The 72089-nt window shown below is 39.3% G+C and overlaps 1 protein-coding gene across 1 annotated transcript; it reads right to left on the bottom strand.

The window, feature by feature from the left end:
* Positions 1–13563: 13563 nt before the first annotated feature.
* On the bottom strand, positions 13564–70088 carry LOC143034553 (uncharacterized). Its single transcript, XM_076200765.1, has 8 exons — positions 69956–70088; positions 69226–69420; positions 60563–60701; positions 58740–58873; positions 49065–49242; positions 48166–48316; positions 28325–28488; positions 13564–16069 (listed from the first exon to the last, which is right to left on the bottom strand). The coding sequence occupies exons 2-8, from the start codon at positions 69417–69419 to the stop codon at positions 15623–15625; spliced, it is 1407 nt and encodes a 468-aa protein (XP_076056880.1). The 5' UTR covers position 69420; positions 69956–70088; the 3' UTR covers positions 13564–15622.
* Between the last annotated feature and the right edge of the window lie 2001 nt (positions 70089–72089).

Genomic DNA, 72089 nt, shown 5'->3' with positions numbered 1-72089 from the left:
CACAAATATAGATGGATTAATAACAGGATTGAATGAACTGAATGATTATTTGAAAGAAAAAGAACAAGACATAATGGGAATTGTAGAAACAAAATTAAAAGGTCCACTACCACCCAACAGTGTAGGACATGATGCATATAATTATTGGATTAGAAACAGAGTGAAAAAGGAAGGGGGTGGAGTTATGTTCCTGACTAAGAAGGATATAAACGTGAAAGGTGTCACATATGGAAAGAATACAGTAGAGATGATAATGATGGAAGTAGAAGACAGAGATAAGAAGAACAGAAAGTTTGTGATAAATTATGTGCCCCCAAAAACAGCCTCATGGGAAGAGAGTGAACATAAAAGTATGTTAGAGGACACAAAGATAACATTAAACAAGATAATGGAAGAGGGAGGAAAAATAGTTATGATGGGCGACTTTAATTGCAAAGAAATCTGCTGGGAAGAAATGACAGTAAAGGGTGGAGACGGCTCATGGGGAAACGCTCTACTCGAGATGGTTACTGACCATACAATGACACAATGGATACAGGAGAACACTAGGTATAGAAATGAAGAGCCATCGAAACTAGACCTAGTAATTACATCCGAACCTAGAATAGTGGACAAAATTGAATATAAAACACCAATAAGTAAAAGTGACCACATATTGATTGAACTGGAACTTAATGAAGAAAAATATATGAAAAGAAATGAACAATACAGAAAAGGAAGAATGATGTATGAAAAAACAAACTTTGATAAAATAAGAGAATTCTTTCAACAAGAAAACTGGGAAGAAATATACAAAGAAGAAACAACAGTAGAAGAGAAATGGAATATTTTGACAAAAATTTACAAAAAAGGAGTGGAAAAGTATGTCCCAAGACAAAAACAAGAAAAAGAATATGTAAAATGCTGGTACAACAAAAGCTGTAGGGAGTTAAAAGACAAAAGAGACAAAGCCTGGACCAGATGGAAAAAAGACAGACCTGAAAAATGGAAAATATATACCTGTTATAGAAATGAATATGTACAAATGTGCAGAGAGGAAAAGAGAAAATATGAAAAAGATATCAAAGAAAAGTGTAAAGATCAACCGAAACTATTCTACAGATTTGTAAACAATAAACTGAAAAACAAACAAGACTTGGAGAAATTAAGACAGGAGGGAGTTGAAATCATTGAGGAAATGGAAATGGCGGAAATTACGAACAAACATTTTAAATCAGTGTTAACAAGGGAGATCATACAACCTGAAGAGAACGAATGGAAAGAGAAAGTTCCCCCTATGGAAGAAATAGAACAAAGAATGAAATATTAACACACTTGAGTAATCTTGATGTCAGAAAATTGCATGGACCAGATGATATAGCAAGCTGGATACTGAAAGAATGCAGGAATGAACTGGCAGACAAAATACATAGCATACTAAATAGTTCTTTGTAAGAAGGAAAAGTTCCAGAAGATTGGAAAAAAGCAAATATAGTACCTATATACAAAGGAGGAAATAAAGAACCTACCAACTATAGACCAGTCTCTCTAACAAGTACAATAGCAAAAATTTGTGAAAGAATTATCAAAAGTAGATGGGTAAAATATTTAGAAAAAAAACAAAGTGTTAAATCCAAGGCAATTTGGATTCAGACAAGGACGATCATGCGTCACCAATTTAATATGTTTCTATTCAAGGCTAATAGATATAATACAAGAAAGAGATGGATGGGCGGACTGTGCATTTTTAGATCTAAAGAAAGCTTTTGACAAAGTACCACATAAGAAGTTGCTTAAGAAATTAGAAACTGAAGGAGGAATATAGGGCAAACTACTAAATTGGATGGAGGACTTTTTGCAAGAAAGAAAAATGAGAGTAGTGATAAGAAACCAGCACTCAAAATGGGATGAAGTAATAAGCGGTGTTCCGCAGGGAACAGTTCTGGCCCCAATAATGTTTGCTATATATATTAATGATATGGATGAAGGAATAGAAAGCTATATGAGCTTCTTTGCAGATGATGCAAAACTACTGAAAAGAGTGAAAACTGAAGAAGATTGTGAATCACTACAGAGAGATCTAAATAAGGTACAAGAATGGAGTAGGAAGTGGGAGATGGAGTTCAATACAAAAAAGTGTAGTATAATGGAATTTGGAAAAAGCAAAAACAGAACAACAGGAGCATATAAATTGGGAGAAGAAGGAATAAAAAAAGTAGAAAATGAGAAGGACCTGGGAGTCATTGTTATGAATAATATGTCACCTGAGAAGCATATAAATAAGATTTTTGGAGAAACTTATAATCTAATAAGAACAATCAAAGTTGCATTTACATACCTGGATGAAGAAATGGTGAAGAAAATCCTAATCACCCTGATAAGACCAAGATTGGAATATGCAGCAACGATATGGTCACCAAGTACAAAAAAATGTATAAAAAAACTTGAAAGAATACAAAGAGCAATTACAAAATTGGCACCAACACTCTCAAAACTATCATATGAAGAGAGACTAGAAAAACTTGAACTACAGACACTAGAGCAAAGAAGAGAGAGAGGAGATTTGATAGCTATTTACAGAATCATGAAAGGCATAGAAATTACTGACAGAGAGAATCTGATAAAATGGGATGACAGAAATACTAGAGGACACGGAAAGAAAATAAAAAAAAAAGACAGCTATAGAAGAGATTTGAAAAAGAACAGCTTTCCTCACAGAGTAATAGACAGTTGGAACAAGTTAGATGAGAAAGTGGTGTGTGCAAAAACAATACATGAATTTAAAAATAGTTTAGATAAAATGAGATATGAAGACGGGACCCCACGAGCATAGCTCCCCTTCCCATAAAATACAACTAGGTAAATACAACTAGGTAAATACACACAAAGAAGGAACAGTTCCAGAAGATTGGAAAAGAGCAAACATTGTACCAATATACAAAGGGGAAACAAGGAAGACCCTACTAACTATAGACCAGGAGAAAATGAGAAGGACATGGGAGTCATTATTATGAATATGTTCCCTGAGAGACATAAAAACAATATTTTTGGAGAAAATCATAATTTACTAAGAACAATCAAAGTGGCATTTACATACCTGGACGAAAAACTGGTGAAGAAAATACTAGACCAAGATTGGAATATGCAACGACGACGTGGTCACCAAGTACAAACAAATGTATAACAAAACTTGAAAGAATACAAAGAGCAATAACGAAATTGGCACCAACACTCTCACAACTATCATATGAAGAGAGACTAGCAAAACTAGAGCTACAGACATTAGAGCAAAAAGAGAGAGGAGACTTGATAAGTATTTATACAATCATGAAAGACATAGAAACTATTGATTGAGAGGATCTAATAAAATGGGATATTAGAAATACAAGAGAACACGGAAAGAAAATCAAGAAAGACAGTTATAGAAGAGAACTGAAAAAGAACACCTTTCCCCACAAAGTAATAGACATTTGGAACAAGTTAGATGAGAAAGTGGTGTGAGCAAAAACAATACATGAATTTAAAAACAGTCTAAATAAAACGAGATATGAAGACGGGACACCACGAGCATAGCTCCCCTTCCCGTAAAATACTAGGTAAATACACACACACACACACACACGACTCGGTGACGCGGTTGGTAGAGTCTCCGACTGTCACTATGGCGACCCGGGTTCGAATCCTGCCCAGGGCTGAAATCACTTCAGTATCGCTGCGCTTCGAGTCGTTACTCCAACTCTCGTGGGCGGGGAGTTGGGTATGTGTGTGCGTGTAAAGTCACAGCATTACACATAGATCGGTCATACGAGCTCTGGTCTCTCTTCCGGGAGGGAAATAGCTGTGCATCACGAGTCCAGCACGTGGTCCAAAGACCAAGGTGAACACACACACACACACACACACTCGACTCGGTGACGCGGTTGGTAAAGTCCCCAACTGTCACTACGGCGGTCCGGGTTCGAATATAGCCCAACGCTGAAATAATTTCAGTATCGCTGATCATGGGAGATTTTAATTATAGAAACATTGACTGGGAAACTTTAATAGATCAGGAAACAAAGAAATTCCTAGACGTGGTGCAGGATAATTTCCTAAAACAAGTGATTACCGATCCTACTCTGGACTTAAGTTTTAACTAATAATGAGCACCTAATGAGTAACGTAAAATTGGGATATAGTCTAGGCTCTAGTGATCATAAAAAAGAAGATTATTTGGGAAGAATGAAAAAAGTATGAATAACGTCCAAGTACCAGACTTCAGGAGAGCAAAATTTGACAATATAAAAACCTATTTGAAATTGAATATGAAATACCATGCGGACGTTTCGGACATATTCGAGTCTCGGTGCGTGACTGGGGTCAGGTCATGATCAGGGGTTGGGTCACGGAGGGTAATATGCATACCTTGGGTCAGGTCATTTGGGGGCGAGGGCTCAACAGATAAGCGATTTGGATGAAATGTATAGCAATCTAACTTATTTAATTATTAATGCACAAAATACATTTATCCCCCTGAAGTCAAAACGGAAAAATAGTAATACTCCCAAATGGATGACGGACAGGTTGAAACATGAGATCAGAATGAAAAGAGGACTTTACGTAAAAATAAAAAACGGGGAATCACACCTTAGATCAATATATAACGAAATGGCAAATCTGGTTAAAACAATACACGTACAGCGAAACGTAATTATGAAATTAAGGTGGCTAATCAAGCAAGATCCAACCCAAAGGGTTTCTTTCATCTCTATAGAACAGAAAATAAACAAAGAATAGGACCAATTAAAAATGATGAAAATGTCATGATAGAATCGGAGGAAAAATGAGTGAGGAGTTTAACAATTATTTTCTATCGGTGTTTACTAATGAGAGGTTAGATAAAGTACCTGGCTGCGATCCGATTTTCAGAGGGGATGAAGAAAGCAGTCTATCTAATATCAGCATTAGTAAAGTAGAAGTAGTCAAGCAGATTGAAAGACTTAAAGATACAAAATCCCCGGGTCCAGACGAAAATTTTCCGAGAATGCTAAAGGAGTGTAAATTTGAAATCTGCGACCAGTTAACTGAAATATTTAATGAATCAGTAGACACTGGTTTTGTGCCTATTGCCTGAAGGCAAGCAAACGTTGTTCCTGTTTTTAAGAAGGGAGATAGATCGTCTATATGCAACTACAGGCCAATCAGTTTGACATCGGTTATATGAAAAATGCTTGAATCAGTAATAGTAAATAGACTCAGAGAACACATCGAAAGACACAATTTAATTCGTGATTCACAGTATTGTTTCTCCAAGGGTAAGGCATGTGTAACTAATCTTCTATCCTTTCACACTAAAGTATATAAGGCGTCAGATAACAATGATAATTACGATATTATTTACCTTGACTTTAGCAAAGCGTTCGATAAGGTGCCACACCAGAGACTACTAAATAAAATCAAAGCCCATGGCATAGGAGGAAAAGTGTTAGAATGGATTAGAGCTTGGATTAGTAACAGAAAACAGCGGGTCACCATAAATGGAGTAAAATCTAGGTGGGGCAATATTACTAGTGGGGTCCCCCAGGGCTCGGTTTTGGGTCCCTTGTTGTTCATTATGTACATAAACGACTTAGACGACGGGATAAATAGTGATGTTAGTAAGTTTGCGGACGACACTAAAATAGGACGCCTAATTAGGTCAGGAGACGACGCAGAGATTCTGCAGGATGATCTTAACAAATTGTTCACATGGTCGGTGAAATGGCAAATGAACTTCAATATCTCTAAGTGTAGCGTGTTAAACGTAGGGCTACACAACCCCGAAAATAGATACAGCTTAGATAACACGCTTTTAGAGAAAACTGAGTGCGAGAGAGACTTGGGAGTTCTAGTGAGTCCGGACCTTAAAACCAGGAAACAGTGCATTAGCGCCAGGAATAAAGCTAACAGAGCATTAGGTTTCATTGCTAGGACGGTGATGAATAGAAGTGCAGAGGTAATTATTAAACTCTAACCTAGCGATAGTTAGACCCATCCTTGACTATGCGGTACAGTTTTGGTATCCGTCCTACAGAATGGACATCAGTTCACTAGAATCAGTACAGAGAAGAATGGCCAAAATGATACATGGACTCAGAAATTTGCCTTACGAAGAGAGGCTTAGGCACCTTAACTTACTCTCTGGAAAGACGTAGAGTGCGGGGTGATCTAATAGAGGTGTTCAAGTGGATCAAAGGCTTTAACAAGGGTGATGCAAACAAGGTCATCATATTAAAACAACAGGGCAGGACTCGCAGTAATGGTTATAAACTGGACAAAGTTAGATTTCAAAAGGAAATAGGAAAAAAAAATGGTTTACTAATAGGGTGGTCGACGAATGGAATAAACTTAGTAACCATGTAGTAAGCGCTGAAACTATCAGTGTTAAGAAACGATTAGACAACTTTATGGATGGGGATGACAGGTGGTAATGGATACGGAGCTGCCTAGTGTAGGCCTTATGTTCTCTTGCAGTCTCCTTCATTCTTATGTTCTTATGTTACTCCAACTTCAAGTTTCATAGATCTCAACAAGGGAGTACATTTGTTGTATTAATAGGGAAGGGGAAAGCTCGTGGTGTAGTGGGAAGGTGAAAAAAAGAAGGGGAGGGATTACCGGTACTGAGGAAAATGGAAAGAAATGAGGAAGGGGACGAAGGGGCTCAGGAAGTCAGACGGCATGTCAACAAGAGAGGGGCAGATGACAGTGGTGATCTCGAAGAGATTAGCAAAAATCTAAAAATGAGAAATATAGATAAGATCAGCGCAATCGAAGGATAAGATTATTATTTCCATGGATTTAATGAGGGAGGAAATGACCTCACCCAACTAGTAAATCTAGAGTAAAGACTAAAACAAATGAACGAAACATGGGAGGTTAGGTTTAACCAATTAACTCTAGTTACCCAAAGAGTTGATAAACTGGAAGAACTAAAGAAGGAGAACCAAGACCTAACTAAAGAAATAGAAGAATTAAAAAGACAGTTAAGAGAAGTAAAGGATGAGAATGAGGAATTGAACAGGAATAATAAAGAGAATATAGAGTCCATAGGAAGAGAGGTAAGTGGAGGAAAAAAGTACAAGAGAACAATAAAATTGAATTTAGAGGTATAATAGAACAGCAGATGAAAGAACAAACTAAGGACACAGCTATTAAAGTGACGAGGGAGAAGGAGAATATAGTAAAAGACTTAGCGGATAAAAAGAAATGTATAATTATATTAGGGATGGAAGAGAAGTATAATCCAAATAGGACTACAAGAATAAAGTAGGAAAAGGAAAAAGTAAATAAGATATTAGAAATAGTTCAAGAAAATGAACCAGAAACAGGGAACAAATAGAATATATAGACTAGAGAAATACAATACAGGTACGAACAGACCAATTAAGATAAATTCAGGTCACAAACAATAGCAGAGAATATCTTAGCAAAAACAGGGAAACTAGCAGACAGGGATCAATATAAATAGGTATGGATAAAAAGAGAAATGAATAAAGAGGAAAGAGAGGATGAGAAAACAAAAAGACTAGAAGCTAAGGAAAACAGAAAACACAATGGAAGTAGCAGGAAATTAAAAGTGTCTTACACAAATATAGATGGCTTAATAACAGGCTTGAACGATTACCTGAAGGAAAAAGAACCGGGCATAATGGGAATTGTAGAGACAAAATTGAAAGGTCCACTACTACCCAACAGTGTAGAACCTGGTGCACATTATTATTGGGTTAGAAACAGAAAGGTAAAACAAGAGGGTGGAGTTATGTTCCTGACTAAGAAGGATATAAATGTGAAGAATGTCACATATGGAAAGAATAGAGATGATTATGATGGAAGTGGAGGACAAGGATGGGAGGAGCAGGAAGATTGTAGTAAATTATGTGCCTCCTAAAACGGCTTCATGGGAAAAAGAACACAAAAATATGTTAGAGGACGCCAAGTCTCTTACTGTATTCTACTTTTCTCTCATCACTTTAATAACTGCGTCCTTTGTTCTTTCATCTGTTGTGTCACTACATCTTTAAATACAATTTTGTTGTTCTCTTGGACTTTTTTCATACCCTGTACTTCTTTTGCTATGGACTCTTTATTCTCTTTATTATCATTTAATCCCTCATTCACTTTTTTCACTTCTTTTAACTTTCTTTTTAATTCTTCTATTTCTTTAGTTAGGTTTTGGTTCTCCTTCTTTAGTTCTTCCAATTTATCAACTCTTTCCGTAATATGTGTAAGTTGGCTGAACCTAACCTTCCAATGTCTTCTCATTTTCTCTAGTTTTTCTTCTAGAGTTGCTAATTGGGGGAGGTTGGCATGTATTGGGTGGCTAAATGAGTACAAAGTTCACAAGAGTAAGAGTTAATATATTTGGTTATACACTGACAACAAAATGCGTGCACGCGCCAACAAGGCTGCTCAATACTAGTCACAATCACCACTTTGCGCAGAAAAAAAAAAAATTGTCCTTTTCAGTCTCCATTCTTTTTTATTTATTTTTTTCTATTTGCTTCATTTCTAGGTTCCTTTTCTCTCTTTTTCTTCATCGCTCATTTTTTTTATCTAAACATTTTTTGTAATGTTCACTATTTGCTAGTTGTGTTCTAGATAGTACTTCTGCTATCATTTGGGACCTAAGTTTTATTTTCAATAGCCTGCATTGTTTAACTTTTAAGTATTTTCCCATTCTATGCAATTCCTCAATTTCTTTGCCCATATCCTGTCCTTCTTGTATCTCTTTCAGAATTGCTTTAACAATCTCTTTCTCCTCTTTTTCTCTCTGATATTTAGGTACATCATGTTTCTCTTTAATACCATAAACTACAGTGCACTTTTTTATCCACTGTGTCTCTGACCAAATTTCCTTTTTCCTTAATTACTTTAATTACTGTTTCTTTGGAATTTTCCTTCACTATTACTTTGAAAGATGATTTTTTTATTTTCTTGTTCCACTTTCCGTTGTTTCTTTATCTCTTGGAGATCAGTTTCTTTGACCGTCTCCCCAATTTTCTTGGTCACTGCCTGTGTTTACTCGTTCTTTTATTTTTTTAAGGCCTCCTTTTTGTTTATATCCTCATTTTTCATTCTTTCATTCTCTCCCTTGATCATATTCAGTTCGTCAAGCTCCCAGTTGGTCTCCTCATTTGCTTTTTTAGTTGAGCTATTTCACTATACATCGCCCTGTGCTTGCTTTTCAGTTCAATCATTTCATCTAACAAATTATTTATCTCCCTGTTTTTCACAATATTTTTATACTTAGGTTCTCTATCCATTTCTATCCCTCTACCCATAAGTCCACCTTCTCTTGGATCACATGTTGGACTAGTGACTGACAGCTATTTCCCTTCCAGAAGAGAGCTCAGAGCTCATGTACAACTGTTCTATGGGTAATGCTGTGACCTTACATGCACACACACCCCCAACTCCCTGCCCATGAAAGTTGGAGTAACAACTTGCAGCACAGTGATACTGAAATTGTTTCAGCCCTGGATGGGATTCAAACCTGGACCACTGTAGTGATGGTCGGGAACTCTACCATTGTGCCATGAGTGTGTGCATTTTACCTAGTGGTACCTAGTTGTATTATACGGGAGGGGAGCTATGCTCAAAGTGACCCGTCTTTATATCTTTCAGCATCAAGTTTGTTCTTAAATTCTTGAATATTATTTGCACACACTGTTGCCTTATCTAATTTATTCCAGATATCCACCACTGTGTGTGCATGCTTAATGACATGCTGGCAAGTTACAGAACCACGAACTAGAGGCAAATGGACAGTTTGATGAGAAGAACTAGAAGCCTCCCTGTTTGCAAAGGCATCAACCAAACCCCACCTCTGCAAGGGGGGTCCAGAAACTCACTGTCTACTATTACTTCCTACCAACCTACCTCCCCACCTTTTTTTATTATTATCATTATTATTATTATTTATTTTATTATTATTTTTTTCACAAGAAATCAGCACATCAGCATCTACCCTTCCATACCATTACCTTTTAGCTGGAGATAGAAACCAGCCCAGGCTCATATACATCCCACATGTGCAAAAACCTGTTAATCACTCACATATCCATCAAGTGCAACACATGCTTTACTGGGTCCATCTCACATACACCACACTTGCCAACACAAACTAGTACACAAAGAAATAGAGCTGCAGCCATCACACATGAATACAGACAGCAAAAACTATTCACGCACAAAAACACACTTTTAAACTTACTACAAGTAAACATTAATGGTATAAAAAACATGCAGAGATGTTTCAGTTCCTACATAAATGCAACATACACATAGCACTTATACAGAAAAGTATACTAATACCACAATCCACGATACACAATAGTGGAAGACAACATCCAACACAAAGGTGGACTTAACATTAATAAAGAACAACATACCTTTTTCCAACAAAACAAAACAAACTAAACAAACACTAACAGAAAATACAGCAGAAACAATCACAGTCTGAACAAGGATAAAGAAAATTCATATGACATATAAAAGATATAATTGAGATAGACATATAAAATAACAAGACATGGCTAACAAGCTACTTAGCTGGCAGACAAAACAACCAAATTTCTAGGACTAAAAGACTGTACAATAGTCTCTCCAAAGGAGCAATATTTTCAACTGGGTTGTTCAAGCTCCATAAGTGATATCCCAATACTAGATCCAGAACACAACACCAAAGTACTCAGCTACACAGGTGACCTGGTGATATTGTCATCAGTATAACATTTACAAAATAGCTGCTAAGAATACCCAAGCTAACTTAAGAGCTAGTACAATGGCTTACAAAAACAGAAGGGAGGCCCCTCTTCAAAAAATCATCAGTAGTATTGTACACTCCAGATAACCATGAATTAAAGAAACATCCAATATTGAAACTGAATGGCTAAACCCTTCTACCGGAGAAGAGCCCAAAATCCTGGGTCTCTCTTTTGATACCTACATGACCTGCCAACACATCAAAGATCTGGCAGTGAAAATAAAAAAAAATTACATACATACATACATGATATACATATACCAAGGGCATTTTTTCCCTTGCAAGGGAGGTAGCCAAAGTCAAAAGGCATAAATCCACTCCCACCTATTTCATCCCTCACACACTCCACTCCCATTCATCACCCCTGCCTCCCTCTTTTCTTGGCTCCTCCTATATGATGGGTTATCCCTGCATCTCACCCATTGCCCTGGGTCAGAAGCAATTCAGCAAGACATAGCACATCCACAGCAAGACTGCTTCATTTAATCTGCCACCCACCTCTCTGTCCCCTCAAGCAGAAAAAGAAGATGGGGAGAAATCCCTTTAGGCTGCATCTAAATACTATTCACATAATAACTACTCCCTAACCCCCCATCCCCATCCACCCCCTTCCATGCATCACAGCATCATCCATACACAACCATTCTCCACTCACCCCTATCTTCTGTCTTTTCCATTCCTTCCTCAACAGACATCCCCCCTCTTTTTCAATGCCCTTTTTACCCTATCCATCCATCTCATCCTTGGTTGCCCTCTCATGTTCACTTCATCCACTTCTGCCATCCACACTTCTTTTACTAATCTTTCTTCAATCATCCTTTCCAGGTGCCTAAACCATCCCAATACTCTTATGTCAACCCTATCTCCCAACTCCTTTTCACCCCCTCTCTCCTCCTCACCTCATTTCTCACTCTTTCTAGCCTAGTAACCCCTACCATACTTTTCAGATATTTCATCACAAACACATTTAAACTCTTCCTATCTTATGTTCCATGTTTCTGCCCCATTCAGTTCTCTCAGTTCAATTACCCCTTCATACAATCTCCTCTTAACATCCATTTCCAAATGTCTATTTCTCATTACAATTTTAATCCCCCAAGGCATTTACTTGTTCTCTCAATCTACATTCTACTTCCACCTTCACTCATCCCTTTCCCACCACATTTGCCCCCAAGTATCTAAAGCTATCCACTTCCTCCAGCCTCTCTCCCTTAATACTTGCTTTCAATTTGCTGCCATCCTTTTTTTTTGTTTTTTTTGAAAAAAAAAAAAAAAAAAAAAAAAAAAAAAAAAAAAAAAAAAAAAAAAAAATTGACAGCAAAATAAAACCCTAATCATAGTGTATGAACAATTTTTAAGAACCACAATCAACCATACTCTCACAACTTGGTTAAAAGAGTGAAACACTAATAATAATGAACACCTATCTATATACCAAGAGCCTTTTCCCATAATGAGGGAGATAGTGAAGTCAAAGCCACATGCCTATTTCCAACCACCACCCTTTCCTCACTCTTATCTTAGCTCCTCTTGGATGATGGGTCATCTCTGTATCCTGCCCACTGCCCTGGGTCAGAAGCAATGTAGCAAGACACAGTACATACAAAGGAAGGCTGCTTCACTTAATTGGCAATCCCCCCTCTGTCCCCTCATGCAGAAAAAGAGAAGACATAGAGAAATCCCTTCAGTCTGCATCAAAATACCATTCACACATAAGCACCCCCTACCCACCTATCCCCCACTCATCCCTTGCATAACATTATCATCAATACACAGCAACTCTCCATTCATCCCTATCTTCTGCCTTCTCCCTTCCTTTCTCAAGAGACATTCCCCTCTTGCTCAATGCTCCTTTTGTCCTTGGTTGTCCCTTCAAATTCACTCCCCCCACCTCTGCCTTCCACACCTCTCTTACTAATCTTTCTTTGCTCATTCTTCCCATATGTCTAAACCATCCCAATATTCTTTCATCACCTCTATTTGGCATCATCTTTTCCACTCCCACTCTCCTCCTCACCTCTTCATTTCTCACTCCATCCAACTTTGTAAACCATATGATACTTCTAAGATATTTCATCTCAAACACATTCAAACTTTTCCTCTCTGCTGCTTCTCTTAGATTCCAAATCTCTGCCTCGTACAATGCCATTGGCACAATCACCCCTTCATACAATCTCCTCTTTGCATCCATTCCCAGACACCTATTTCTTGTAATACTTTTTAATCCCCCAAGCCATTTACTTGCATCTCTCAATCTACAATTTACTTCTACCTCCACTCCTCCCTTTCCTACCTCATACGACCCCAAATAGCTATCTACTTCCTTCAACCTCTCTCCTTTAAGACTTGCTGCCATCCTCTCCCCTTGTACATCTCATCACTTACTTTTACCCACATTTACATTCAATCTTCTCCTATTGCATGCCTTCCCATCACTAACTCCATTAATGCCTCCTCAGACCCTGCCACAAATGCAGTGTCATCAGCAAACAACAACTGGCTCACCTCCCACTTTTCTCCATTTTCTTCCACTGTCTCCAGTCCCCTACCCATTACCCTTGACTTTACCTCCCATACTATCCCATCCATATACACAGTGAACAACCATGGTGACATGACACATCCCTGATGTTAGTCTCACCTCTACCTCAAATCACTTGCTCTCTCCATTTCCTATTCTAACTCAGGCTCTACTACTCTCAAAAAAACTCTTGACTGCCCTTAAAAGCTTTCCCCCAATCCCATATATATGCAAAACTTTCCATAGTACCTTTCTGTCTAACCGGTCATAAGCCTTTTCTAAATCCATAAAGCCCCCCCCCCCAAAAAAAAAAAATCCTTACCCTTTTCTCACATATCTGCCTTCCCACAAAAATCTGATCCTAACAACTCCTACCTTTGCTAAACCTACAGTTTCTCACCAATGATGCCCTCAGTTCCTCTCCTAATCCTCTCAATTAAAACCCATGTGTTCCCAACTAAACTCAACAAACTGATTCCTCTGAAACTACTACATTCACATTTTCCCCTTTTCCCTTGTAAAATGGAACTATATAGGCACTCCTCCAGTCCTCTGTCATTCCACCCCCCTTAGACACTTATTGAACAACATCACTAGACAGTCCACTATTCTGTACCTTCCTTCTTCAGACACTCTGCATGACACCCATCTAACTCAGGTGCCTTACCTGTTTTCTTACCTGAACACTTACATGAATAAAAATCCTCCCTATATAATATCACATGAAAATGTAGGTACACAGTTCTATGCAAGAGGCCTCAACCATATCCACTATTCTCAATACATCAAACAAGCACAACCAACTGAACAAATCAATGAATGGAAAAAAAAAACTTAATGCTCAAACATCAACAGCCTTTCACTTACACTGCTTAACACATCCACACCAATACACTTTCACATTCAGATCACAAAACTATCACTCCAAGGCCAACCACCAAACACACTTCTTCATCAAACTCCTCCAGATATTAGCCTTACAGAAAAATATCTCCCATGACTACATTTTGGTCACCTTCCAGCATTAAGATAATACCAACACAGAATAGGCACCTTGTGCTGCCCCATATATGCCACACCCAGACAACAATAAAATATTTCTGCCTTGAGTGACCTGCAGGCCAACCCAGTGGTTGTTGCCAGTTATCTGGGAGCCATGGGTCTCCTGCAAAACTGACCTGGAGCAACGAATTGACTGACAGACAGTCTTTCTTGTGGCGAGGCATAGCATGTAGTGTCTTTTATCAGTCCAGTGATTTGTTGATCTTTAGTGAGGGGTGATGACCTGAACATAGACATACTAATGTCATTCTTGGCTGTCTTGAAAGTCTTTTCTTTACAGGACCTATTTCTGGGTGAGTTTGGTGAATTAATTAATTTAGTATTTTTTGAGAAGTGTGTGTTTAGTGATCTGTGTGTGCATTTACCTTTGTATGGATGTATTGTGGGGTGTATGGGGTAGATTGTTTAAGATCTTGACCACAAGCTCTTATGGCTTCATGTATTCAATCTAACCATCTTTTCCTTTGTCTATCCTTTGCTTTGAGAACATGTACTTTCAACCATTCTCAAAACATAAGTTAACAACTTCACTGGCCTGTTCTTTGTCTTTTCATCTCATCTCTATCCCACTCCAGTCATGAATCCTATCATTCCTTGCTTTTATAATATCTCATAATTCTATGCAAAGGCCTCAAACATCTTCACTGCCTCTTCCAAGCCTCACTTCAGTACATACATGTGGAACAATTACTGCTTCTTATATTCCTTTCATTGCTTCCACTGATATCCTTTTGTTCCTTCATACTACTCGCAGAGAACACCTACCCTCTCTACACACTCACTATAGAGCCAATCTCTTCTTCCAGTCTTCCACTTTCACAAGACAAAATATAGGCTAAGCAATCCCTCATTAAATTACTTTTTAAGTCTACAAATTTGAGCTAAGATTGGACCAGTGACATGTACCTGCCTGTGGTGGTCCTGCAAAATGGACAGCCGAATGAATCATCTCCCTGCTGCCCATTTTCTAAACCTGTTAAACTTCTCTATCTGGAGTTAGCCCCAAGGGGCTGACACTTGGTATCCAGACTTGGCCCAAGATCTATTAATTTGAACTATATTTCTTCCACCTTCTCACATGGAGAGCAGACATCTGGCAATTGCTATCCTACTACCACTATTCTCAGTCAACTACATAGAAACAATTCTGTAATGATACAACTTAAACAACAATTATACCTGTGGTACAGACATCATCTTGTAGCTCATCTATCTATAGATGAGCTACAGTCTCTAGCAATATTCTGAAGGCAATTGAGCTAAAGAAAGTTGATTCTTTACATGAATTTCCTGAGTTTGAAAATAACTGTTTTATAGACAGCACTGAAAACTTGAGGAAAATTATTCCAAAGTAATTTTGATACTGCCCAAACCTTCAGGCTCATCATATCAAGAGTGGTATTCACTCTTTTACCTTCTAAAATTTCTTCAACCTCAGTACTGTGTATCTTGTAGTTTAATTTTTTGTACTCTGTTAGGGCCAGTAGCCTTCTATCCCACAAGAGTTCAAATATATACTTAAGAACTGGGGATGGCTGAGGAGCACCAGCCTCTTTAGCCAAATCTTTGCAGTACTCCCACTGATCAACACGTAAACAGTGATAATGTCTTCGTTCCCAACCATTTTTCTGACGCACCTGTAAATCTTTCTCTAACCAAGCAAGCATGTCTGGTGAAGATGGTAACTGCACTTTGCCTGTTATTACTGAAAGAAAATATTGAACCTGAAAAAATAAAGAAAAAAGATTGTAAGTTGAAATAAATCACTTAAGTTTATGATTCATAATACATGATATTATACAAATTTAATAAGAATGGAAAACTTAATAGCCAATATCACTAGTGAGAACAAAAGGGAAATAAACACCATAGAAAAGCAATACACATGGCATACAAACACTCACCAACATTACAAACAATAGCTATTCACACAACACTATACCTGAAAGCTGGAAGCATGGGAAAATTATCACTATCTCCACTCCCCCCCCCCAAAAAAAAAAAAAAAGTTCCAGCATCACACAGCCCAACCACACTTCTCTGCTCCTCCTCCAAAGTCATAGAACACCTCATACCCCTTTGCTGAATCACAACATGGTTTTAGACCACTACACTCCACATTCTTCTGATAAACCTCGTACTAAGATTTATAAGGAAGATGGATGGAGTGAACATGAGGGGGCAACCAAGGATGAGATGGATGGGGTAAAAGGAGCATTAGGAAATAGGGGAATGTCTGTTGAGAAATGAAGGGTGAAGGCAGAAGACAGGGGTGAGTGGAGAATGGTTACCCGGTATGTATTGATGAGACTGTGATGCATGACAGGGAATGGGTGGGGGATGGGGGGAGTAAGTGTTAATGGTATTTTGACACAACCCAAAGGGACTTCTCTCTATCTTTTTTTCTGCATGCAGGGGGTCACTGATTAAATGAAGCAGCCTTGCTGTGGATGTGCTGTGTCTTGCTATATTGTTTCTGACTCAGGGCATGGGCAAGATGCAAGGATGACCCATCACCCAGGAGGAGCCAAAATAAAAGGGAGGGAAGGGGTGAATGGGAGTGGAGTATGTGGGGATGGAATGGGTGGGAGTGGATTTTATGCATTTATTTTTTGGCTACTTCCCTTGTAAGGGGGAAAAAGCCATTGGTATAAGTATCTATTTAATTCAGATAAGTCCTCACACAGAACACTTCTTATAATATTAGACATTAGTAAAGCTTTCAATGCCATCCCCCATCACAATCTCACACACACAGTATAATGGAATTTGGAAAGAGTAGAAACAGAATATAAAAAGATTACAGAATTGGGGAGAAAAAAAAAAAAACTATGAAAAGATCTTGGAGTGATGGTTAGAAAGGACATAAAACCAGATAAGCATATAAATAAGATGTTTGGAGAAACCTACAACTTATTGAGAGCAATCAAAGTGGCATTTACTTATATGGACGAAGAAATGATAAGGAAAATACTAACTACACTAATAAGACCAAAACTTGAGTACGCAGCATCACTTTGGACACCCAGTACCAAAAAGAATATTAAGAAACTAGAAAGATTACAAAGAGCGACAACCAAATTAGCACCGACACTCGCCGAACTAACATATGAGCAAAGACTATCCAAATTGAACCTACCAACTCTGCAACAAAGAAGAGAAAGAGGAGATTTGCTAACTATCTACAGAATAATGAAAGGAATGGAAGTTTTAGACAGGAACGACCTATTAGTGTGGGAAAACGGTAAAACAAGAGGACACGGAAAAAACTTGAAAAAGGATAGTTATAGAAAAAACTTGAAAAGGAACAGTTTCCCACACAGAGCGATAAATACATGGAACAAATTAGACAATAAAACAGTATGTGCTATCACTATACAAGATTTTAAGATAAAACTTGATGCGGAGAGATACAAAGACGGGTCACCACGAGCATAGCTCACCTGCCGTATATTACGACTAGGTAAATACACACATCAGTTGAAGTGACAGCGAAGTTTGGAACTCCAGGAAAAATTCAAGTTCCGTTGATCTCAACAATGAGGAAGTACCTTTGTTGTATCAGTAGGAAAGGGGAAAGCTTGTGGTGTGGTGGGAAGGTGAAGAAAAAGGAGAAAGGGAGGGATGACTGAGGAAAATGGAAAGAAATGAGGAAGGGGACGAATGATCCCTGGACATTAGAAGGGGTGTCAACAAAAGGAGGGCAGAACACACAGATGAGGTAGAACAGAGGAGCAGAGGTGTCAAAAGCAGAAATATAGATAATAGCAGCTCAATGGAAAGAGAAGATAACTGCTTTTATGGATTTAATGAGGGAGATGACCTCTGCTGACTAGTAAATCTAGAGGAGAAACTAAAGAAAAATGAATGAAGCATGGGAGGTTAGGTTTAACCAATTAACACTAGTTACCCAAAGAGTTGATAAACTGGAAGAACTAAAGAAGGAGAATCAAAACCTAAAGAAATAGAAGAATTAAAAAGATAGTTAAAAGAGGTAAAAGATGAGAATGGGGAAGTAAAGAATAATAATAAAGAGAATAAACAGTCCATACCAAAAGAAGCACAGGGTTGGAGAAAAGTCCAAGAGAACAACAAAATTGTATTTTGAGATATAGTGACACATCAGATGAAAGAACAAACCAAGGACACAGCTACTAAAGTGATGAGAGAGAAGGAGAATATAGTAAGAGACTTAGTGGACAAAAAAGAAATGAATAATTATATTGGGGATGGAAGAAAAGCATAATCCAAATAGGACTACAAGAGTAAAAGAGAAGGAAAAGGTAAATAAGATATTAGAAGCAGTTCAAGAGGATGAACAAGAAACAGGGAAAGAAATTGAAGAAATATATAGACTAGGGAAATATAATACAGGTAAAACCAGACCAATTAAGATAAAATTCAGGTTACAAACGACAGCAGAAAATATCTTAGCAAAAACAGGGAAACTAGCAGACAGTGAACAATATAAACAGGTTCCTCATTGTTTCTATATTTAGTATTTTCCTTAACCCATTGTGTTAGGGTGTATTCAATGGTCAAACTTAATGTGTTTCTATTCAAGGCTAATAGATGTAAAGAAAAAGATGGATGGGCTGATTGTGCATTTCTAAACCTAAAAAAAGCTTTTGATAAGGTGTCAAATAAGAAATTGCTAAAGAAATTAGACACTGCAGGAGGAATACAGGGCAAACTGCTGAAGTGGATGGAAGACTTCTTGCATGAAAGAAAAATGAGAATGGTGATAAGAGACAAACACACTAATTGGGATGAAGTGATTAGTGGAGTTCCACAAGGAACAGTTCTGGCCCCAATAATGTTTGCTATATATATTAATGATATGGATAAAGAAATTGAAAGTTATATGAGCTTTTTTGCGGACAATGTAAAATTTTTGAAAAAAGTGAACACTGTAGAAGATAGTGAGCCACTACAGAGTGATCTCAATAAAGTACAGGAATGGAGTAGGAAGTGGAAGATAGAATTCAATATCAAGAGTAGTATAATGGAATTTGGAAGAAGAGGAAAAAAAAAAAGAATAGTGGGATCATATAGATTGGGAGAGGAAGAAATTAAAAAAGTAGAAAATGAGAAGGACCTGAGAGTCCTTATTATGAATAATATGTCCCCTGAGACACATATAAAAAAATTTTTTTTGGAGAAACTTATAATTCAATAAGAACAATCAAAGTGACATTTACATACCTGGATGAAGAAATGGTGAAGAAAATACTGGTCACTTTGATAAGACCAAGATTGGAGTATGCAGAGACAACTTGGTCATTGAGTACAAAAAAAAAAGGATAACAAAACTTGAAAGAATACAAAGAGCAATTACAAAATTGGCACCAACACTCTCAGAACTATCACATGAAGAGAGACTAGCAAAACTAGAACTACAGACATTAGAGCAAAGAAGAGAGAGAGGAGACTTAATAACTATTTATAGAATCATGCAAGGCATAGAAACTATTGATAGAGAGGATCTAATAAAATAGGATAGTAGAGATACAAGAGGACACGGAAAGAAAATCAAGAAAGACAGTTATAGAAGAGACCTGGAAAAAAGAAACAGCTTTCCCCACAGGGTAATAGATGTTTGGAACAAGTTAGATGAAAATGTGGTGTGTACAAAAACGATACATGAATTTAAAAACAGTCTAGATAAAATGAAATATGAAGATGGGACACCACAAGCATAGCTCCCCTTCCCATAAAATACAACTAGGTAAAACTAGGTAAATACACAAATATGGATGGTATGATTTCTGGAATTAATGAATTAAATGACTATCTGGAAATAGAGAAACCTGACATTATGGAAATTGTGGAGACAAAACTGAAAGGTCCTTTATCAACAAGTATGGTAGGACAAGGTCTACACAGTCATTGGGCAAAAAATAGAATGGATATACAGGGAGGAGGAGTCATGATACTGACGAAACAGGGTTTAAATATGACAAAGATAAATGAAGGCAAATATAATGTGGAATTAATCAAGACTAAAGTTGTTAATAATAACATGAAAAGTAGAAAATTTGTAGTAGTATATGTGCCACCAAAAACACAGGCCTGGTCAGATAGTGATAATTCCAAATTACTGGAAGACACAAAGAATGCTTTAAATGAGTTACTGAAAGAGGGCAGTAACATAGTAATTGTGGGTGACTTTAACGCAAAGGAAATAGTCTGGGAAGAAATTATAGTGAAAGGGGGAGAACGAACTTTGGAGCAACACGCTACTGGATATGACCATCGAGTATACCTTAACACAGTGGGTTATGGAAAGTACTAGATACAGAAAAAATGAGGAACTGTCGAAACTAGACTTAATATTCACTTCTGAACCTGATATCGTGAACAAAATAGAGTACAACCACTCCTCGTTTAATGACGACAATTGGGACCAGCGCGCCGTTGTTAACCGAATTGGTCGTTAAGCAAAAGTGTATACATATACGTACATGTACTGTATGTACAATGTCCAGCAATACATGTATCTTTATTTTCGTGTATTTTCCCTCTTTTATACAGTACATTAAAGCTTTATTTACTGTTTATTTACGGTGGTTAGGTTCCTGAAATTACCATACATGACCAAATCCGCGTATGCTGACATTCCATATTGAATACCGGGGTATTTTTTTAGTTTCGACCATGGGCGCAATATAGCAATAGAAAATTAATTATTAATTTTGTAAATTAAAATGTATCAACGTAATATGCAATTTTGTGGGCGGAAATGAAAGTAAAAAAATACCATGCTACAAGAAAATATGCTAATGAACGAAGTCGGTATCATAGGATCGGGACGCCATCTTGTCGTCTGCCAACGTCTCTCACGACGACGACAACGAGGACGAGCCGGATGACATTTAATTTGCAGGTAATGATTTATCAAACACAGGTTAGGTTAGTTTAGTGTAGGTTAGACGAATTTATCATCCTTTCATTTCTTCGACATCGGCATCTATCATAACAAACATGGTGTACCATTCGTCCGACATGACTTCGTTACTTACAAAATTTGTTTTAGCACCTTTTTTTTCGCTCACAACTTGCAATTACGTTGATACATTATAATTTACAAACTTAATAATTAATTTTCTATTGCTATATTGCACCTTTGGTAGAAACTAAAAATTTACCACTACCGGTATATATTGTACCCCAGGTAGTTTTTCCAGCTTGCAGGATGGTAATGTAGACCTAAGCTTCAGAACACTACCTCACAGCTAATATCCACTGTACAAGTTCATTTATAACATCATACAAATTTGCCTCAGCCAACTTAATTATCGTACACGACGTCGTAACTTCGGGAGATTTACGTTAAACGAATATTGGTCTGTCTTAAAGCCCGTCATTACTCCGAGTTGACGTTAACCGAGTAGGTCGTTAAACAAGGAATGGGTGTACCAAGACTTTTTCCCCCTTGCAAGGGAGGTAGCCAAAAAGAAAAAGGCATAAAATCATTCCTACCCATTCCATCCCTAAACACACTCCACTCCCTCCCTCTTATCATAGCACCTCCTGGATGACGTGTCATCCAGCACCATGTCGACTGCCCTGGGTCAGAAGCAGTCACAAGGCACAGCACATTCACAGCAAGGCCACTTCATTAAATCGGCGACCCCCCCCCTCTCCGTCCCCCCATGCATAAAAGGAGAAGACAGGGACAAATCCCTTTGGGCTGCATCAAATTTTGCTCACACATACTACCTCACCCCCCATCCCCCCACCCATTCCACCTCATGCATCACAACATCATCCATATACAACCATTCTCCATTCACCCCTGTCTTCTGTCCTCTCCCCTCCTTCCTCAACAGACATTCCCCTCTTCCCCAAAGCCCCCTTCACCCCATCCATCCATCTCATCCTAGGATGTCCCCTCATGTTCACTCCCTCCAAATCTGCCTTCCATACCTCCTTTACTAGTCTTTCTTCACTCATTTTTTCCATGTGTCCAAACCATCCTAATACTCTTTCATCAACCCTATCTCCCAACTCCCTTTCTACCCCTGTTCTCCTCCTCACCTCCTCATTTCTCACTCTATCTAGCCTAGTAACCCCATCATACTTCTCAGACACCTCATCTCAAACACATTCAAACTCCTTCTCTCTACCTCTCTTATGTTCCATGTTTCTGCCCCATACAGTGCTGTTGGCACAATCACTCCTTCATACAGTCTCCTCTTAGCATCCATTCCCAAATGTCTATTCCTCATTACATTTTTTAATCCACCAGGGCATTTACTCGCTTCTCTCAATCTACATTCTACCTCCACCTTTTCCAGCCACATTTGCACCCAAGTATCTAAAACTATCCACTTCCTCCAGTCGATCTCCCTTAATGCTCACTTCCAGTCTGCTGCCACTTTCACCCCTTGTACATCTCATCACCTTACTTTTACCCACATTTATCTTCAGCTTTCTTCTTTCACACACTCTCCCAATCTCTGTCACCAACTTCCTCAATCCCTCCTCTGATCCTGCCACAAGCGCAGTGTCGTCCACAAACAATAGCTGGCTCACCTCCCACTTTTCTCCATTTTCTTTAACCATCTCTAATCCCTGACCCACCACCCTTGCATTTACCTCTTGCACCACCCCATCCATGTACAAGTTGAACAGCCAGGGCGACGTAACGCATCCTTGATGAAGTCCCACCTTTACCTTGAACCACTCACTCTCTCCATTTCTAATCCTGACACATGCTCTACTACTCTCATAAAAACTCTTGATAGCTCCTAGAAGCTTTCCTCCTATCCCGTATATCCACAATACCTCCCACAGTGCCTTCCTGTCTACCCTGTCATTACCTAACAAATTTAAAGTATTAATCCATATACACAGAGATACTACTTCTATGTGCCATAGTTGTTTAGATGCCCTCTCACCTCTTCTGTAGAAAGCCTCAGTTATGTACTCTTCCACCATTTGCACAGCAAAAACTCCTCTAACTGGTCATTTATCATAAGTTAATTATATTTATAATCCTATATCTCATTATCTAGCTTAAGATAATCTAAAAGTGGTGAAATTCAATACCCATATGAATTTTCATTAAGGATGGCGAACAATTATGGCTCTTCCTAGGATGTGTGGCTTATGGGGGTGTCATGTTGCCATGGCTGTTCAATGTGTACCGTACATGGATGAGGTGGTGTGGGAGGTAAAGGCAAGGTGCAGTGGGTAGGACACTGGAGATTATTAAAGAAAATTAAGAAAAGTGGGAGGTGAGCCAGTTGTTTGCTAACGACACTGGTTGTGGCAGGGTCAGAGGGATTAAGGGACTTAGTGATGGAGTTTGGAAAGGTATACAATAAGAACATTAACAGTAAATGAGGGTAAAAGCAAGGTGATGAGACTTACAAAGGTAGAGGATGGCAGTGAGTTGGAAGTAAGTCTAAAAGGAGAGAGGCTCAAGGAAGTGGATAACTTTAGGCATTTGGGGTCACATGTGGCAGGAAAGGGAGATATGGCGGCGGAGGTAAATTGTAGATTGAGAGAAGCAATTAAATGCCTTGGGTGATTAAAAAGTGTTATGAGAAATAGATAACTGGGAATGGATGCAAAGAGGAGATTATATGAAGGGGTAACTGTGCCAATGGCATTGTATGGGGCAGAGACTTGGAATTTAAGAGAATCAGATGGGAAAATTTTAAACGTGTTTGAGATGCATTGTCTAAGAAGTATGATAGGGGTTACTAGGTTGGATAGAGTGAGAAATGAGGAGTTGAGGAGGAGAGCAGGTGTGGAAAAGGATATGGCAGATAGGGCTGATGAAAGATTATTGGGATGGTTTGGACACATGGAAAGAATGAGTAAAGAAAGATTAGTAAAAGAGGTGTGGAAGACAGAGGTGGAGGGAGTGAACTTGAGGGGATGAGTAAGGATGAGATGGATGGATGGGTTGAAGGAAGAACTAAGAGGGGAATGTCTGTTGAGCAAGGAAGGGAGAAGGCAGGAAATAGGGATGAGTGGAAAATGACTGTATATGGATGAAAACTCTTTTTCTTCTCACATTAGTATCATCGCTACAGTATTGTTATGCAAGGAAAGGAGGGATGGGGGTCTAGGGGGTGCTTGTGTGTGAATAACATTTCGGTGCCGCCTGAAGGGATTTCACCCTGTCTTCTTTTTTTCTGCATGAGACAACAATGAGGGGGGCGGTTACAAATTAAATGAAGCACCCTTCCTGTGCATGTACTGTGTCTTGCTGCATTGCATTTGACCCAGGGCAGTTGGCAAATACAGGGATGACCTGTCATCCTTGAGGAGCTGAAATGGGAGGGGTGGAAAGGGTGGTGGAGGGGAGTGAAATGGTTGGGAATAAGTATGTGCCTCTGACTTTGCTAGCTCCCTTATAAGGGGGAAAAAGATCTTGGTATATAGATAAGAAAATTGCACTGTTACTCTCCCATTTTCTTTTTTATTTCTCCTTCATTTTTCTTAAATACCATATGTGGAGGATAAGACTACTACTGCTGTATTTCATATTATATTGTAAGTGACTAAATAGAGTGGAACTGGGAAACTAAGATCCTCTTCTCTTTATATTTTTTTCCAGTGAAGAGTTAGGATATAATGTATGCTCTGACTCTGCTAATCCCTTTATAAGGGGGATAAAAGCCTTTGTATATATGTATCATAAGTCTGTCATACACTCCACCTGAGATCCCTAACAGCTACTACTTTTAACTTACAACCTTCACCCATATACTTGTAAACTGGTACTGTACTTTGAAAAAATGTTCATGCATAATGTAAGAACCATAAATGATATCTACTCTATAGGTTAGAGAAAAAAAATGCACACAAAAGAATCATACTATCCTATCAAAATGTAGAATTCACCAGAAAACAGACAAAATAAGTCCCAGATGCAGACACCACACAGAAGACAGAATGTCATCTTACAGTGCCCAACATTAAAACAATATAAATCACAATAAAAATAAACTATTAGACTATTTAATCAGCTGTATAGTTTATTAATGACAAAGTCCACTTTTACTGTACAGAGAACATCTTGGTATGAGTTAAGTTTGAGAAAAAAAATCCAAGATTATTGATAGGTACCTATCAATGGTGATTCTGTGAAATCGATGTCTAAGAATTATCTTTACTGCCCATCTTTTGACCTGTCAACATCCTTATCTCTGTCCACAGGTGTAGGCCCAAGGATCCTTGGTCTCTTGACTGGGCTCAAAATCTCTCTTGTATCCATTTCAACTACATCTCCATTTTTTCAGGTAAGGATAACTGACAACCAGCAATTGCTCTCTTCCTGCTACTACAAGCTGGTGACACATAAACAGCCTCACTATAATGTAAAACAGACAACCAGTCCATTGTCTCTTCCCAGAGAGGTCTATGGGAGGGCCCAGTGACTGCTGACACTGACAGCTGCTATGGGAATGTGGATTTCCAGTCAGTAAAACTTAAGACAACAATTATCATATTATGATCATATTATGATGAAGGATAGAGTAGAGATAGGAGTGGAGGAGGAATGGGGATCGTTCAAGGAGGGAGTCACAAAGTGTGCAAAGATGGTGTGTGGAACAAGAAGGACAGGAGGAAATAGAAGGAAGGGTAGTGAATGGTGGGATGAGGAAACAAAGAAGGTTGTAGAAGAGAAGAACCAAGCTTTCACAGATTGGTTACAAAATAGGATGAGGGAGTCATATGAGAGGTACAAAGAAAAGAAAAGAGAAGTAAAGCAAAAGGTAAAGGAGGCAAAGAGGAGAGCAGATGTGAAATGCCGTAAGTGTATGACAGAAAATTTTGAAAGTAATAAAAAAATGTTTTCGAAAGAAAATAAGAGAGGAAGAGGAGGCGAATCAAGTAGAGAAGAAAAGGTAAAAGGTGCAGATGGAGAGATGATAATAGAAGAGAAGGCAGTAAGAGGAAGATGGGCAGAATATTTTAGGGAGTTGCTAAATGTGAAGGAGGATAGGGAGGGAAAGATAGCTGCAGTGGGAAATGCTAAGAAAATGACCGTGGTGAGTGAGGAAAATGGAGGAGAAATAAGGAAAGATGAAATGAAGGCAGTTGTTAAGATGATGAAAGCAGGTGAGGCACCTGGTCTGGATGGATGCCATGCAGAATGTCTAAAAGAAGGAGGTACAGTGATGGTGGACTGGCTGGTGAGATTATTTAATGTTTGTTGGAGAGAGGGTAGAAAGCTGGAGGACTGGAGGAGTGCCTGTATAGTTCCACTGTACAAGGGAAAAGGGGACAAGTGTAAGTGTAGTAGTTTCAAAGGGATTAGTTTGTTAAGTGTAGTTGGGAAGGCTTAAGGGAGGATCTTGACTGAGAGGATTGGGAGAGGAACAGGAGTAATTGGTGAGGAACAGTATGGATTTAGGACGGGTAGAGGTTGTGTAGATCAGATTTTTATGGTAAAACAGATATGTGAAAAAGCTATAGGAGAGGAGAAAGGATGTTTTTTTGGCTTTTATGGATCTGGAAAAGGCTTACAAGGTAGACAGAAAGGCACTGTGGGAGGTTTTGCGGATATATGGGATAGGAGGAAAGCTTCTAGGAGCTGTCAAGAGTTTTTACGAGAGTAGTAGAGCATGTGTCAGGATTAGAAATGGAGAGAGTGAGTGGTTCGAGGTAAAGGTGGGACTTCGTCAAGGATACGTTATGTCGCCCTGGCTGTTCAACTTGTACATGGATGGGGTGGTGCAAGAGGTAAATGCAAGGGTGGTGGGTCAGGGTTTGGAGATGGTTAAAGAAAATGAAGAAAAGTGGGAGGTGAGCCAGCTGTTGTTTGTGGATGACACTGCACTTGTGGCAGGATCAGAGGAGGGATTGAGGAAGTTGGTGACAGAATTTGGGAGTGTGTGTGATAGAAGAAAGCTGAAGATAAATGTGGGTAAAAGTAAGGTGATGAGATGTACAAGGGGTGAAAGTGGCAGCAGACTGGAAGTGAGCATTAAGGGAGAGCGACTGGAGGAAGTGGATAGTTTTAGATACTTGGGTGCAAATGTGGCAGGAAAAGGTGGAGTGAAGGTGGAGGTAGAATGTAGACTGAGAGAAACAAGTAAATGCTTTGGTGGATTAAAAAGTGTAATGAGGAATAGACATTTGGGAATGGATGCTAAGAGGAGACTGTATGAAGGAGTGATTGTGCCAACAGCACTGTATGGGGCAGAAACATGGAACATAAGAGAGGAAGAGAGAAGGAGTTTGAATGTGTTTGAGATGAGGTGTCTGAGAAGTATGATGGGGTTACTAGGCTAGATAGAGTGAGAAATGAGGAGGTGAGGAGGAGAACAGGGATGGAAAGGGAGTTGGGAGATGGGGTTGATGAAAGAGTATTAGGATGGTTTGGACACATGGAAAGAATGAGTGAAGAAAGACTAGTAAAAGAGGTATGGAAGGGAGATGTGGAGGGAGTAAACATGAGGGGACGTCCTAGGATGAGATGGATAGATGGGGTGAAGGGGGCTTTGGGGAAGAGGGGAATGTCTGTTGAGGAAGGACGGGAAAGGACAGAAGACAGGGGTGAATGGAGAATGGTTGTATATGGATGATGTTGTGATGCATGAGGTGGAATGGGTGGGGGGATGGGGGTGAGGTAGTATGTGTGGGCAAAATTTGACACAGCCTGAAGGGATTTCTCTCTGTCTTCTCCTTTTATGCATGGGGGGACATTTAATGAAACGGTCTTGCTGTGGATGTGCTGTGACTTGCGACACTGCCTCTGACCCAGGGCAGTGGACAAGATGCAGGGATGACCCGTCATCCAGGAGGTGCTAAGATAAGAGGGAGGGTGGAGGGGAGTGGAGTGTATTTAGGGATGGAATGGGTGGGAATGGTTTTATGCCTTTTTCTTTTTGGCTACCTCCTGTAAAAGGGGGAAAAAGCCTTGGTATATGTATGTATGTATATGTATGATCCCATGAAAATTTCTAAAAATAAATAAATAAATAAACAAATAAGTAAATAAATGAACTCACCTGAATATCAAATGTGGGGAATGGGCAAACCTGGAACGGAATCCCAATAAATCCCATGGAGGGGTGTGTTGAGTTGATGATGTGTTTATATAGTGGCATAACTTGATTGTTCTTTACTGTTATCCCACATGATTCATCAAGGAATGGGAAAGTGTATTCATATCCTGTGTAAAAAGAGATTATCACTAGATTCCACACATGTTAAATGTAAAGATGTAAGGAATCACAGCTTTTTACACAAAGCATCAATTTATGGAACAGACTAAAAGAGGATCTTATCAGCAACGACCTAAAAAAACAATCTAAGCTAGCATTGGTTACACAATCTTATGATATAGAAACTCCAGCTATCATGAGCCAATTATATAAATCACTGGTCCAGCCATACTTGAATTATGCTGTTTCTGTATGTTCTCCAGGTCTCATTAAAGACATTAATAGATTGGAAAGAGTACAGTGGTGAATGACAAAATAATTACTGAATATACCATAAGGAACACAGCATATGTAAACCTTAAACATCTGAATCTATCCTCTCTCTCTCTCTCTAAAAAAATATTCAGGGGTACTTCAAAATTTTAAAGGGATTTGATGACACCAAAATTGAATTTTTTTTCACAATAGATACTAATAGGATGAGAAATATTTGCCTCAAGATTTCAGGATCTAGATTTGACCTAGAAGTAAGTTGAATCAATTTTGCCAACAACATTATCAATGAATAGAATAAGCTTCCAATCAAACCAATTTAATGCAATATAGTTCAAAATTTTCAAATTCACTTGGATAAAGACCTAAACTTTTTTTCTTCTGTATATGTTACCTTATACATGACCAAGAACTCTTCTGTTGGCATGTTTTATCAGTGTGACTCATGATAATCCAGGTGGCCATTATATATGAATTTAAAGCTAAGTTTGATGAATGGAATTACAGACAGGACCCCATAATTAATACTACAACCCTGTATGCTGTATTACAATTAGGTAAATTAGGTAAAAACATGTACATATGCATACCAAAGAGAAAGAGGTGTTATGATTACAGTATTCAGGTCAATAAAAGGGATAGATTGCATTGACAGAAGAGATCTCTTGATTAAGGATGGGAGGGCTTTAAGAGGTCATGGAAACAAATTAAGAAAGACCACATGTCTAAAGGATGCGCACAAATAATTTTTTCCATATAGATACATAAATACTTGGCATAGCTTGGAAGGTGAGCCCAAGCTCAAACAATGTATGAATTCAAATCTAATATGATAACTGGATAAAGTTGGAACTGTATGTGAACTTAAGGCTAGGTACAATAAAACTGGAGAGTAGATGGGACCCAGAAATCATTGTTCCTTTCCTGTATTTACCTAGTTGTATTTTACGGGACAGGAGCTATGCTCGTAGTGACCCGTTTTCGTATCTCTCCACATCCAGTTTATTCTTAAAATCATGTATAGTTCTGGCATTCACTGTTTCCCTGTACAGTTTGTTCCAGACATCTATCACTCTGTGTGGGAAGCTATTTTTTTCAGGTCTTTTCTGTAACTGTCTTTCTTAAATTTCTTTTCCTGTCCTCTTGTTTCTCTTTTGTCCCATTTTAATAGGTCGTCTTTATCGAGAACTTCCATCCCTTTCATAATTCTGTGTAATAACTGGTTCAATTAAACAACAATAATGGTTGTTTTCCATATTAGTAATATCTTTATTTCACTTAAATCTATGGGGCAGGAACATGGAACATAAGAGAGGAAGAGTTTAAATGTTTGATATGAGGTGCCTGAGAAGTATGATAGGGGTAACTAGGTGGGATAGAATGAGAAATGAGGAGAACAGGGATGGAAAGGAAGTTGGGAGATAGGGTTGATGAAAGAGTATTGGGATGGCTTGGGCACATGGAAAGAATGAGTGAAGAAAGACTAGTAAAAGGTGTGTGGAAGGCAGAGGTGGAAGGAGTGAACATGAGGGGACAACCAAGGATGAGATAGATGGATGGGGTAAAAGGGGCATTGGGAAAGGGGAATGTCTGTTGAGGATGGACAGAAGACTGAAGATAGGGGTGAATGGAGAATGGATGTGTATAGATGATGCTGTGATGTATGGAAGGGAGTGGGTGGGGGATGGAGAGTGAGGGAGTATGTGTGAAAAATAATTTCACACAGCTCAAAGGGATTTCTCCTCATCCTCTCCTTTTCTGCATGAGGGGAAGGAGAGAGGGGGTTGCCAATTAAATGAAGCAGCCTTGCTGTGTATGTGCTGTCTTGTGACATTGCTTCTGACCCAGGCAGTTGGCGAGATGCAGGGATGACCCATCATCCAGGAGGTAAGATAAGAGGAAGGGAGGAGGGTGAATGGGAGTGGATTATGTGGGGATGGAATGGGTGGGAGTGGATTTTATGCCTTTGTTTTTTAGCTACCTCCCTTGTAAGGAGGAAAAAGCCTTTGGTATATCTATGTAAATATTTAATATTGATTAAATTACAGCATTAATCCTTGGAACAGGAAAACAATTACCGGTATATACAGTTCAATTAATGTGCAAGGAGAACCCTTTGGTAGCATGACACTTGAATTTTTCTTTGGTTGATAATACAACTCAGACCTCAATTGAATCTTCGGATGAGGCACTTAATTTGCCTACTTATAGAAAATCTGCCAGACATATATTTCCTAAAATTCTCTATAAATTGTTATTTCATCCATGTGGGAAAAGTAAGGTGATGAGATGTACAAGGGGAGAGAATGGCAGCAGACCGGAAGTGAGGATTAAGGGAGAGAGACTGGAGGAAGTGGATAGTTTTAGATACTTGGGTACGAATGTGGCAGGAAAGGGAGGAGTGGGGGTCGAGGTAGAATGTAGATTGAGAGAAGAGAGTAAATGCCTAGGGGGATTAAAAAGTGTAATGAGAAATAGATATTTGGGAATGGATGCTAAGAGGAGATTGTATGAAGGAGTGATTGTGCCGACAGCATTGTTCGGGGCAGAAACATGGAACATAAGAGAGGAAGAGAGAAGGAGTTTGAATGTATTTGAGATGAAATGCCTGAGAAGTATGATAGGGGTTACTAGGCTGGACAGAGTGAGAAATGAGGTGAGGAGGAGAACAGGAGTGGAAAGGGAGTTGGGAGATAGGGTTGATGAAAGAGTATTAGAATGGTTTGGACACATGGAAAGAATGAGTGAAGAAAGACTAGTAAAAGAGGTGTGGAAGGCAGAGGTGGAATGAGTGAACATGAGGGAGCAACCTAAGATGAGATGGATGGATGAGGTAAAAGGGGCATTGAGAAAGAGGGGAATGTCTGTTGAGGAAGGTCAGGAGAGGACAAATGATAGGGGTGAATGGAGAATGGTTGTGTATAGATGATGCTGTGATGCATGAGGGGGAGTGGATGGTGAATGGTAGGTGAGGGAGTATGTGCGAGAAATTAATGGACGCAGCCCAAAGGGATTTCTCCTCATCTTCTTTTCTGCATGAAGGGATGGAGGGGGGGTTACCAATTTAATGAAGCAGCCTTACTGTGGATGTGCTGTGTCTTGCGACACTGCTTCTGACCCAGGGCAGTGGAAAAGATGCAGGGATGACCCGTCATCCAGGAGGTGCCAAGATAAGAGGGAGGGAAGAGGGTACAGGGGAGTGGAGTACGTAGGGGATGGAATGAGTGGGAATGGTTACTATGCCTTTATCTTTTGGCTACCTCCCTAGTAAGGGGGGAAAAAGGCTTTGCTATATGTATGTATTTACCTAGTTGTATTATGCAGGAGAAGAGCTATGCAAATAAGGACCTGCAGTTGTATCTTTCCGTATCCAGTTCTTTCTTAAAGTCGTGTATAGTTTTAGCACTCACTGTTTTCTCTTTCAATTTATTCCATGTATCTATCACTCTATGTGGAAAGCTATTCTTTTTCAGATCTCTTCTGTAACTGTCCTTCTTAAGTTTCTTCTTGTGTTCCCTCATATTTCTTCTGTCCCATTTAAGTAGATCATCCCTGTCAAGGATTTCCATCCCTTTCATAATTCTATATATGGATATCAAATCGCCTCTTTCTCTTCTTTGCTCCACAGTTAATAAATTTAGTTTGTCCAATCTTTGTTCATATGTCAACATACTGAGTGTTGGTGCCATCTTTGTTAGTGCTCTTTGAATTCTTTCTAGTTTCTTTGTTTTTTTTTAACTGGGTGTCCATAGTGATGCTGCATACTCTAATTTTGATCTTATCAGTGTAACTAGGATTTTCTTCACCATTTCCTTGTCCATGTAGTCAAAGGCCACTTTCATTGATCTTATTAAGTTGTAGAATTCTCCAACTATTTTGTTTACATGTAAGTTTATTTGTATCATTCGTAAGTAAAAGTAATTATATAATTTGCACTTTGGCTTTATTTCACACTCAGGAGAAAGAAGGGATTAACAGATATAAAAAGGAAAATAGGTACACTGGCAATGGATTGATAGGACTGTTTCAATTGCGTCCAGGTTTGAGACAGTAAATTGAAAACATACATACATACATATACCAAGGCTTTCTCCCCCTTACAAGGGGGGTAGCCAAAAAGAAAAAGGCATAAAATCATTCCCACCCATTCCATCCCTGAATACACTCCACACTCCTCCACCCTCCCTCTTATCTCAGCACCTCCCGAATGACGGGTCATCCCTGGACCTTGTCCACTGCCCTGGGTCAGAAGCAGTGTCGCAAGACACAGCACATTCACAGCAAGGCCGCTTCATTAAATCGGCGACCCCCCCCTCTCCGTCCCCCCATTGCATAAAAGGAGAGGACGGGGAGAAATCCCTTTGGGCTGCGTCAAATTTTGCTCACACATACTACCTCACCCCCCATCCACCCGCCCATTCCACCTCATGCAATCACAACATCATCCATATACAACCATTCTCCATTCACCCCTGTCTTCTGTCCTCTCCCGTCCTTCCTCAACAGACATTCCCCTCTTCTCCAAAGCCCCCTTCACCCCATCCATCCACCTCATCCTAGGATGTCCCCTCATGTTCACTCCCTCCACATCTGCCTTCCACACCTCTTTTACTAGTCTTTCTTCACTCATTCTTTCCATGTGTCCAAACCATCCTAATATTCTTTCATCAACCCTATCTCCCAGCTCCTTTTCCACCCCTGTTCTCCTCCTCACCTCCTCATTTCTCACTCTATTACAGTTTTGGGAGCTTTCATTTTTACTTTTGCTTCTACATTCTAAGGAAGGAGTCTGCTACCCTTTGGAGAGATTCTATGTCCTAAAAAGGTGACTTCCTTTACCCCAAAGGTACACTTACTAAGGTTCAGTTTGACCCCACTCCACATTAGGAGTGTGAATAATTCTCCAAATCATCTCTGTAATGTTGCAAGGTATGGGGCACACAAAATGGTGTCATCTAAATAGTTCTTCACCCAACCCTTCTGTAATAGGAGTGCTAAGACTGAGGCCATACACCGTGAGATAATGGTGGGAGCACAATTTAACTTGAACGGCATCCTATAGAACCTATACAAAGACACTTCATCATTGAAGGTGGTGAGGTTACAGGTGTTTTCATCTAATAAGATTTTGAAATAGACTTCCTGCATATCTAAAGTTATGTAATACTTGTGCCCTGCAGCCTGTTACATTAGTTCTTCTAAATGGGGAAGAGGGTAGATATATGTGATGGTAGTCCAAACACATCTGTTTGCTCCCATCTGGCTTATTAACTAGTATGATGGGTGACAGTCAGGCTGCTGTAGACTGCTCTATGATACCTCTGTGTTCCATGTCATCTAGCATGTTGGCGATGATACTCTTCACTGGTTTGGGGTACTGATACATAGGGGCCTGACTCAGCTGGGGGTCCATTACCTTGGTATGTGCTGAGGGACCTTTGATTAACCCTAACTTCTTGTCCTCCAAAATGAATAGGGGATTTTGATTGAGAATTAGTTGTTCCAGCCCCTTTCATTCATTCTTTACAAGGTGGGTCCAATCCTGTTTGGCAATCTTTTTGGCTAGTCTTTCAACTCATGATCCCTCTGTTAGTACCTAATCCTAATGTGGTATTAAGTCATTGTGGATTTTCTTGGTAACATTAACTCTCAGTGAGGACAGACCTTCAGTGTATTCATACAACCCGATAATGGTCCCCTTTTGATAGTTTTAACTTCCTAGAGCAATTGAATAGTGGTAGGTAAATGTAATTCCTTTAATCTACCTGGACCAGATAGGGATGACTATTGTGGCTATACTTGGGTTGGGGATAGATAATGAGAGTGGTATTGGGTTCTTCTACCACTGGAATGGGTATGAACCTAGACTGATAAGGGTCAAGTAAAATGGAAGTGATGAAGTTAATGTGGACATAATCCCTGGATTCTTCCTTTCATAATACTGGACTCTACTTATATTCCTATATTGGTTATGTATGTGGTTCACCATATATGACACCTTGCCCCAAGGCAGGACTCTTTTATGGGCATCCCAACAAAAACTAGTTTGATTTAGCATATTGCACCCTAGTAGAATATTGACTGATATATAGGAGTTTGGCACTAAGGGGAACCATTGTCTGGCTAGCCATCTTCTCTGAGATTAATGTGTAACAATTACCTATATCAAGTATTGCTCTAACTTGTTGACTTCTTATCCTGGTATTTATTGTAGGTAAGGTGTGGCCACCTGCTTGTCACAACCTTCTCCATGGTTCCCCATGGGCACCATTGGTCTTTGCGGCGACAACCAGGGCACTTGCAATTAAAACACTGGCCAGGCAGAGGTTTCCATCAGCATTCCTTCAATGCATGCATACAGGAAGAAGTACAGGAAGAAAAATCTGACCAAGTAGAACAACCAGAAAAGGGAACACAACCCGATGATAGTGAATTGAACAAGCTTAGGGAATAAATTAAAAATTGGAACCCTAATTGAATCAGGGGAGGAATGATGCACCTCAGGGGCATGTGTCACCCAATTAATCGAAGTATTGTGGTTACTGTATTTACCTAGTTGTATTATACGGGGAGAGAGCTATGCTCGTGGTGACCCATCTGTGTGGTGACCCATCTGTGTGGGAAGCTGTTCCTTTTAAGATCTCTTCTGTAACTATCCTTTTTTAGTTTCTTTTCGTGTCCTCTTGTTTTTTTCATTGTCTTATTTCAACAAGTTATTCTTATCTAAGATTTCCATTCCCTTCATAATTCTATAGATAGTTAGTAAGTCTCCTCTTTCCCTTCTTTGTTCCAGAGTTGGTAATTCTAATTTGGGTAGTCTTTGTTCAAGACTTGCTGTTGGACCTCTACATCACATTTAGCCTGTTCTTCTGGACTTTACACTTCTTGAAGGCTTGTAGATTTTCTGAATGATAAATGAGCAGTAGTTTCACTTTCAAATTGCCACCTGCACTTTATCTAGTATCTTACGGGAAGGGGAGCTATGCTCATGGTGTCCTGCCTTTGTATCTCGCAGTGTCTAGTTTGCTCTTAAATTCATGTATGGTTTTTGCACACACTATTGTTTCATCCAGCTTGCTCCAAGTGTCCATCACTCTGTGTGGAAATTTTTTTCTTCAGATCTCTTCTATAACTATCCTTTTTGAGTTTCTTTCCATGTTCTCATGTGTTTCTCTTGTACCAATTTAGTAAGTCCTCTCTACCAAGTTTTTCCGCACCTTTCATGATTCTATAGATGGTCAGTAGGTCACCTCTCTCTCTTCTTTGTTCCAAAGTCGGTAACTTCAATTAAGCCAGTCTCTATTCATATGACAAGTTTGAAAGTGCTGGGGCCATCTTCGTGTTTGCTCTCTGGATTCTTTCAATTTTCTTTATATTCCTTTTGGTACTGGGTGGCCATAATGTCACAGCATACCCCAGTCTATGCCTTATTAATGAGACTAATATTTTTTAATAATTTCTTCATCCAAATAGGTAAATGCCACTTATATTGATCTTGGCAAGTTATGGGATTCTCCAACAATTTTGTTTATTTGTTTATAAGAGGACAAGTCATTTGAGATAATTACTCCCAGGTCTTTTTCAGATCCCACTTTCTTTACCTCCTTAGTTCCAAATGTACATTGTCCTATTCTTTTTTTACTTTTACCAAACTCCATTTTGCTACATTTCTTAATGTTAAAGTCCACTTCCCACTTCTGACTCCATTTCCAAACCTTACTCAGGTCTCTCTGTAGTGATTCACAGTCCATTTCGGTTTTTACTTTCCTCAATAATTTAGCATCATCTACAAAGAAGTTCATGTAACATTCCACATCATCATTCATGTCATTCACATAAATAGCAAACATTATTGGAGCCAATACAGATCCTTGTGGGACTCCACTAATCACCTCCAATGTGAATATTTTTCTCTGAGTACTACTCTCATTTTTCTACCATGCAGGAAGTCCTCCATTCAGTTTAGTAGGTTGCCTTATATCCCTCCTATATTTTCCAATTTTTTAAATAATTTTTTGTGTGGTACTTTGTCAAAGGCTTTTGTAAGTCTAAGAAAGTACAATCAGCCAATCCATCCCTTTCTTGTATTATATCTATTTGTCTTGAGTAAAAACAGATGAAATTTGTCGTACATGATCTTCCCTGTCTGAATCCAAATTGTTTCTGGTTTGTTATATTGTTTTCTTCAAGGTGATTTACCCAACTATTCTTGATAATTTTCTCACAAATTTAGGCTACAGTGCTTGTTAGGGCGACTGGTCTGTAATTAGTTGGTTCTTCCTTGTTTCCTCTATATGTTGATACAATGTTGGCATTTATCCAGTCCTTTGGTATTTTTCCTTCTTTGAGTGAGCAGCTTATTATATTGTATATTTTGTCCATTAGTTCTTCTTTGCATTCTTTTAGTATCCAGTTTGAAATTCCATCTGGGCCATACAATTTCCTAACATCAAGGTTTGTTGATTTCTCCGTTATTTCTTTTTGTACTATTATTATTTCCCACAAGGGGGGAGATCACACTTCACTTCCTTCGTCCCATTGCTGTACTTTTTCTCTAGTGAAAACAAACTTGAAGTGATTGTCCATGACTTTGACCATTTCTAGATCTTGTGTATTCTGTATTTCCTTAGCATAGTTTCACCATTTCCTGTTTATTCTTAAGTATACCATACACATATTTATAGAATAGTTTGGGTTGCTATTTACATTTTTCTATGATGTCTTTTTCATAGTTTCTTTATTTCTCTCTGTGCACGTTTACATATTCATTTCTATAGTTTATGTATATTTGCCATTTTCCTGGTTTTTTATTTTTTTTTCTCCATATTTTCCAAGCTTTATCTCTTCTATCTTTCACCTCACTGCATCTTCTGTTGAACCAGCATTGATGTACATCCTCTCTTGTTTCTGTTTTGGTACATGAGATGGTCTTTCATTGGCTTATGACTGGGCAAGGCCTCCTTCTCTGTTGTAAAGGTTTGCTTTGGCATCTTCTTTCAGAAAAGATTTGTCTCGTCACAATTAAAAACCTGCCACAATTTACAAGCTTCCTAAAGTCACCAATGAAGTTCTCTGCTTCCTATGTGTGAGAGTTTGCTGCTTTGCTGTGCCTAGCAATGCTGTGGATGCCAGTTCTTTTAAACTTCTCAAACCACCCATGGCTTGCCTTGAATGTTTCTTCTTTGTCCATTGCTCCTCCTGGCATTTTCTTAATGTGGTCTGCAAAAATGATTTTTGCCTTCTCACAAGTGATGCTCTCATTAAAAGTGTTGCCTTGCATTTTCTTCTTGTTGATCCACATGAGAAGCAACCTTTCAACATCATCAACATGAACAGAATGATCACTCCCTATATGTATGATACATGTCCCGCTTCCATCACTGGCTTCGTACTGAATGTACTGTATATAACAAACTGATCTATGACACATTATTTCATCACTAATCAATCACCACATTAACATTTATTTTGCCCTGGTGGCAGCCAACCTTGGTCTCACTGCCAGGCATACGAAAAAATATATGGCTTGCTTTGGATATTGAGGGTGAGAGACTACCAATTTGTGGCATAAGTATTGATGTCAGCATTATCATGTCCATACTTATGGCAGCTATATTATAATATATATATATTCATACATACACAAAAGGCTTTTTTCCCCTTTATACGGGGCAAGATGCAGGGATGACCCGTCATCCAGGAGGTGCTCAGATGAGAGGGAGGGTGGGAGGGGTGTGGAGTGTATTTAGGGATGAAATGGGTGGGAGCGTTTTTATGCCTTTCCCTTTTTGGCTACCTCCATTGAAAGGGGGAAAAAGCCTTGGTATATTATATTATATATATATTCATACATACACAAAAGGCTTTTTTCCCCTTTATACGGGGGTAGCCAAAAAGAAAAAGGCATAGAAACCACTCACACCCATTCCATCACCTACATAATCCACTCCCCTCCACCCTACTCCCTCCCTCTCATCTTGGTACCTCCTGGATGACAGGATATTCCTGCATCCTGTCCACTGCCCTGGGTAGCAGTGTTGCAAGACACAGCACATCCACAGCAAAGCCACTTCATTAATTCAGCGACCCCCCCTCTCTGTCCCCTCATACAGAAAAGGAGAAGACAGGGAGAAATCCCTTCGGGCTGCATCAAATTATTTCTCATACATACTTCCTCACCCCCCATCCCCCACCCACTCCCCCTCATATATCACAACATCATCTATACACAACCCATATCTTCTGTCCTCTCCCATCCTTCCTTAACAGACATTACTCTCTTTTGTAATGCCCCTTTTACCCCATCCATCCATCTCATCCAAGGACGCCCCCTCATATTCACTCCTTAGATCTCTGTCTTCCACACCCCTTTTACTAATATTTCTTCACTCATTCTTTCCATGTATCCAAACCATCCTAATACCTTTCATCAACCCTATCTCCCAACTCCTTTTCCACCCTTGTTCTCCTCCTCATCTCCTCATTTCTCACTCTATCTACCCAAGTAACCCCTATCATACTTCTCAGACATTTCATCTGAGACCTTAGAATATGCTGCATCAATGTGGGCACCTAGCACAAAAAAGAACATAAGAAAATTAGGAAGAATCCAAAGAGCAGCAACAAAAATGGCACCCACTCTGCCAAATCTAACATATTAACAAAGATTGGAGAAATTACAGTTGTCAACACTAGAACAGAGAAGGGAAAGAGGCAATTTGTTGACCATTTTCAGAATTATGAAAGGGATGGAAGTTCTCGATAGAGATGACCTATTAAAGTGGGACAGAAGAGAAACAAGAGGACACGAAAAGAAACTAAAGAAAGACAGTTACAGAAGAGACCTGAAAAAAAAAATAGCTTCCCACATAGAGTGATCGATGTCTGGAACAAACTGAACAGAGAAACAGTAAATGCCAGAATTATACACAATTTTAAGAAAAAAACTGGACGTGGAGAGATACGAAAACAGGTCACTATGAGCATAGCTCACGTCCTGTTAAATACAACTAGGTAAATACATTCAAACTCCCTCTCTCTTCCTCTCTTATGTTCCATGTTTCTGCCCCGAACAGTGCTGTCGGCACAATCACTCCTTTATATAACCTCCTCTTAGCATCCATTCCCAGATGTCTATTTCTCATTACACTTTTTAATCCACCAAGGCATTTACTCACTTCTCTCAATCTACATTCCACCTCCACCCCCACTCCTCCCTTTCCTGCCACATTCACATCCAAGTATCTAAAACTATCCACTTCCTCCAGTCTCTCTCCCTTAATGCTCACTTCCAGCCTGATGTCACTCTCTCCCCTTGTACATCTAATCACCTAACATTTGCCCACATTTATCTTCAGCTTCCTTCTTTCACACACCTTCTCAAACTCTGTCACTAACTTTCTCAATCCCTCCTCTGATCCTGCTACATACATACATACATATATATATATATATATATATATATATATATATATATATATACATATATATATATATATATATATATATATATATATATATATATATATATATATATATATACCATTTGGGGTATTGGCTGCATGTTGTTATGGCAAAGTAGCATGCAGTTGATACTTTAGGGTCTATATGGGGTGCCCCTATGGACCAGACCACACATAATTTTGTCTGTGATAGAGGAAGACTCTGCTCACAGAGAAATTATAAACTTTCATTACTGCTACTGTCCCTACGTTATGCTGTCCCCCAACCCCTTGTTGCTGTCATATTCTATTTCTCTGAATTTCATTTTCTTGTTTCGCCTACCCTGTGGTGGGGGGAAAAGAAGACTGCCACCAAGTATTTCCACTTGGATCGCAATAAGCGAGAAAAATGGGACAGAGACTGGGATCAGGCATCCTTCTCCCTGTAGCCCCACAGGGGACATTCCTAAAAAAAGTATAGGCATAAGAGGGTCTAGGAGTTTTCCAACCAGCACTCTAAGGTTTGGGTCTTTTAATGTGCATGGATGTGGTACAGATGAGAGTAAAAGTGAAGAGATAGATAGTATGTTTGTGAGAAGATGGATGTGTTGGCTTTGAGTGAAACTAAGTTGAGAGGGAAGGGTGAGAGTGAGTTTGGGAGTGTAATTGGGAGGCATTCAGGAGTCAAGAGAGGGAGAGGGAGAGAAGGGGTGGCTATACTAGTAAGTGAAGAGATAGGTAAAGGTTTAGTGGAGTGGAAAAAGGTTTCCTCAAGGATAATGTGGATGAAGGTGAAACTGGGAAAGGAGATGTGGGTTTTTGTAAGTGCATATGGGCCTGGAAGTGAGAAGTGTGTGGAAGAAAGGGAGGCTTTTTGGATAGATTTAAATGAGTACATAGAGGGATTAGGGAGAAACGTCAATGTAGTAGTACTGGGAGACCTTAATGCTAGGGTAGGAAATAAATCAATTGACAGAGTGGTTGGGGAATGTGGAGTTCCAGGAAAGAATCGTAGTGGAGAGTTGATAGTGGAGATATGTCTAGAAAGAGAATTGATGATAGTAAATACAGTGTTTTGGAAGAAAGTCAAGCATAAATACACATGGGAGAGGGTGGTGGATGGAAGGGTGGTAGATAGAGCGTTAATGGACTATGTAGTGGTAGAGAGGAGTATAATAGGAAGAGGTAAGGATGAGGAAACAAAGAAGGTTGTAGAAGAGAAGAAGCGAATTTTCACAGATTGGTTACAAAATAGGACAAGGGAGTCTTATGAGAGGTACAAAGAAAAGAAAAGAGATGTAAAGCAAAAGGTAAAGGAGGCAAAGAGGAGAGCAGATGTGAAATGCGGTAAGAGTATGACAGAAAATTTTGAAAGTAATAAAAAGATGTTTTGGAAAGGAATTAAGAGAGGAAGAGGAGGCGAATCAAGTAGAGAAGAAAAGGTAAAAGATGCAGATGGAGATATGATAATGGAAGAGAAGGCAGTAAGGGGAAGTTGGGCAGAATATTTTAGGGAGTTGCTTAATGTGAAGGAGGATAGGGAGGGAAAGATAGTTGCAGTGGGAAGTGGTAAGAAAAATGACCGTGATGAGTGAGGAAAATGGAGGAGAAATAAGAAAGGAGGAAGTGAAGGCAGTTGTTAAGATGATGAAAGCAGGTAAGGCACCTGGTCTGGATGGATGCCATGCAGAATGTCTAATAAAAGGAGGTACAGTGTTTTTGATGGTGGACTGGCTGGTGAGGTTATTTAATGTTTGCTGGAGAGAGGGTAGAGTGCCGGAGGACTGGAGGAGTGCCTGTATAGTTCCACTGTACAAGGGAAAAGGGGACAAGTGTGAGTGTAGTAGTTTCAGAGGGATTAGCTTAAGTGTAGTTGGGAAGGCGTAAGGGAGGATCTTGATTGAGAGGATTAGGAGAGGAGAGGAACAGAGGGAGTAATTAGTGAGGAACAGTGTGGATTTAGGACAGGTAGAGATTACGTAGATCAGATTTTTGTGGTAAGACAGATATGTGAGAAAGCTATAGGAAAGGGGAAGGATGTTTTTTTGGCTTTTATGGATCTGGAAAAGGCTAATGACAGGGTAGACAGGAAGGCACTGTGGGAGGTTTTGCGGATATACGGGATAGGAGGAAATCTTCTAGGAGGTGTCAAGAGGTTTTACGAGAGTAGTAGGGCATGTGTCAGGATTAGAAATGGAGAGAGTGGTATGAGGTAAAGGTGGGACTTCGTCAGGGATGTGTTATGTCACCCTGGCTGTTCAACTTGTACATGGATGGGGTGGTGCATGAGGTACATGTAAGGGTGGTGGGTTAGGGATTGGAGATGGTTAAAGGAAATAGAGAAAAGTGGGAGGTGATCCAGCTGTTGTTTGCGGACAACACTGTGTTTGTAGCAGGATCAGTGGAGGGACTGAGGAAGATGGTGATAGAGATTGGGAGTGTGTGAAAGAAGAAAATTGAAGATAAATGTGGGTAAAAGTAAGGTGATGAGATGTACAAGGGGTGAAAGTGGCAGCAAACTGGAAATGAGTATTAAGGGAGAGAGACTGGAGGAAGTGGATAGTTTTAGATACTTGGGTGCAAATGTGGCAGGAAAGGGTGGAGTGGAGGTGGAGGTAGAATGTAGATTGAGAGAAGAGAGTAAATGCCTTGGGGAAATAAAAAGTGTAATGAGGAACAGACATTTGGGAATGGATGCTAAGAGACTGTTTGAAGGAGTGATTGTGCCAACAGCACTGTATGGGGCAGAAACATGGAACATAAGAGAGGAAGAGAGAAGGAGCTTGAACGTGTTTGAGATGAGGTGTCTGAGAAGCATGATGGGGGTTACTAGGCTGGATAAACTGAGAAAGGAGGAGGTAAGGAGGAGAACAGGGGTGGTAAGGGAGTTGGGAGATAGGGTTGATGAAAGAGTATTAGGATGGTTTGGACACATGGAAAAAATAAGTGAAGAAAGACTAGTAAAAGAGATATGGAAGGCAGATGTGGAGTGAGTGAACATGAGGGTTATCCTAGGATAAGATGGATGGATGGGGTGAAGAGGGCTTTGGGGAAGAGGGGAAAGTCTGTTGAGGAAGGACAGGAGAGGACAGGAGAGAGGGGTGAATGGAGAATGGTTGTATATGGATGATGCTGTGATACATGAGGTGGAATGGGTGGGGGGATGGGGGGAGAAGTAGTATGTGTGAGAAAAATTTGACGCAGCCCGAAGGGATTTTTCCCCGTCTTCTCCTTTTCTGCATAAGTGGACGGAGAGGGGGGTCGCCGATTTAATGAAGCGGGCTTGCTGTGAATGTGTTGTGTCTTGCGACACTGCCTCTGACCCAGGGCAGTGGACAAGGTGCAGGGATGACCCGTCATCCAAGAGGTGCTAAGATAAGAGAGAGGGTGTAGGGTGGAGGGGGGTGGAATATATAGGGATGGAATGGGTGGGAATGGTTTTATGCCTTTTTCTTTTTGGCTACCTCCCTTGTAAGGGGGAAAAAGCCTTGGTATATGTGTGTGTATATATATATATATATATAATATATATATGTGTCTATATATATATATAATATATGTATGTATATATGTATTATATATATATATATACAGGTAACTCTCGATTTATGTGTCTTTGATGTGCGCGAATTTGTTATAACACGACCTAAAAAATATTAGAATTAATTTAATTTATGCTATTTATTTGCTAAGATGTGATTTGGCCCAACCGCATTTTCAAAGTGTCTGCTAGAGAGTTCTGCGGCTGGCCGACAGGTGGCGGGCCTTCCCGTTCCTCATTCAATGTTTACTGGCTTACAGCCCTCTTTCGCTCTGCTACTAGCAATAAGAACATACCTCCTCATATCAGCATACTATTATACTGCACTACCAGCCTATCATAGCCCCAAAACGTCCTTCATTGTCTTCTGCAAGCACCAGCGGCCCTGCGGGGAAGAAGGGAATGCGCATATCACTGACACTAGAGCAGAAAATAGAAATTCTAGACTGATATGACCGGGAACAGAATACTTCGGTCATATGCCATGCTTTAGGCCTGATGGAGAGTACTCTGAGGACCATCCGAGACAACCCTGCTAAAATACGGGAAAGTGCTGAATCAGGATCAAGCCAGTCAATGCAGAGAACATCATTCATCAGATTGTCAACCATGAGAAGAATGGAAAAAATGCTGGCCACATGGATCGAATGCCAAAATAAGGACAATAATTCCGTGAGCATGACAACCATCCAGGAAAAATCAAAGTGTCTCATCAAGGATATCGAAGGCAGTGACGGCGCCTATAAATCTTTTCAAGCAAGTTCTGGCTGGTTTGCTAATTTTAAGAACAGACATGGCTTTCATAACATAAAAACAACTGGCGGACATAGAAGCAGCCATAGAAGAGGACCATAGAAGAAGGCCAGTATACAGCCAAGCAAGTGTTCAATGTGGATGAAACTGGCATTTATTGGAAAAAGATGCCAGCGTAGACCTACAACGCTGAGGTGGAGAAGTCAGCACCTGGATTCAAGACTTCCAAGGATTGCCTGACACTGCTGCTGGGGGCCAATACCAAGGGGGACTGCAGGCTCAAACCCCTCCTCGTCTACCACTCTGAGAACCCCAGAGCTCTTAAGGTAAGACTGGTTAATAAAATATAAAAAGGTTGTGTTTTATTAAGCATAATGCACTGCATTATTTTCTGAAAATTATTTACAGTGGTCAAAGTAATGCTGGCACATGGCGTACTGTAAGACTGTTAATTAAAATATAAAAAGTTCAAATTAAGGCTGACGTGTTTCAGGGCCAACAAGAAGGGCTAGATGACGGGAGCCATATTCAGTGATTATTTCAAGACCAAGCTGCACAGTGAGCTGAAAGCCTACTGCAACAAGGAAGGCATCCCCTTAAACATCCTACTGCTGGTAGACAACACTCCCAGTCATCCATCCAGCCTTGAAAATCTGAGCGCCAACATCAAGCTGGCCTTTCCACCACCAAACACAACTTCTCTGGTGCAACCCTGTGACCAAGATATCATTCAAACATTCAAGTCCTACAACCTGAGGTCTACAATGGCTGCAGCAGTGAAGGCAACAAATGAAGACAACGTGACACTGCGAGGTTTCTGGAGGGGTTTCACCATCAAGAACACCATAAAATTCATAAAGCAGGCCTGGGAAGAGGTGCCAACAAAATGTTTGAATGGTGTGTGGAAGAAAGGGTGTCCACAGTTTGTGCAATCATTCAAAGGTTTTACTGTGGACGAAGTCATCGCCAAGGCCAAGGACACCATCACCTTTGCAAAAGATTTCGGCCTTACAGAGGTGGAAGAAGAGGACATTGACCAGCTCCTACAGTCACACACGAAAGAACTAACTAATGAAGACCTGCTGGAAATGGAAGCTGAAAGCTAATGGGAAAGAGAAGAGGCGGAAGCAGCAGCAGAAATAGTGGCGGCAGACAACACTCAAGGACGGGGATTGACAGCCAAGGGACTTTGTGAAGCTCTGGCACAACTTAAGGACTTTATTGACAAATTTGAAAACATGGACCCCAATATAGAATGTAGCAGCACAGTTAGAAGAAAAGTCATGGATGCAGTGTTCTGCTACACACAGATGGACACAGAATTTCAAAAGAAACAGCGCCAGACCACATGTTGCAATTCTTCAAAAAAGCACCAGTGCAAAAAGACATGACAGAAGAGGATATGGATGACCCTGCAGCTGTGGAAGTGCAGGTGGATGTGGATGTGCCAGAACAATTGGACAGTGAGGGTAGTGAGTGACTGTTGTGGTGTGAGTGATGAGTGGTAGAACTGCATAAGTAGTGCAGTATACAATTGTTTTTCTCTTTTATAAATATATTAGAAGGTTCAGAATTAGATATTATTAGTATTTTACAGTATGTACTGTATGTTTATTAGCTAAATAAAATGTGTTTTTTTTTTGTACAAACATTGCAACTTTTATGGACCAAATCCCGCACACACCCCATATTCCATTGCTTCTTATGGCAAAAATTAATTTATGGGATTTTGATATATGCGATGTCTCTAGGAACCTATATCTCATGTAAATCGAGAGTTACCTTACACACACACACACACACATATATATATACAGGTAGTCGTCGACTTACGACCTATGCGACTTACGACTGATCGTCTTTACGACCACGAGATAGTGTAATAATATTTAACATTTAATAGAGTAATAGAATTGCAATACTATGTCTGGCAGCGCAGAACAATTACTCCGCACGCCGCGAGACGCTGGTACGATAGTTTTGGCAGGCTGCTAACAGCGTCAGCATCCCAGCCAGCTAAACATTCTTTCAATTTTTTGTTTGAAGTAAAATCTTAACTAATTTTGCATAGCATTTTGTATTTTTGTATTTCTATATGTTTTGCAATTAATAAAATGTAACAATATTTTCTTATGCCTAGGCTAGTTTGTCGATAACAGTATGTTTGGTACAGTACGTTATACGTAAATGGAAAGAATGTGTTTTGAAATAAAAAAATTCCTAATTTTGCCTTGCATTTTGTATTTTTATATGTTTTGCAATTAATAAAATGTAACAGTAAAACTTTTTTATGCCTAGTCTGTTGTCGATAACAATATGTTCGGTACAGCATTTTGTATTTTTACGTTTTGCGATTAATAAAATGTAACAGTAAACTTTGTTTATGCCTAGTCTGTTGTCGATGACAATATTTTCGGTACAGTACGTAAACGAAAAGAATGTGTTTTGAAATAAAAAAAATGTCCGAATTTTGCCTTGCAATGATTTTATTGTAACCAACAAAAAAGTATTTGTAGGTCAAAGATAACAGGACTTTATTCAGTATGCGTAGGCCTAGGCTACGTTTCCTAACGAAAATTATAAAAAAGTTAATGAATATTAAACAACGTAGCTCAAAGATAATAAGATTCTATTCAGTATGCATACGTTTCTTAAAGAAAGTCTGATGGTAAAATAATAAAAAGGTTAGAAAATACTCGTACAGTATTAGATATCATAGGTTAAAGATGATAGGATTTTATTCAGTATGCTTATGCCTAGGCTACGTTTCCCAAAGAAAATCAGATAAAATTATAAAAAGGTTAAGAAATACTATACAACATAGTTCAAAGATGCTAAGATTATTTCAGTATGCTAAATATAATATACAATTTATATATACAGTAAAAAAAATACTTAAAGGGTAATATATACTGTATATATATATAAAGACCGACTTGCGTCCAGATCGACTTACGACCTGTCTGTCGGAACCGAACTCGGTCGTAAGTCGACGACTACCTGTATATATATATATATATATATATATATATATATAAAGAAATCCCATCACTACATCCATATACTACAGTTAGATATATACAATTTGGTAATTTGACAAATAAAATGATACAACCCAAAGGGATTTCTTCCAGTCCTCTCCATTTCAGCATGAGAGAATGGAGGGGGGTTTGCCGATTTAATGAAGCGACCTTGCTATGGATGTGCTCTGTCTTGTGACACTACTTCTGACCCAGGGCAGTGGGTGAGATGTAGGAATGACCTGATATCTAGGAGGAGCCAAGATAAGAAGGAGGGAAGGTGGTGGATGGTAGTGGAGTATGTGGAGATGGAATGAGTCGGAGTGGAATTCGTTCCTTTGGTTTTTGGCTACCTCCCTCATAAGGTGGAAAAAGCCTTTGGTATTTGTTTGTAAATACACACTATTTCCTATTAGTAGGTGGAAAACAAGCATGATGTTATTAATAGTTACATATACCAACTACTTTTTCCCCTCTTTCCCAATGTCCCTTTTACCCCATCCATCCATCTCATCCATAGTTGCCCCCTTATGTTCACTCATTCTACCTGTTTTTCACACATCTTTAATTAATCTTTCTGTGTTCTTTCCATGAGTCAAAACCATCCCAGTAAAAAATAGTTGATGAAGATAAAATCTGACTAGGATTATAAAATACCTGTGCAATATACAATGGCATCAGCATTGTACTTCTCTCCATCTGCCATAATGAAACCCTTCTCTGTGGCCTCGACAACTCCTCTCACTTGCTTTAAATTAGGTGGAAGTTCAGATGGAATTGGAACTGGATAGTTATGAGACAAAATAACCTGGAATATAAATGCAAGTTACCTTGAAGCCATCTGAGAAATAAGTATGAATTTTATTGATGGATATTTTCTTGATTGATGGTGAGCAAAGTTACTGTTGATTTCTGAGGGGAAGCATCCATTCTATTTTGTCTTGGCAAATTTGAGTGTTCTTAGCAGCTGTTTTGTAGTTGCTTTACTAAGTTATTGTCATCAGGTCATTTGCACAGGTAAATGCTTGGGTGTTATCCTCTGGATTTAGTGTAAGAACACCTGTGAAGAAGTAGAATAATTGCTATGTGGGAGACTCCACTGTAGATTTTTAGTCTCAGATATCTAATTATTTTGGATTACTCTGCACTGTTTGCCAGAATGGATAGAGAAAGAGAGAGAAAGAAAGTGGGGAGAGAGGGAGAAGAAGAGAGAGAGGGAGAAGAGAGAGGGGGAGAAGGAGAGGGGAAGGGAATGAACATTCACATTGACAAGATTACACATGTTTCAGTCCCTTCACCTGTGACACACTTCACATTTTTTAAGCTACACTAACATATTTTATTCATCAGAAGTGATCCCATCCAAACTGAAGAACAAATTGACATCAATAATGTCCAATACATATTCTGTTCTGGCATGGTGTCTCATTCAAGACCATTTTATCCAAAGCTTGCCCCTCAGCTAAATAAATTAATTCAACATCACTACACCATAATTCTGGTGAGTATGTTACAAAGTTTAAGGGAGCTTACTACAGTATTTAGAATGACCTAACCTCTTTAGCTACAGAAGCAATTTCCAAGGAGATGTCCAAACCTGATGCAGCAGCACCAAGTATAACAACACACAGGTCTTTGTAGCAGTATGGAGTTCTGTAATCATGACTATGTAACTGTCCTCCTTTATAATTTTCAATGCCTGGTATTTGTGGTGTCTTGGGCACTGAAAACTGTCTGAAATGGAAATGAGTAAAACTAAAGATACACACTATTGAACTATTTAGCCCACCCAATCTATTAACTCTTTCTTTCTTAGCGGGAACCCACAGAGAGCCGCTCAGGGGCAGCATGATTTGCAGGTACTAAGTGGGGGAATTAAAGGTTGGGGACAGAATTTGGATTAGGAATGGGGTAAAGATATGGGTTAAGGATGGGATCAGAATTAGGGTCAGGACTGAGATTAGGATTGAGGAGAGGGAGGTAGTGATGGGTGATCCTATTTCTCAAGGTATCAAGAGGTCTTTCTTTCCAGAGACTGGCAGCTCTGAGAATATTGGCCATAGCCACTGGTTTAACTTGTAGGTCACTCAATGATGAGATTTTGTAGAATTATTTCAAGTAAGAGCAGGGCAGTTTAAGATAATTAGTTTGGCATCTTTTAAACATATATACATACATATACCAAGGGCTTTTTTTTCCTTTACAAAGGAGGTAGCTAAAGTCTAAAGCATAAATCTACTCCCACCCATTTCATCCCCACATACTCCACTCCCATTCACCACCCCTCCCTCCCTCTTTTCTTGGCTCCTGGATAACAGGTCATCCCTGCATCTTGCACACTGCCCTGGGTCAGAAGCAATGTAGCAAGACACAGCACATCCACAGCAAGGCTGTTTCATTTAACCCCTTCATTACCGACCCGTCAACCTTACATAAACAAACGTTTCAAACCGTCCCACAAATGGCTGGAGCCTTATGTTGGTAAACACAGACACTTGCCACCACGTGGGTAGAAATAACACAGAAACCGAGGCCTTGAGAGCCCTCAATACACACAGCTTATAGCTGTGACATGTGCGTGTCACGGGGAGCACGCTCAGTTCCTGGCAGGTGCACTCAGTCGTGGCATGCAGGGGTCACAAAACACACATCCGGTACTCAAGGGGTTAATCAGTGACTCCACTCTCTGTCCCTTCATACAGAAAAAAAAGAAGACTGGGAGAAATCCCTTTGGGTTGCATCAAAATATCATTTACACATATTCCCTCACCCCCCATCCCCCATCCATTCCCTTCTATGCATAACAGCATCATCTATACACAACCATTCTCCACTCACCCCTATTTCCTGTCTTCTCCCTTCCTTTCTCAACAGATATTCCCCTCTTTCCCAATGCCCCTTTTACCCCATCCATCCATCTCATCCTTGGTTGTCCCCTCATGTTCACTCCTTCCATCTCTGTCTTCCACACCGCTTTTACTTTTGCACCCAAGTATCTAAAGCTATCCACTCCTTAATACTTGCTTCCAATTTGCTGCCATCCTTCCCCCATATACATCTCATCACCTTTTACCCACATTTATCTTCAACTTCCTTCTTTCACACACTTTCTCAAACTCTGTCACTAACTACTTTAATCCCTCCTCTGAGCCTGCTATAAGTGCTATGTCATCAGCAAACAACAACTAGCTTATCTCCCATTTTCTTTAACCATCTCCAATCCCCAGCCCATTACCCTTGCATTTACCTCTCAAACCACCCTATCCATGTATAAATTGAACAGCCAAGGCAACATAACATATAACTGGCAAAGTCCCATCTTTACCTCAAACCACTTACTCTTTTCATTTCTAATTCTAAAACAGGCTCTTCTAATCTCATAAAAACTCTTGACTGCTCTTAACATCTTTTCTACTATCCAATATATATGCAATACTTCCCACAGTGCCTTCATGTCTACCCTGTCATAAGCCTTTTCCAAATCCATAAAGACCTAAAAAACATCCTTACTTTTCCTAAAGCTTTCTCACTTATATGCCTTACCACAAAAATCTGATCCACACAACCCCTACCTTTCCTAAACCCACCCTGTTCCTCCCTCTATTCCTCTCCTAATCCTCTCAATCAAAACCTTCCCAACTACACTCAACAAACTGATCCCTCTGAAACTACTACACTCACACTTGTCCCCTTTTCCTTTGTAAAGCGGAATTATACAGGCACTCCTCCAGTACTCTACCCTCTATTAGACAAACATTTAAAAATCTCACCAGCCACTCCACCATCACTGTACCTCCCTTTTTTAGACATTCTACATGACACCCATGCAACCCAGGTGCATTACCTGCTCTTATCATTTTGATAACTGCTTTCATCTCATCTTTCCCTATTTCTCCTCCATTTTCCTCATTCATCCCTGCCATTTCCTTAGCAATTCCTACAGCAACTACCTCTCCCTCCCTATCCTCCTTTACATTTAGCAACTCCCTAAAATACTCTGCCCATCTTCCTCTTACTCTGTTTCTTCTATTATCATCTCTCCATCCGCACCTTTTACTTTTTCTTCTCTACTTGATTCACCTCCTCTTTCTCCCTTAATTTCCTTCCTAAACATCTTTTATTATTTTCAAAAATTTTCCGTCATAACTTTACCTCCTTTATACCTTACTTCTCTTTTCTTTGTACCTCTCATACGATTCTCTCATCCTATTTTGTAACCAATCTGTGAATGTTAATTTCTTCTCTCCTACAACCTTCTTTGTTTTATCATCCCACTACTCACTACCCTTCCTTATATTTCCTCCCATCCTCCTTGTTCCACACACCATCTTTGCACACCTTGTGACTCCCTCTTTGAAACATCCCCATTCCTCTTCTACTCTTACTCTATCCTTCACTCCTTCCCACTCTTCTCTCAGATTCTTCTTGTACTCCTTCTCCTTTTTTTTTCTCATTTAAGCAGTTTACTTTAAGCACCTCCCTACCTTCAGTCCTTTTTCTCTTTCTCCATCTATTCTCCACTCTCAATTTACGGTCCACCAAAAAATGATCTGATATTCCCCCATTCTCTCCCCTTAGAACATGTACATCCAAAACTCGTTCTACTCTTCTCCAGGTTACCACTATGTAGTCCATTAAAGCCCTATCTATCACCCTTCCATCCACCACTCTCTCCCATGTGTATTTATGCTGGACTTTCTTTTTCTAGACACTTCACCATCATCTCTCCACTACAATCTTTTCCTGGAACTCCACACTTGGGGATGGGGGGGGGGTAAGGGAGTAGTTATGCATGAATCATATTTTGATGCAGCCTGAAAGGATTTCTCCCCATCTTCAATGTTACTGCATGAAGGGACAGGAAGGTGGGGGTCGCTGATTAAATGAAGCAGCCTTGCTGTGGATGTGCTGTGTCTTGCTGCATTGCTTCTGACCCAGGGCAATAGGTGAGATGCAGGGATGACCCATCATCCAGGAGTGAAGATGAGAAGAAGGGAGGGAGGGGTAGTGAATGGGGTGGAATGGGTGGGAGAGGAATTATGGCTTTCAACTTTGGCTACTTCCCTTGTAATGATAAGGGGGAAAAAGTCCTTGGTATATTTACATGTAAGACTATTCAGGAAAAAAAAAATACATATATACATACATATACCATAGGCTTTTTCCCCCTTACATGGGAGGTAGCCAAAAAACAAAGGCATAAAAACAATTCCCTCCCATTCTATCCCTAATACACTCCACTCCCCTCCCTCTTATCTAGGCACCTCCTGGATGATGGGTCATCCCTGCATCCTCTGTCCTGGGTCAGAGGCAGTGTTGCATGACACAGCACATCCACAGCAAGGCCGCTTCATTAAATCGAGGATGCCCCCCCTCTCCGTCCCCCATGCAGAAAAGGAGAAGATGGGGAGAAATCCCTTTGGGCTGCATCAAATTTTTCTCACACATACTACCTCACCCCCCATCCCCCACCCATTCCACCCCTTGCATCACATCATCATCCATATACAACCCTTCTCCATTCACCCATCTTCTGTCCTCTCCTGTCCTCCCTCAACAGACATTCCCCTCTTCCCCAAGACCCCTTTTACCCCATCCATCCATCTCATCCTAGGTTGCCCCCTCATGTTCACTCCCACCACTTTTGCCTTCCACACCTCTTTTACTAATCTTTCTTCACTCATTCTTTCCATGTGTCCAAACCATCCTAATACAGTCGAACCTCAAAAGCCCGGACTAATTGGGGGGAAGGGCGGTCCGGTCATGCCAAAAGTCCGGTCATCGAAAATATCGCCCTAACACCCGTAGATTTTCGTAGCAGTATACGTATAGGTAATGTATGATATGGCATAGAAACACATAAGAATAATACTCTAACACTGTAATAATAACAATACTGTAATAATAATACTATAATACTAATAATTCTGTAATAATAACTGTAATACAGGCATGTAAATGTACTGAATATACAGTGTACTGTAATGTATTTTTTATCACGTACACTGTAAATATCGGAAAGTATGCACGCGGGACAGTGGTGGCGGGCAGGGTTGCCGTGTAGAATGGGAGTGTTGCCATACCGGAGCATACATTTTTCTCGGGCGTGTGCAGACTTTCATAGCAAGATATAATTGTCAAACTTTGACAAAATGTTGGTTCTAGTTTTTTTATTCTTGAATGTATATAAGGCCCCCATGCCGTAACATATTCAGTAAGATATAAGAATGATTTTTTTTTATATTATTATTGCTAAAAGAAAGCTGAAACTTTAGCGTATAATTTTTTTCTACACGGTAAAAATGCATCTTTTGGGATATAATATTTTATAAGTAACACAATTACCAATAAAAGTCATATTTTGATGTACCATTTATTATTTGATAACTAGTTAATTGATTTTTAAACAAAAGTTTGAGTTTTTGAATGTTTTTAACAGCCCGCTGATATGTAGAAAAAATTTCCTCATGTCCTTGTGCAGTTGCCACATGCTGCTATTTTACTACGTTTTGGTACAAAATTCTATGAAACGGCAGCCCTGGTGGCAGCTTGACTGGGCCGGGTTTGAGTATACGTGTACGGCCATTGCTGCCACCTATTGGACAAATAGGGAACTTTGCTTGAAAAGTCCGCCCTTTGTTCATTTTGACCAGTCATACGAGGGTCCGGGCATTCGGGGTCCGGGCTTTCGAGGTTCAACTGTACTCGTTCATCCACCCTATCTCCCTTACCACCCCCATTCTCCTCCTCTCCTCCTCATTTCTCACTCTATCCAGCCTAGTAAGCCCCATCATACATCTCAGACACCTCATCTCAAACACTCAAAACTATCATATGAAGAGAGACTAGCAAAACTTGAGCTACAGACATTAGAGGAAAGAAGAGAGAGAGGAGATTTGATAGCTATTTACAGAATCATGAAAGGAATAGAAACTATTGATAGAGAGGATCTAATAAAATGGGATGTAGAAATACAAGAGGACATGGAAAGAAAATCAAGAAAGACAGCTATAGAAGAGATCTGAAAAAGAACAGCTTTCCCCACAGAGTAATAGACATTTGGAACAAGTTAGTTGTTGTTGTTGTTGTCGTTCCCTAGACTGTCTGTCCGAGCAGTCCCGTCTCCCCAAGGAAGGCCACAGCCGAAACTGGGTTTTCCCACAAATCCTTTATAGAGTGTATGTTGTGTTGTTTGCGTGCATGATTGTGTATAATGCAGTCTTCCATTATGTGTTGTATGGTATGGGGTGAAGTGTTACATCCTGGGCAGCTGTTCACAACATGGTCGTCCAGCCTCTTCTGGTAGCTTAGAAGTGCTGGGTGGTGACCGCATCGCAGTCTGGCCAAGTGGACTCTGTCCTTTCGTGGGAGAGAGGATTCAGAAGGGTGGATATCAGGGGGTCTGGCATGCAGCAGTGTGTTGTCTTTCAGTGTGTTAATGGAGCGGTGAGTGATATGATTATGAATATGTTTCCGGAGGCTGGAACAAGTTAGTTGAGAAAGTGGTGTGTGCAAAAACAATACATGAATTTAAAAACAGTTTAGATAAAATGAGATATGAAGACGGGACACCATGAGCATAGCTCCCCTTCCCGTAAAATACAACTAGGTAAATACATTCAAACTTCTTCTCTCTTCCTCTCTTATGTTCCATGTTTCTGACCCATACAGTACTGTCAGCACAATTACTCCTTCATACAATCTCCTCATAGCATCCACTCCCCAATGTCTATTTTTCATTACACTTTTTAATCCACCAAGGCACTTACTCACTTCTCTCAATCTACATTCTACCTCCACCTCCACTTCACCCTTTCCTGCCACATTCACACCCAAGTATCTAAAACTATCCACTTCCTCCAGTCTCTCTCCCTTATGTTCACTTCCAGTCTGCTGCCACTTTCATCCCTTGTACATCTCATCACCTTACTTTTACCCACATTTATCTTTAACTTCCTTCTTTCACACACTTTCCCAAACTCTGTCACTAACTTCCTCAATCCCTCCTCTGATCCTACTACAAACGCAATGTCATCCGCAAACAACAGGTGGCTTATCTTCCACTTTTCTCCATTTTCTTTAACCATCTCCAATCCCTGACCCACCACCCTTGCATTTACCTCTCGCACCACCCCATCCATGTACAAGTTGAACAGGCAGGGTGACATAACACATCCCACGAAGTCCCACCAAGACTATTCAGAAAAAAAAAAAAAATAATAATAATAATAACAATAATAATAATAATAATAATGATAATAATAAACAAATGAAATAAAAACAATGGAAACTATATGGACAGGAAAAAAAAATAAAAACAATGGAAACTATATGGACAGGAAAGGGAGGAGTGGAGATGGAGGTAGAATGTAGGTTGAGAGAAGCAAGTAAGCACCTTGGGGGATTAAAAGGTGTAATGAGAATTAGGCATTTGGGAATGAATGCTAAGAAGAGATTGTATTTTACCTAGTTGTATTCACCTAGTTGTATTTTGTGGGAAGGGGAGCTATGCTCGTGATGTCCCGCCTTTGTATCTCGCAGTGTCTAGTTTACTTTTAAACTCATGAATGGTTTTTGCGCATACTATTTCATTATCCAGTTTGTTCAAGTGTCCAAAACTCTATGTGGAAAACTGTTTTTCTTCAGTTCTCTTCTATAGCTATGTTTTTTTATTTTCTTTCCATGTCCTCTTGTGTTTCTTTTGTCCCAGTTAAGTAAGTTCTCTCTATCAAGTATCTCTGTGCCTTTCATGATTCTGTAGATGGTCAATAGGTCACCTCTCTCTTCTTTGCTCCAGTGTCGGTAACTCCAGTTTAGCCAATCTCTCCTCGTATGATAGGTTTGCAAGTGCAGGTGCCATTTTTGTAGCTGCTCTTTGGATTCTTTCTATTTTCTTTATATTCTTTTTGGTACTGGGGGACCACAATGTTGCCGCATACTCTAATCTAGGCCTTATCAATGTAACCAATATTTTTTTTATCATGCCTTCGTCCAAGTATGTAAACGCCACTTTTATTGATCTTAGCAAGTTGTAAGTCTCCCCGACAATTTTGTTAATCTGTTTATCATAGGACAAGTCGTTCGTGATAATTACACCCAAATCTTTTTCGGATCCTACTTTCTTTACTTCCTTGGTTCCAATTGTATATTTTCCTGATATTCTGTTTTTGCTTTTTCCAAACTCCATTATGCTACACTTCTTAGTATTAAAGTCCACTTCCCATTTCTGACTCAAATTCCATACCCTATTCAGGTCTTCTTGCAGTGCTTCACAGTCCTTATCAGTTTCTACTTTCCTTAACAGTTTGGCGTCGTCAGCAAAGAAGCTCATGTAACAGTTCACGTCCTCGTCCATGTCATTCATATAGATAGCAAACATTATTGGTGCCAGTACAGATCCTTGCGGTACTCCACTGATCACCTCTTTCCAATCTGAATATTTTTCTCTGAGCACTACTCTCATCTTTCTACCAGTCAGGAAGTCCTCCATCCATTTTAGTAGGTTCCCTTGTATTCCTCCTCTGTGTTCCAGTTTTTTTTAGTAATTTTCTGTGTGGTACTTTGTCAAAGGCTTTTTGCAAGTCTAGGAATGCACAATCATCCCATCCATTTCTTTCTTGCACTATGTCTATTAGCCTTGAGTAGAAGCATATCACCGGTAAGTTTGTGGTGCATGATCTTCCTTGTCTGAACCCAAATTGTCTTGGGTTTAATATGTTGTTGTCTTCCAGATGTTTTACTGTGCTTACTCTCTTGAGTAATTTGGCATTGTCATCAAAGAATTTCATGTAACAATTCACTCTCTCATCCATATCATTTACATATATGGTAAACATTAAAAGAGCCAATACAGAGCTTTACGGGAGGGCACTCTTCACATCTTCCCAGTTTGAGTTTTTGTTTCTAAGTACCACTCTCATTTTTCTCCCATTTAGCCCCTTCACTCTGGGCCAAAATCTCGCGGGCAGTATTAGCTGCCACACGTGCGATGTTGCGTCATAATAATCACATTATAAAAAATAAAGTCACTGCTGTTTTGCTCGTTCTCTTTCACCCGTGAATTTTGATAACCATAAAAAATATGATGAAGCCAGTTTACAGAGTATGGGCATCACGCAGGTACAACTACAATGAATATAATCAAGACACCGATATCGGCATCCTTGCGTACCCACTTGCTCCTCACTATGCCTACGTAGGCGTCATCATATCGAAGGGGTTAAGAAATCCTTCATCCATTCCAGTAGCTTACCTTGTATTCCTATTATTTCAACTTTTCTTATTAATTCTTTATGTGGTATCTTATCACATGCCTTCTGCAAGTCCAAGAAGCCACAATCTGCCCAGCCATCTCTTTCTTGTATTATTTCAATTAATCTCAAGTAAAAGCATATTAAGTTTGTGGTACACGATCTTCCACTTCTAAAGCCAAGTTGTTTAGGGTTTACTATTTTCTTTTCTTCCAAGTGTTTGGTCCATTTGTTTCAGATAACTTTTTCACATATTTTTGCTACTGTGCTTGTAAGGGATACTGGTCTGAAGTTTGTAGGATCTTCTTTGTTTCCTCCTTTATATATTGGTACTATGTTTGCATCTTTCCAATCTTGTGGTACCTTTCCTTCTTTGAGTGAAAAGTCTATTATCTTGTATAATTTGTCTGTCAGTTTGTCTATACACTCTTTCAGTATCCAATTTGCAATTCCATCTGGTCCATGCGATTTCCCAACATCTAGGTTTTTTATTTGGTCTCTTATTTCTTTCTGTGTTAATGTGATGCATGGAAGGGAGTGCATGGGGGATAGGTGGGGTTAGGGAGTGGTTATGTGTATGACTGATATTTTGATGCAGCTTGAAAGGATTTCTCCTTGTCTTCAATGTTTCTGCATGAGGGTATGGAGAGGGGAGTGGCCGATTAAATGAAACGGCCTTGCTATGAATGTGCTGTCTTGCTGCATTGCTTCTGACCAAAGGAGATGGGTAAGATGCAGGGATAACCTGTCATCCATGAGGAGCCAAGATGAGAGGGAGGGAGGGGTGGTGGATGGGTGGGGATGAAATGGATGGGAGTGGAATTATGCTTTTTGACTTTGGCAATCCTCCCTGGTAAGGGGTAAAGAGGCCTCAGTATATGCATGCATGTATATGGACAGTCTTCTTTCCATATTCATCCTGTGAATCAGTAAGCAGTCAAAACAAATAATAATAACTAAAGAGATGAAAAGGCTACATACCCAATGCACACAAATATGGCATCACATACGGTGGTGGTGCATTCTTGAGTATCAAGGTCCTTGACAGAGACATTCCACGCTGGGGGTCCATCTTCCTTGATCACAGGTATTACTTTCTCTACATGACTTTTGAACTTGAATATGAAAGAGAGGCTGTGGTTATTTTGTTAAGGGGCTTTTGGTACAATGTTACACAAAATATACTATGTTCATCTAGTGTTCCAGTCCAGGATTTGCCTTTCAAAATTCAGTTAGAACAAGACTTATAATGTAGTTAAGCCAGCAAGCTACTGGAATCTTCAGTTTTCAAAAGAACAGGGGAAAAAATACTCTATCCACAATACTAACAAAGATGAACACCATATCTCTGGGTTTTAGTGAAAAAGATGAAGATAATGAAAGAAAGAAAACAAAGAAGATGAAGAGGAACAAAGAACAAAAGGAAGAAATAGAAGGAAGAAAAAATGAAAACAAAGTAAAAACAAGTGAACAACGAGAAAGAAGAAAAAAGAAAAGAAAATTAGAAAAGAGAAAATGAATGAAGACTACTAAGTAAAAACTAATTTATTGAAATAAACACCATGTGAGGACAGTCTTTTATTGGTACAACATTTTACTTGTTACAGCTTTTCAAGTACATAGTCGTGATACACATGACTGAGATTAAATAAAAAGAACTGGGGGAATGGGGGGGAGGGAGGAAGAGAGGCAGGGAGAGAGGCAGGGAGAGAGGCAGGGAGAGAGGAAGGGAAGCAGGGGTGAGAAGGTCACTGAATATTAGGAAAGGTTAAGGAGAAGGTGGAACAAATGTCTGGGAACAGGAAAGGTTAAGGATAAGATGAAACATTTGGCTGGGTGAAGGACATTAACTCAAAACCGAGGAACAAAAGGAAGAAGAAAATAAGAATGGTGGGCAAATGTCTACTGAGGGGATTTTGGAGGGCAACTAGGGATGGTTTAAATTTTTGTGGGCAGTGGGTATTAAAGGAATTAGGTGGGGTGAGATAATGAACATGCCCCTGTTTAGTTCAATTGCATTGGTTTTGTTCAACACAACTGAACAAAACAGGGGCATGTTCAATATCTCACCCCACCTAATTCCTTTAATACCCACTGCCCACAAAAATTTAAGCCATCCCTAGTTGCCCTCTAGAATCCCTCTAGTAGACATTTGCCTATCATTCTTATTTTCTTCTTTCTTTTGTTCCTTGGCTGTGAGAAAATGTCCTTCACCCAGCTAATTGTTCCATGTTATCCTTAGCCTTTCCTGTTCCCAGACATTTGGTCCACCTTCTCCTTAATTTTTCATAATATTCAGTGACCCCCTCCCCCTACCTCCCTTCCTCTCTCCCTCCCTCCTTCCCCATGTTCCTCCAGTTCTTCTTATTTAATCTCAGTTACCGGTATGTGTATTATGACTATGTACTTGAAAAAGCTATAACAAGCAAAACATTGCACTAATAAAGGATCTGTCCTCACATGGTGTTTATTTTTATAGACTTGTCAGAAACTGCCACATTCATATAAAAACTAATTTACTTGTTACCATTCACTTATTATTATTATTTACTTATTATCATTTATTTATCATTATTGATAAGTAGGAACCAAGAGAGGAGGGAGGGTGGGATGGTGAATGGGAGTGGAATATGTGGGGATGAAATGGGACTGAAGCGGGTTTATACCTTTGACTTTAGCTACCTCACTTGTAAGGGGTAAAAAGCCCTTAGTATATGTAATATTGACTTGGCTACCTCCCTTGTAAGGAGGAAAAGCCCTTAGTATATAGATATTTTTCATTAGTCATGCATTTTGATTCTTACCTTTATGTCTGGGTAAATGTTGAAATGATTAGCATAATCTTGAAGATATTGTAGGACTGAGGTATGCATTACAAAAGAATCTTCTTCCTCTTTGAAAGGGAAATCTGGAAATGCCATTATTTCTTTTGGAATATTTGTTCTGTATGGAGAGAGATAACAATAATGATAATATACTTGCATTTTTTCAATGTATATGTAATTTTCCACAAGGTCACACACACCAAGTACAAAAAATGTATAACAAAACTTGAAAGAATACAAAGAGCAATTACAAAATTGGCACCAGCACTCTCAAAACTATCATATGAAGAGAGACTAGCAAAACTTGAGCTACAGACATCAGAGGAAAGAGAGGAGATTTGATAACTATTTTGATAGAGAGGATCTAATAAAATGGGATGATAGAAATACAAGATGACACGGAAAGAAAATCAAGAAAGACAGTTATAGAAGAGATCTGAAAAAGAACAGCTTTCCCCACAGAGTAATAGACATTTGGAACATGTTAGATGAGAAAGTGGTGTGTGCAAAAACAATACATGAATTTAAAAACAGTTTAGATAAAATGAGACATGAAGACAGGACACCACAAGCATAGCTCCCCTTCCCGTAAAATACAACTAGGTATATACAACCAGGTAAATACACACATCGGTCAAAGTGACAACGAAGTTTGGAACTCCACAAAAAATTCAAGTTTCATCGATCTCAACAATGAGGGAGTACCTATGTTGTATTAGTATGGAGGGGGAAAACTCATGGTGTAGTGGGAAGGTGAAGAAAAAGGTGAAAGAGAGGGATCACTGAGGAAAATAGAAGGAAATTAGGAAGGGGACATACGGGCCCTGGTTGTTAGAAGGGGTGTAAACAAAAGGGGTGCAGAACACACAGACGAGGAAGAACAAGGAAGCAGAATTGTCAAAAGCAGAAATATAGATAATAGCAGATCAATGGAAAGAGAAGATAACTGCTTTTATGGATTTAATGAGGGAGGAGGTGACAACCTCCCCTGACTAGTAAATCTAGAGGAGAAACTAAAAAAAAAGAAAAAAAAAAAATGAACTAAGCATGGGAAGTTAGGTTTAACCAAGAAACACTAGTTACCCAAAGAGTTGATAAACTGGAGGAACTAAAGAAGGAGAATCAAAACCTAACTAAAGAAGAATTTAAAAAGACAGTTAAGAGAAGTAAAGGATGAGGAGAATCAAAACCTAACTAAAGAATTAAAAAGACAGTTAAGAGAAGTAAAGGATGACAATGAGGAATTAAAGAGGAATAGTAAAGACAATAAAGAGGCCATAGCAAAAGAGGTAAGTGGTTGGAAAAAAGTACAAGAGAACAATAAAACTAAATTTAGAGATATAGTGAAACAGCAGATGAAAGAACAAACTAAGGACACAGTTATTAAAGTAATGAGGGAGAAGGGGAATTTAGTAAGAGACTTAGCAGATAAAAAGAAATGTATAATTATATAAGGGGATGGAAGAGAAGTATAATCCAAATAGGACTACAAGAATAAAGGAGGAAAAGGAAAAAGTAAATAAGATATTAGAAGTAGTTCAAGAAGATGAACCAGAAACAGGGAAACAAATAGAAGAAATATATAGACTAGAGAAATAGAATACAGATAAGATCAGACCAATTAAGGTTAAATTCAGGTTATAAATGACAGCAGATAATATCTTAGCAAAAACTGGGAAACTAGCAGACAATGATCAATATAAACAGGTATGGATAAAAAGAGAAATTAATTAAGAGGAAAGAGAGGACGAGGTGTAATATATAGGCCAAAGACATTATAATTAGCAGACAACTGTTATTTCAAGAACTGTCTAGTTTCTGCAAACGGGATTTATTGATAATGGGTGATTTCAATTTTACTGACATTGATTGGATGACCCTTGAACATGGCCATATAGGTAGTTGCTTGATTGATTTTCTTGGTGACAATTACTTAGTTCAGCATGTAAAAGAGCCCACAACTGGGTAAACTAGGTAAATACAAGATATGGAAACTTACTCGATCTATTGATCACTAGCCACGAAAGCATGGTAACTGATGTAGAAGTTGGTGAAACTGTTGCAAATAACGATCACAACTTAGTTAGATTCAAACACCTAAAAAAATTTAGAATAGATAATTGTGTTTCTAAAATACTCAATTTCAGTAAAGCTCAGTTTATAGGACTACATCAGGAGCTTCAGCAAACAGATTGGGAGGCAAAATTAAGCAAAAGACCTGTAGATCAGATGTGCGAGATATTTTAAAATACGCTCACTAAGATGATTCATACTTACATTCCATTTAAGGACAGACGTCCTCCAAATCAGGCTCACCCAAAGTGGCTTGACAAAGAAACTGAAAAAAATATTGCTAAAAAAAGACAGGCTTATAAGAAATACAAGTGCTCAGGTGCATCTAATGACTATGGAAGTTATGTATCAATACAGAGAGATTTAAAAAAGAAAAAAAAAATAATAATAAATAAATAAAAATGACAATACGAAATGAATATCGCTGATAAATTCAAAGAGAATCTCAAAGAATTCTATAGTTACATTAGAGATAAAAAGGTTGTTGGGAATCACATTGGTCCACTATTATCTGCTGACAGTCAACTTGAATAGTCAAATGTAGGAATGTGTAATATCTTAAACAATTATTTTAGCTCGGTATTCGTAAATGAAACACCTCAAAGTGAACTCCAAACTTAAACCTGTGAAAAGTCTAGGGTAAACTTACTCACTATGGTAAATATAATAAAAGAAAAAATTAAAAGGAATATAGAGAGAAACTCAAAGTTAATAAAACACCAGGGCCTGACAGTTGGCATCAAGAATCTTAAAGGAATTGAAAAATGAGATTGTTGTTCCATTAGAAATTATTTTCAAGAAATCTATCATATCCGGAGATGTCTCAAGAGAATGGAAGCTAGCTAACATTACTCCCATTTTCAAAAAAGGTGACAAAAAAGAAACCAAATAACTATAGGCCTATAAGTTTGACTTCAATCATAGGACAAATAATGGAAACTATCATCAGAGATGCTATCAAACATCATTTAGAAAGTAACCGTTTCATAAATGATAGCCAGCATGGTTTCAGAGGGAAACATTCTTGCATGATCTACAACACAGTTATCTCGAATTATGACAAAAGAAACAATAAAGATTTAATATATCTAGACTTAGCAAAAGCTTTTGATACAGTCTCCCACGAAAGACTACTTACTAAATTAGCTTCACACTGAATAAGTGGTAGCCTATTAAGTTGGACTAGTAATTGATTGAATGATTGAAAACAGAGTTGTTTTAAATGGAAAAACTTCTAGATGGAAAAATGTTACAAAGGGAGTTCCTCAGGGTTCCGTTCCTGGATCACTTCTATTCATATCATATATAAATGATATAGACCATGGACTAAAATTTGCTGATGATACAAAACTGTGCGGAATGGCAAATGATCACTTAAACCAATTAGATGTTCAAGAAGATTTAGATAAATTACAGCAATGGTCTGAAAAGTGGCTAATGAAATTTAACACAAGTATATGCAAGGTAATGCACGTAGGTAAAAATAACAGTAAGTACGATTACAAGTTATTTGGAAATTCATTAACAATTGTGAATAGTGAAAAAGATATCGGTGTAATTATCAGTAACAGTCTTAAATCATTCAAGCAGTGTATTTCAGCCTCTGAGAAAGCAAATAAGGTTCTAGGACTGATTGCGAGATCTTTTGACTTCAAAAGTCCATCACTCATAAACAAGCTATATAAATCGTTAGTTCGCCCACATTTGGAGTATGCTGTTTCCGTATGGTCACCGAATCTCATTAAAGACATTGACAGATTGGAAAAAGTACAACGACGAGCCACAAAACTGATTCCAAATATCAAAAATAAATCATACGAAAATCCACTAAAACATGAATCTGAGGTGACTTGATACTGGTCTTTAAAATTTTAAAGGGAATTGACAACATAAAAAGTGACAAAATTTTCACACTGAATGAGAATCAGACAAGAAACAATAGTCTCAAACTATCCAGAAATAGATTAAATTTGGAAGTGGGTAGAAACAACTTCGCCAACTGTGTAGTTAATGAATAGAATAAACTTCCTGCAGAGGCAGTGCAATGTACCGTAGTTCAATTTGAAGCTTTCAGAATCATTTAGATAAACACCTAAGCAAGATGCTGTAATGATTATCATTTATTTTATATTATTTGTTTTTGTTATTATTAATCATATGTCAATTTATTACTATTTACTATTTATTATTATTTACTATTTACAAGAAGAAGCTGAAGGAGGAGTGGGAGGGAGTGAAGGACAGAGTAGAGCTAGGTGTGGAGGAGGAATGGGGATGGTTCAAGGAGGGAGTCACAAAGTGTGCTAAGATGGTGTGTGGAACAAGAAGGACAGGAGGAAATAGAAGGAAGGGTAGTGAATGGTGGGATGAGGAAACAAAGAAGGTTGTAGAAGAGAAGAAGCGAGCTTTCTCAGATTGGTTACAAAATAGGATGAGGGAGTCATATGAGAGGTACAAAGAAAAGAAAAGAGAAGTAAAGCAAAAGGTAAAGGAGGCAAAGAGGAGAGCAGATGTGAAATGGGCTAAGTGTATGACAGAAAAATTTGAAAGTAATAAAAAGATGTTTTGGAAAGAAATTAAGAGAAGAAGAGGAGGCGAATCAAGTAGAGAAGAAAAGGTAAAAGGTGCAGATGGAGAGATGATAATGGAAGAGAAGAAAGTAAGGGGAAGATGGGCAGAGTATTTTTGGGAGTTGCTAAATGTGAAGGAGGATAGGGAGGGAAAGATAGTTGCAGTGGGAAATAATAAAATGACCATGATGAGTGAGGATAATGGAGGAGAAATAAGGAAGGATGAAATGAAGGCAGTTGTTAAGATGATGAAAGCAGGTAAGGCACCTGGTCTGGATGAATGCCATGCAGAATGTCTAAAAAAAGGAGTTACAGTGATGGTGGACTGGCTGGGGAGGTTATTCAATGTTTGCTGGGGAGAGGGTAGAGTGCCGGAGGACTGGAGGAGTGCCTGTATAGTTCCTCTTTACAAGGGAAAAGGGGACAAGTGTGAATGTAGTAGTTTCAGAGGGATTAGCTTGTTAAGTGTAGTTGGGAAGGCTTATGGGAGGATCTTGATTGAGAGGATCAGGAGAGGAACAGAGGGAGTAATTGGTGAGGAACAGTGTGGATTTAGGATGGTTAGAGGTTGTGTAGATCAGATTTTTGTGGTAGGACAGATATGTGAGAAAGCTATAGGAAAGGGGAAGGATGTTTTTTGGATTTTATGAATCTGGAAAAGGCTTATGACAGGGTAGACAGAAAGGCACTGTGGGAGGTTTTGCAGATATACGGGATAGGAGGAAATCTTCTCGGAGCTGTCAAAAGTTTTTATGAGAGTAGTAGAGCTTGTGTCAGGATTAGAAATGGAGAGAGTGAGTGGTTCGAGGTAAAGGTGGGACTTCGTCAGGGATGCGTTATGTCGCCCTGGCTGTTCAACTTATACATGGATGGGGTAGTGCGAGAGGTAAATGCAAGGGTGGTGAGTCAGGGATTGGAGATGGTTAAAGAAAATGGAGAAAAGTGGAAGGTGAGCCAGCTGTTGTTTGCGGACGACACTGCGCTTGTGGCAAGATCGGAGGGGGGATTGAGGAAGTTGGTGACAGAGCTTGGGAGAGTATGTAATAGAAGAAAGCTGAAGATAAATGTGGGTAAAAGTAAGGTGATGAGATGTTCAAGGGGTGAAAGTGGCAGCAGACTGGAAGTGAGCATTAAGGGAAAGCAACTGGAGGAAGTGGACAGTTTTAGATACTTGGGTGCAAATGTGGCAGGAAAAGGTGGAGTGGAGGTGGAGGTAGAATGTAGATTGAGAGAAGTGAGTAAATGCCTTGGTGGATTAAAAAGTGTAATGAGGAATAGACATTTGGGAATGGATGCTAAAAGGAGACTGTATGAAGGAGTGATTGTGCCAACAGCACTGTATGGGGCAGAAACATGGAACATAAGAGAGGAAGAAGGAGTTTGAATGTGTTTGAGATGAGGTGTCTGAGAAGTATGATGGGGGTTACTAGGCTAGATAGAGTGAGAAATGAGGAGGTGAGAAGGAAAACAGGGGTGGAAAGGGAGTTGGGAGATAGGGTTGATGAAAGAGTATTAGGATGGTTTGGACACATGGAAAGAATGAGTGAAGAAAGACTAGTAAAAGAGGTATGGAAGGCAGATGTGGAGGGAGTGAACATGAGGGGACGTCCTAGGATGAGGTGGATGGATGGGGTGAAGGTGGTTTTGGGGAAGAGGGGATTGTCTGTTGAGGAAGGATGAGAGAGGACAGAAGACAGGGGTGAATGGAGAATGGTTGTATATGGATGATGATGTGATGCATGAGGTGGAATGGGCAGGGGGATGGGGGGTGAGGTAGTATGTGTGAGCAAAATCTGACGCAGCCTGAAGGGATTTCTCCCTGTCTTCTCCTTTTATGCATGGGGGGATGGAGAGGGGGGTCACCGATTTAATGAAGTGGCCTTGCTGTGGATGTGCTGTGTCTTGTGACACTGCTTCTGACCCAGGGCAGTGGACAAGGTGCAGGGATGACCCATCATCCAGGAGGTGCTAAGATGAGAGGGAGGGTAGAGGGGTGTGGAGTGTATTCAGGGATTGAATGGGTGGGAATGATTTTATGCCTTTTCCATTTTGGCTACCTCCCTTGTAAGGGGGAAAAAGCCTTGGTATATGTATGTATTTATCCACTTGAATGAAATGGCTTATGAACTGGCTAGAAATGCATCGAAATAACCACATTTAGACATAGAAAGTATTATCAGCATGAAGATGATGAAGAGTGAGATGAGAAAGAAGAGAAAGCAATGGTTACAAATAAAACTGAATGAGGTTGTTGTACATAGTGAAAGCTTGCAGCATTACCTATATGTAATATAAAATAGTAAAGTGACCTATGGGAAAAAATTTATCATATGTTGATACAGTCATAATGAGGATGAGACTTGGGTATAAATATTACTGGCAGATAATTGGAAGGAATGGGGAGAGCTGTCAGCTATGTCAGGAAAGGAATGCGCACACATTAGAACACTATATTTTGGAATGTGAACTTATACAACCTTACAGAAACTACTCTCTAACATCTGTTAAAGAACAGGTATGTTGGGTATTGAATAATGATGTAGTAAAGAAGATTCTTAAACGCTATAAAAAATTTGCACCACAATTGTAATGCTCTTGAGCAACAATATACTGCGTAAAACACGAATAACTGTGGTTGAGGGTGAAGAACAGTATACTGCCTACATCCTTTTGATGTAAATTATCAATTAATTTTTCAATTCAATCAACGAACAACTATGATAAAAAGGATAACAAATGGGTGTGGAATGGGTGTATGCCTAGGGTGGGCCACCCTTTATAAGAAGGAAAATGCCTAATATATGTACATCTTTTTTGTGGTTTGAGTTTCCTTGTGGATGGATGGATGGATGGATGGATAGATGGGGTGAAGGGGGTTTTGGGGAAGAGGGGAATGTCTGTTGAGGAAGGACGGGAGAGGACAGAAGACAGGGGTGAATGGACAATGGTTGTATATGGATGGTGTTGTGATGCATGAGGTGGAATGGGTGGGGGGATGGGGGGTGAGGTAGTATGTGTGAGCAAAATTTGACACAGGCCGAAGGGATTTTCCCTGTCTTCTCCTTTTATGCATGGGGGGACAGAGAGGGGGGGTCACCAATTTAATGAAGCGGCCTTGCTGTGGATGTGCTGTGCCTTGCGACATTGCCTCTGACCCAGGGTAGTGGACAAGGTGCAGGGATGACCCATCATCCAGGAGGTGCTAAGATGGGAGGGAGGGTGGAGGGGAGTATAGTGTATTTAGGGATGGGATGGGTGGGAATGATTTTATGCCTTTTCCATTTTGGCTACCTCCCTTATAAGGGGGGAAAAGCCTTGGTATATGTATGTACGAGTTTCCTTGTAAGTGGGTTTTATTTTTCCTCCTCATTCAATAGTAATCTTTATCAGGGAAAGGTCTGAGAGGAAGTCATGTGTGGTTTCCCATGTTACAACTGTTTAGAGGGAGAATAAACACCTTGTTAAGTCAAAGAAAGTTGTTTGTTAGTTGTTTACAGAAGGTTACCTGATGGGGTGGTTGCTGAAATTTGATATTTTGGTTGGGAAGTTATTCTGATATTGTGTCCCTTTTGATCTACTTATTTTGGTTACCTCCTTTATAATGGGGAAGAATTCTTTTGGTGTATAGATAGTTTATGTATTTAGATGGGTGGTGTCAGTTCATGTTACCTGCCAGTACATGGTTTGTGAATTGTGAGGTGGAGTTGATGGTTGCAGCTTCAAGGGGCTATTTTGTGTGATTGTTATGGAAAAATTATCACCCAAAATGACACATGAAAGATATAAACAACTAGAAAAAATTCAGACAGGGGTGACTAAAATGATAGAAGATGTTGTTAATAAATTGTAGAGATACAATTTTTTTCCCCTTATAATGGGGGTGGGGACAGATCAAGGTATATACCTACCTTACACCCATTCACTACCCCTTTCCTCATAGTTCTTTGTAGATGAAGGGTCACTGCAGCAAAACAATGTAAGAGAAATCAGTATACTTACCTGAGATTTTCATACATACTGGAGTGAATAGGAAGACCATACTCATTTTTCCCTGTTGATGGAGTGTAGACCCAAGTACCTCCCACTTTGTTGCTTTGCTCCCAAACAATGGGAACCATTCCTTTAGCAGTTATGTGATGCGCAGCATTTAATCCACTAGCTCCAGCACCAATTACACCAATAAGTTTGTTCATCCTAATGATAAAGAACACATCATCAGCCCCTGTTATGGATTATATGATTAGCTAATATTATACACTTCTGTATATCACATTACCAAGTAGTTACATTTTAACACATCTATTATGCCAATAACTTTGTTCATCATATTAATAAAGAACTCATAATCAACCACCGTTACGGGTAATGATATTATTTGGTCTATACACTTCTGTATATCACATTACCAAATAATGACATTATAACCAATTATGCTAATAACTTCGTTCATCCTAATGTACACCTCGGCACCGCTAGTTGGTGGCTGTCAAGTGGTTATTTGCGGTTGACCCGCGGATAGGTCGCACTATAATCTTGTGATTTACATGACCCATTCAAACATAAAAATGATCAGCTATTTACCTTCATTTCAAACCTTTACTCACAAAATTTTGATATCAGAACATATGTAGATCGTGACATTGTCCGACTGTCACGCGTGCACATAATGCAAACTTAAACAAACAACGGCTGCGTTTCTAAAACTATAATCGTAAACAGATGCACTTACGTAAAAAAACGTTATAGTCAACTTCATTTTGGTATTAAGATACTGAAAATCTTCCTACTCTCTTGTATTTCGGCATTTCTTTAAGCTTCTTTTTGCTTTCTCCACCCCCTCACTACCTTTTCTGAAACCCCAAACTCCCTTTCTGCAAATCTGTTTCCATGTTCTTTTGTGTAAAGGTAGGCGCACACTTGTCCGTACTCATCGGATTGTTTTTGGGGTCTGCGCACATTGGTCCGCATCGTACGGACGGCACGCATCGGATTTTCTGCGCACATTGTCGGCATTGGACCATTCACCATCCGCAGTTGTGAAGCTGAGCTCTCTCTGGAAGGACATACTCCATATCTTTCTAGTGTATAAAGGATTTATATAGTCCTAGAGTGAAGTGAAATGTGATAGAGAAGGTAAAGGAGGTCAATATAGGTTCGAGTAGGTAATTTACCATGTAGATAGGATAAAAATTTAGGAACATATCTAAAAACAGTCAGTGAGTTAATATAACATTATATATTATGTACAAGCAAAGCATAGCTATGCAAACAGAAAAAAACAAAATAAATACCGAAGAAGGTTTGCGTCCGACTGCGATGGCGCTCTGGCTGCAACTGACGATGGGGTCGCACATTTGCCGGCAAATGCCGTAGAGGCCATCCGCATCGTTCGTACGCATCGGATTGAATGCTCTTTCGGGGATCCTGGTCGGCATTGCCGATGTCCGATGCGTACGATGAGGTCAAATGCGCGCAGACCCATTTGAAATAATGTTAAGAATACTAAAATCCGATGCGTACGATGCGTGCCGTCCGTACGATGCGGACAAGTGTGCGCCTACCTTAATCCACCGCTTTCAGCATAAAACCTACTTCACAGCTCTTTCTCTTACCGGTACTCAAGATGAGAGTTTGCAGTTATTAAGCCTAAAACTCCGTGCGATCTACCGTAGATCTAACTGTACAGTAGGCCTTATGGAACTTTACGAAAATAATATTTTTCATTACGAAAATCATAAGTTTATTTAAGTTGCGTTACGGGATGCTGCGTTACGCTACGAAAACAATATTTGGGCACATATCATAGAAACAGCCACGAGTGAAACAGATACATAGGTTACGGTAAACAAAGGGTCAAGGTCGCATTGCTTATAAACAATATAAAACATACGAAAGAGTTGGAAAAGAGAATATTTTACGATTTTATTGTAATTTATATATGAATTTCTAGCAGCAACAGTTCAGTTTAAAACTTTTCGATGCGTATTGTGCGACCACTGAAATTCCGTGTCACTGTCACATTGAAATCGCCAATGGGACCTTTCGGAGTCAGGCTCGTAGTTTCCTATTAGCGCTAGAATTTTCAATTGTCTCACATTCCATGGGGCAAAGGGGTGACTTAGCTAATTTGGAAACCGATATTAAAAAAAAAATACGACATAAATGGCTGCATAAGTGTTTTTAGAATTAAAAACATGACTCTTAATGTTATAAATTTTACTTACTGGTGTGTGATAAGGCTTTGTTAATTTAATTATAAGATAAAACTAAAAATAGGTAATTATTTTTACTGAAGTAAGTGTAAGGAGTAAAAATTAGAGGATGTCGATTTCGGTTTGTGGAATTTATCTAAGAGTGTCGAAAAATAATGGATATCACTGTCACGTCCTGTATATGAAGATAACTGTAGTTATATTTTATCTCACTGATTATATATAATCAGTGAGATAAAATATAACAACAGTGATGGCGGACGTACGAGTATTTGATGCGCGATGTATTGAAGCGATGAGTTGAAAAACGTCGCAGCATCATAAAAGCAGTCATGGGCGTACCGATTTCTAATCGCTGCGCACTGCGCAGTTTGTCAACAGTTGATGGGAGAAGGAGCACGCGCTCTGCTTTGCTCTTCTAGTTTCATACAATGGCACAAGCAACTTCCGCAAAGCCTTTCGAGTGGACGAAGACTGTTATCTTACATTACATTAAGCTACTAAAGCAGTACCCAGCCATTTGGAATATCAAGTGCAAAGAATATAAGATGAGAAATATAAAAAGTACAAACATCGAAAGCTGACTTCTTTTCCTTAACAAAATGTAATGTGCGGAATGAAGACATTACCAAAAAACTTTATACCCTGAAA

Source organism: Oratosquilla oratoria, chromosome 17 (assembly GCF_046742065.1).
Source record: "Oratosquilla oratoria isolate Oo_2021 chromosome 17, ASM4674206v1, whole genome shotgun sequence".
Taxonomy (NCBI): domain Eukaryota; kingdom Metazoa; phylum Arthropoda; class Malacostraca; order Stomatopoda; family Squillidae; genus Oratosquilla; species Oratosquilla oratoria.
Note: the sequence above shows the minus strand (reverse complement) of the source record. Positions and strands in the feature narration are given on the sequence as shown.

Bases quoted from the DNA above. Each gene is read 5' to 3' on its own strand.
- LOC143034553 (XM_076200765.1), bottom strand. From the start codon at position 69,419: ATGAACAAACTTATTGGTGTAATTGGTGCTGGAGCTAGTGGATTAAAT. The intron at 49,243-58,739 runs GTATGTAGCCTT...TTTCCATTTCAG, and splicing joins GCCATATTTGTGTGCATTGG to ACAGTTTTCAGTGCCCAAGA. The intron at 48,317-49,064 runs GTTAGGTCATTC...TTTATATTCCAG, and splicing joins TTGCTTCTGTAGCTAAAGAG to GTTATTTTGTCTCATAACTA.